Source organism: Micropterus dolomieu, linkage group LG23 (assembly GCF_021292245.1).
Source record: "Micropterus dolomieu isolate WLL.071019.BEF.003 ecotype Adirondacks linkage group LG23, ASM2129224v1, whole genome shotgun sequence".
Taxonomy (NCBI): Eukaryota; Metazoa; Chordata; class Actinopteri; order Centrarchiformes; family Centrarchidae; genus Micropterus; species Micropterus dolomieu.
In genome coordinates, this window is record NC_060172.1 from 9,552,234 (window position 1) to 9,624,322 (window position 72,089).

The window sequence follows — 72,089 nt, forward strand, 5'->3', positions numbered from 1 at the left end:
ATGCCAAATCTGCTTTCTTTCTATCATCTTTCATCCACCCAACTGTACTAGTAATCACTAGCACTTATATAAACTACATAATTATTTCTAAAACGACTGGTTGCACTATTTTAATACTTGATTAAACTGAATTGAGACAAAAAACACAGAGGTGCTATCCATAGCCATTTTCTTCACTGGAAGGCATTATAGAGGATTTACGGCAAAACTGTGGATTAGTCCTTTATTACGGGATGCACACTCATGCATAGGGCCATCTAATGGATAATCTTATGAATAAAACAAATGTTGGTGTTTATTTGCTCTTCCAAATGTAATACAACTGTCAAAATTATATTGATGGATAATTTGTTGGTTCTTCGAACTTTGATTTGATCAGAATTTTATATGGCCTTTAAAAATTGTAGGAATAAATGATTAAGACCATTTTTCAGCCTGAGGAATCATCATTATCTTGTTCAACTACATAAAGGCTTATGAGGTGAATCATGTCATTGGTAATTAATAGACTATGGGCCTGTCTCTAAAAAGCAACATAAAGTAGGACAAATCAATTGCTCTTCAGGGATCCATTAAGGGGTGAAAAAGATTAAATCAATGGGAAAAAATGTATAATGATTTTCTTCTCCATGGTCTGATTATTTTATTTTGAAAGCAACCTGTAACTGTCAACAACATGTATTGTTGAGTAATCCAATCCAACTTATTAAGGTACATATGTAGGACATTAATCTTTAGTGAGTTTTTATACCCAGCAGCATCACACGAGTATACTGCAGAGAGCTGAACTGAACCACAGTGACGTGTAGTGTTTGGGGCATTTTAAGTCACTACATGGGGGTAAAATGATTAGATCAATAATATTATATTCCAGAGGGAAGGGTTAAAGGAACAAGGGAAGCGATAGTTTGATCCTGATTCTGGTTCACAGCATGCCACCATATGCTGCTGTACGAGTAAACCTTCATGTTACATGACTATGGTAGATATATAATTTATATTTAATACATGATTCATCTCAGTCAGGCTTAAAGGGAATTGAAAATGATTATGATGCTTTCCAAGACATGTACTTTAACTATATATGCCAGTGTGATGTTTTCAAGTTTTCTAAATTTAAGTAAAGTCAAGTTAATTTATTTATGGAGCACATTTAGAAACAACAAATGTTGACCAACGTGCTTCACAGAGAGATATATAAAAACTGAAATGATCAAATAAAACACATACATAATAAGGAGGTAAATGAACAAACACCATTCCACAAACAACAAATAAAATACAAACAAATAAAAAGTGTCTCTATGGTAACAATGACAGAGAACAAAGAGAAGAAATGGGTCTTTAGACGGGTTTGAAGATATCAATAGAGGGGGAAGATCTACAATTGCCAAACTATTGCACAATTCAGGGCCAACAGCTGAAAATCTTTGGTTTTTAACTGGGAATAGGGGATGAGCAGTTCAGAGATGTAACCTGGTGCCAGTAAATTTCTTAAATCTTGAAATCTCTGTACTTCACTGATAACCAGTAAAGAGAGGCCAGTATGGTGGAGATGCGTCTCTTCCTGGTACCAGTGAGGAGTCTCACTGCTGCATTTTGAACCAGCTGAATCAAGATAGGGCTGATTGACTGATTTCTACAAAGAGAATAGCAGTTTTAGTTGATGCAAAAGGAAATAATTAAAGGATGAACTAAAATCTCCAAATATTTAACAGGCAGGAACATTAAGTTCTTTAAGTAAAAAAAACTCCAGCAGATAGCTGCAGAGAAATGGGACAACAGAGGCTGTGGCTGTGTCGTAGCTGTGATGTGACCTGCTAGTCTGATCATTTCCTGTATGTCTGAGTCCTTGTTGCAAGGGGTTATCAACTTGCTTTTGGACCTGGGATGCAGCTATAACCAAGTTCACAAAGAAAAGGGACTGTTTGTAGCTAATAGCCAGTTTCATGCAACATGAGCAAATCTGGATGAGTGTACTAGCTATGATTAAAGTATTGATTATGGGGAGGGAAATGAGGTTGTTGCAATAGCAAAATAGAAAGGAACAGACATTGAATGGTTGTGGATTATTTAATAATATTGCTGCTGTCATATGAAAACCCTGTATCTCCAAAACTGAAGATTAAAAAACAGCAACGGTGCTTTGTACTTGCTGATAAGGAAACTTTGAGATAATCCAGCTGTTTTTGAGAGAGAGGAAAAAAGAATCCTCTTAAACCAAAGAACAGCAAGTAATCCTTAATTTTATCCAAACATGTGGATATCATCAAACTTGGAGATGCATGTTGTTTTTTACCAGGAGGTTACAATTTCAATTACAAATTGTCTAAAAAAAAAAAAAACTAACATAATGAGCAGGACATAAGCTTTAGAAAATTGACATTGTTGCTCCTGCTGAGGCTATTAGATTACAGATTTCACATATAAATTGATCACCAAGTAGTAACTGAGATAACACTATCTTCACACTGGGGCTGTGAAAGAGGCAAGCTCATGCTGTGTTGATGGACTATGGGTGCATTCTGCTACATCAATCACTCTTGTAAATCCAGTGAATAATTTCAGCACTCTAAACATGCAGGAGTAAATTTAATTCATTATTGATAACTTTCATCAAACATTGCACACTACCTGGTAGTTAAAGAGGCCATCTTTAGTGGGCAAATGGCCTGGATATGCTACAAATTCATTACATATTTGATATAATAAATCATCACAGAAGGCAAAGTGGCTGTGCTGCTCTCACCACCTTGAGAACAATTCTTCTTACAGTCTGTTAATTCAATACTTCCCCCACACCACTCCCAATCCCACCTACAGTTCTTTTGTTTACTTGTCTCATTTGTTTTGAATGATACAAGTAATCAGGTTTGGAGATGAAGTTGTTGCAATAAAGGTGGTTATTTTTAAATGGCCTCAGGGTCCAGTGAAGGCTGAGGCTTTTAGACGTTTAGGCCTGATAGCCTGCTGGGACAGATGTTCAGTTTAGTTACCATGGCAATGTAAACTGCTAAAAAAGGAATTTGGAAACAGAAAAAAGTTATCTTAAAACCCCAAAAACTCTATTCAGGAGATGGGACCCTTATAAGAATTGGGTAATAAATGAAAAACTACCTTCAAATTGTGCATAGGCCCTTTTTACTGGGGCACGTGCCCCTGTATCCTGTGCCCCAGTGAAATTGTCAAGACCCGTTGGCGTAGTTTTTGGATGTGTAGGGTTTCATGGTCAAGTTAGCAACAATTGGAAACATCTGCAACGCCTGGTCTAGTTAGTAATAGTTTATATGCAACGTTCAGTTACAATTTCAAAATAAAAATACTGGTTGACGTTAAAAGGCACGTTGTGACGATATGAAACGTCGCAAAAAACGAGTCAATGTTGAAAGCGAGTGTTTACAATGTTGATAAGTGGACTAAGAGGGACTATCCTTAATGAGAGTGACTTTTGAGAACAGCAGTCTGGTAACTTGTGTTCTCTCCTCAAAGTCTGATGAGAGCAGCATGTGCAACTGCAGTGAATCTCTCTCTGTCTGTCTCGCTAAGCCACTGAAAAGAAAACCACGTTGCGTGAAAACATAACTCTGGCTGAGCGGTGCAACAGTCTGGAGGCGGGCCTTACTGCATTCCAGCAGCACGGGACCAGTCCAGACAGGGATACGATGGCACACCTCATAGGCACACATCATTTTAAAACGAGACAATAATTATCATTATGTCATTATATCATAATAATTATTATTATGTCTCTCAGTGAAGGTTTAGTTACAACTCTGGACTAATGCAAGATGGAAAGCAAGGGATTCACATTGACTATTAAAATGTTGATTAGCAGGGCAGACTGGGCAATAATAATAAACATCACATAGTCATGTCATAGTATAAATTGTATTTTCCTTTTGAAAATGTACTAAAAGAAACCTGGGGAGCCAGTTTGAATGGGCCTGAAGCAGCTGAAAACATTAATATCTTATAATAATATTGATATTTATAATTTACAGGGGCTATGCTGAAGTTTGTCAGTAGAGTAGATGCTAGATCATTAGGGAGTACAAGCACAGCTGATCCAAATCCAGTACTAGCACAGACCCAGTCCAGACATTTTTAGCAGGTCACACAGACCCAGGTGAAATACAGGCAACCTCAGCCAGTAAAAGCACAGCCAGAGGTCTACAGGCAGCATCAAATACAAGCAGCTCAGACCCAAATGGAAGATTCAGTTAGTGCTCAGCACTCAGTATAGAGCTCAGTAATCAGCATTGGTATTTTCTAGAAGAGTTTTTAATTCAGGCTTATAACAGAAACAGACTGTTTTAAAGGAGAGGTAGTAGTGAGAGCATGGCAGTGTCAGGTGTGACTGCGCAGCAGTGGCAAATTGTTTACATGGCTCACAAGTCAGGTATGAGGGCCCCATAGCAGAATTTTTATTAGGTGGTACCATAGGTGTGTGTGTTTATGCTCTGGTCAAAGCCCTTTCTGATATGACAGTGCCAATATTAATGGGCTAAGCAAGGGAAGCTGGCGAGGCACATGCTAACACATTTTATACACTTTAATTAAAAATATATCAAAATCATAAATCAAACATTTACATGTGGAATGAGGAGGTCTGTGCCCCAGTAGAGCTTTATGTCTAGCAACGCCCCTGACATTGTGGTTTTTATTATTTGTCTTTCTTTTTTCTTAAGAAGTGCTGTGTCACTGGAACGACTTCAGAGATCTATAGTGGCTCCAACACAAACACTGGATTGTTTTGATTGTCATTTTCCTTTGAGTTGCATTGATGTATCCTAATGTGAATTTCCCCACTGTCATTGTGACAACTATTCATTTATCCTTCCAGGACCAATGGAAACATTGTTATAATGGATGGAGGGCATGATTTTTAAATCTATTGTGTTGTAATAATGCAGCAAAACAACCAAATTTGTCTTATTTACTATTGCAGGAACCTGTATGAAGTCCCCAATTGAGAAGAATCTGCTGTACCTAACATGAACAACACTTCAACTGCTGTTTTATTGCTTCTCATCTTTAATGAATCTCTCCACATTGGTCAGAGGTCATAATAAAACAGATGTCACATTGCTCTAACAAGAATAAACTTGGCGGTGTCATGCATAGAGCCTCCTAAAGCATCTGCATTGCGACCTTGCCGACCTAACCATCAAAGCCGTTACAAGCAGGGAACATAATGCAGCACATAAACCCAATCTGCAAAAGGACCCGTCATAGTAGAAGCTTTGTACTTTCTGCCACAGCATCACTTAACAAAACACAATGATTATTTAAGCATGGATGTTCAGTCTTGGTGTAGTAGACCTATGCGTAACAAAATAATATATAATAACATCAGTCAGCTGAGACTTTGGAGATTTTGTTGAAAAGAACAAATTGATACTGCAGAAATAACAATAATTCCAATAATTTATATAACATTTATATAATAATGTTTAATTAAACACATTAAACACTTCCCAACCAGTAGATGTGTTTAAATCACCATAACAAAATGTAACATAATGTTTAATGTGGATAAAGCTGTCTGCATTTACCTGTAAATTAATATTATTGGGTCTGTCTACAAGATAACAGATATGATGATAAACCTACGGCTCTAAAAAGGGGCCACGTCAGAGTGCAGTGCCATTACGCACGACCGTCCACTATATTTATCTTCATTAAAGCACATGCAAATGACATCAGGCTGCTACAAATGAACACATACACCTCTGCACACATCAGACAAGTCCATTATAATTCTGTATTCTGCAGTTGTGTGGTAGACATCAGATTATTGAAGCTCATCAATCTGTGTGTCACAGCCTCCTTTCAAGCGTAAAAACAAAAAAAATGAGTTGTTCTTGTTTTATTTATATAACGCATTACGAAGCAAATGCTGCTGTGTCATCTTTTAAGATGCAACAATTTTCAACATTAAAAACAGTTGAATTAAAGCGCCTGTCAGAATGATGCAATCTTGTACCGATTAACAGTTTTTTACCTCCACACCGTCTGCCTCTGGGTGCAGCTGGCTGCTGCACATACTGTACATGAACCTAAATAACAGCTGCTTGGAGATACCAAAGACAGTCTGAAGACCTACCCTTTTACATATCATTAAATAGGGCTCTTGCCAGACAATGTACAAAAAACATCAAATATGAAACTGCTCTTCAAAGAAACCTAAACAAACCAAAACAACAAATCTAAACAACTTTTAGAATACAAACATGCCGAAACATAGAAGTATGAAAGGGGTCTTTCTTGAACACTTACTGGAGATGAAGCCATGAGAACTTAATGTGCTATTACACTTAATTTTGAGTTATTAAATAGGATATCTACATGGATAGGATACCTCATATTTCTAAGTGTACAACTCCCAAAATAAAACACTGCCATGTGTCTTCTGATGAACAGCTTCTTGGAGTGTTGGCATAGATAAGTGTCTGGTGTTCTACTAGATTTGACACCATCCCTGTACCAAAAATTCCCTCATTTGGAGCTTTTCTGCTGATGGTAGCTGACACTGTCTCAGACACCAATCTGGACTCTCCCACATGTGTGAAATTGGGTTGACTGGTGATGAGTGGAATGGCTGTGGTGTGTGTTAGTGAAAAACAAGCTCTGTGCGAGTGAGGCTAACTTTGGCAACATTTCTCCCATTTGGTAAAAATGGGACTGAGGCGGAACCATTGCCGTCTCTACAGGGTTGATGTTTTGACAATTCACAGGGTTGTCCTCTTTTTGAGCACTGTTTCTACATCAAATGTTGTAGCCATTTGAAGTTTTTTTTTCAAACTGCAGTATGCATAATTAATCTCTGCTCACTAGAGATGATGAAGGTAGAGCGCAGGTGGTGCGGCCTCTCCACTTTTCTCAATATGTTATCGACTCGAAGCCCAAATGGTCTGTGTGAACACACTTATTAAGGTCAATCTTTTTTGAACGTCTCTGCAAACTTTTTCATCTTTTTCTTTCTGGCTGTCTTTGACAGTGTTTCCATTTCTGTTTTGCCAAACAGTTCTCAAACTGATGAGAACATGTGACTTAGAAAGTTCTGACTTTCATCAAAACAGGAATACTTTGCCATATTTTTTCCAACACTGAAATTTGCCTCAAAGTCATTAACAGCAACACAGCCATACCAGGAAAATGGACTTCACAAAACAGCCGGCAAAGCAACCTTTTGCTCTGCTAATAGCCAAGTCAACAGATCTGATTTAGCCTGTTTTGGTGTGCGCAAATGTTCATAATTAGCTTGTTGAGAACAGGGTGAAAGGGATGACTCATCTGAACCATATTTTTTCCCCCGCTGCCAGGAAGATCACTACCTGTGTGTTTTTACACCACTTCACCCAGTAGAAAAAAAGTTAACACAGCAATCATTTTTGTGAAGCTTCAAATGGACCAAATAAAAATGTCATCTTCTATTTACTGATCTTTGACAATTTCAGAGACCATTTTTTGGGCTGGTGTTGTGTCGAAGTCTCTTTGCCTGTCAAAATGTCTTTCCCTTTACCTTAACCTGTTTCAAACCTCATCCCTAAACCCAATCAGTTGCCTTCTAAGATGTTTAAACTGAGCCCAACCTTACCCTAGTCCCAACCAATTATCTCTGCTAAGCCTAAAGTTACCTAAGCCCTAACTGCAATTATAGATGGGACGCTACGGAAACACAATTCTGAGGGGAGGGAAACTCTATTTGAGGGGAAAACAGATTTTGACACAAGACCACCCCAGGTTGGTTGGTACCCCATAACGATGTTCAGAGCACTGGAATGCTGCATGTTTGTTTCATTGTGCTATTTTTTTCCCAGGCACTGAGAAATCTTCTGGTCCACCTATTCATTTATAACTGCCAACTCCCTCCGAGAGTCATCCTCTCCTCAAATGCACGTGAGTACTTGGCTATCTCAGTAAAACAGTATTTGTAAAAGGGTTTCTGTTTTTGTGGGTTTTTGTAGCCATTCTTCCTTTCTGTGAAGTGACAACATATCTGAGAGTACCTGGAACTTGCATGTAATATTATCTCCACAGCAGTGCTGAAATTGAATTCTAGGACTTTGTCCCCAAAGCGGGCAGAAAGCAGTAGAAGCAAAAGCAAAGTCCATGATAGGGAGGGACACACAAACAATTATAAAAGTATAAAGTGTCTCATTATTGATAAATTAATCAATGCAGGGAATTGTGTTTCAAGAGAATAACGGGGCCCCACAGTCTCTTCCTGTACAAAAGGGACCATAATTTCCCATCTTCAACCCTGGTTCCAATCCTGCTGTCAAAACCACGGAGATCTGCTTCAAGGCGTATTGGTCAAAGTCATAAGCAAGTCCATGCATGACACGTAATGTCAATTATTATGGAATACTTTCCATAATTAGTATGGAATACTAGTATACTTGCAATATACTTTGTAAACCTCATTGACCAAGGTGTTGCCTTATTTTTGCTGTAAACCTTTACAAGTGCAATATTCACACTATTTTCACATCAAATTGTGTTCAAGGTGGAGGGTCTTCACTCTGCCTTCAGGAGGGTAATGTACGCACAGGAGTTTTGAAACAGAAATAACTTTTCAGAGTAAGCCTTCAATAATGGAGAGAACAGACCAGCAAGATTTTATTCAAAACTCCACCATCACAAATTAGAACTTCATTACTCATACAGTACATGCAGGCGTAGGCAAACGATTAACACAGTATCAGCTCTTTATCCATAGCTCTAATACAATTCATTTGGGTAGAATTATATTAGCATATTAATGGTTGTTACAGGATTCTTTATTGATCCCTGAGAGAATTGTATTTTCTCTTGTATCCCTTTCTTCCACAGGGTGTCAGATCAAATAAATCTGACGTTATTTTTAAATCAGATATTGTATGAAATTAAAAGTGCTTTAACAGAAGAAGCAGGACAGCCATCTGTGAATAGGAGATCAGAACAAATTTTTAGTTACAATAAAACTAGAGAAAGAGATCATAAATTATGTAAAAGTATGGCTTGCAGGGTCCAGTGTCTTGCTCAAGGACACTCCAAGAAGCACAGCTGTAGAACAGAGTCTAAAATTACTGATTGAAATTGGTCAGAGATTGAACCAGAGAGTACTAAAAGAGTGTCAAGCTAAGCCAAAGCTAATGACTTTTTGAGCTGGTGATGATCAGTATGTGAAAGCTTTATGATCACTGTATTGTCCAGTTAGACGTCTCTCTTTAGATAAGTGTCCTCAGTGTCCAAAGTGCCATGCCCGCTTCCACACTTGAGATAGCACTGATTTTTGGAGGAGACAACGTGAACCAAAAAATCCTTTTCATTGACGACTTTATGAGAATGTCAATAATACATGGAGGGACCAAAAGCTATTCAAGGGAAGCAAATATGATTTTTAACACACTGAATGATTTGCCTTTTCCACGTAAGAGAAATAATATGCACCTCCATCCATAAACTTTCATAATTCTGCCAAACGTGGTCCGAACTACTCAAGGATAATGCTGCGATAACTAAAAGTCATTTGTGCTGCTTTTCTGTCATGGCTTCAACTTTTCTGTGTTACATGGTATTTTATTTAATTGTGTTTTTATTTATGAGGTTCATGTCCCATGTGTTTTGTCTTTCCTTTTTTTTTTTTATTGAAATTGGTGTTGTGTTTGACACATTTTGTTGGACTATATTTGAAGTGTGCTATGTATATGACAGAATCAAATCATTTTATGTGAATTATTACAGGGCCCCAATATATTACACTAAATAGTTGCTGTTGTGGTTTTTGTATAGGACTATTTATTGACTGCGGGGCAGATTTTTTTTACAACTTTATTTGACTATTTCAAAGTGACAAACATGCATAGACGAGAACAGTATAATACTTTTTGTCTTTTATTTTATTTTATTTTTTAATAAAGTGCGAGTGCTTTTTACTACGGCAAGCAGGAGGAGAAGTTTGACACAAGTCAGCGTGTACTCTGCTGTAGCGTTAGTGGAGCAAAAGTTTATTGTAAAAGCATTAGATTGTCGTTAGTAAACACTGTTAGGCTTTTGTCGTCGCGAACTTTAGAAGGAGAGTTGAGAAAGTCATTCATAGTATCTCCAACGACCGAACAGGCAGACAAGTTAACTTAGCTATAACTTAGCCACTAATGCTAAAAACAGTCGAAGCTAGCAGCGTCTGTTTGGGTGGCTAGCGCACTTCACTTTTTTTGCTTTTGGTTTGTTTTTAGCGCAAGAGACGAGTTATTTTCTGACATAATAGTTACACGTGAGCCTGCAGTCAATAATGCAAGACCATGGTCGTCTTGAGAGAAGGAATGTGTCCCGGACTGGATGAGGGTTTGGTGCGCGACTTGCGTGCTGCCGATATTAAAACAGGTCAGTGTGTGTAACGTTAACGGCAAGAGATGAGGATGCTTCATCTTCTAGCAGTAACACGTATGCTTTCTTGTTTTCACAGTGGAGAACCTGGTATCATCTAACATCGAGGAACTTGCTCAGAAATGCTCTGTGTCATATAAGGTATTTACACCATACGTGAAGTTAATTTCTAGCTTATTCACTGAGGTTGAGGGCCCTGAAAACAATGCATTTCATTAAGTAAACACTTTGGACATCAACCTTGCCAGATTGGGTTGTCAAGTTCCAGTTCCAGTCACATGTTCCCTTCATAACACAGCCACTTAATTCAAGGTGTCCAAAAAACATTTATTGAAGTGCTGCTTCAATAATACATTTCCTCACTGTAAGTTTAGATAACAGCTCATAGCCTGTAGACACCCTACTTCCTTGTAATAAATCCAATGCATAGCTTTCCTTTGCAGTATTACCAACTTTTGAAATTAAAACAAGACACCCACATTTTATACTTGGCATAAACAGTGTAGAGTGGGAGGTTTAGGCCCTGACAATATTATGTTGATCTTACACTTTTACCACATGCAGAATGTGTTTCTCATTCTGTATGTGGTTTATATCAGGTGGGCTGCAATTTAAAAAAAATCACCCTTAATCTAAGCAGAGCTCCCACTGGGCTTGTTATGTATACCCATGGCAAGTCAGGTCATCTGGTTAACAAGCCAGGCAAAATTGTTTCACAGCACACGTTCAGTTCCAGGTCGAAGATCACATTTGCTTCTTCTTATTTTCTCTATATTTCATTGTATTTTTCCCACTCAGCAGTTTGCAATTAGACTGTATTGTTTTCTGTATGTATAATAGACAAGTCACACTGCAAAAATAGTAAAATTTATACATTAATAAATAAAAATAGTGTTTTATATGTAGTAGTATTATGTGCGTACAGTCAGCAATAAACAGTAGAAAAGTTTCTAGCCATCAGGAAAGCAAAACTAAAAACTCGTGTCTGCCACAAGGTCCTTCATTATCAGTTTGAACCCTCAAAGGGAGTCCAGCTATTTCACTTTGAAATCATTTTGCAGTGAGAAACATGAAGAGAGAGCAAAGATGATCATGGAGGAAAAAAATCTGCCTGCCTTAGTTCTGACCTTATGGGCAGATAACAGGAAACGTTTTTTTTTAGATCATACATTTTCCACCAAATTTCTTCAGAGATATAAGAGCGCAAATAATCAGTAAGGAGACCCACAAGGGGCCGTCAAGATAAATGTTCATCAGTGAATAATTATGTGGGTGGACAGGGCTTGGAAGTCAACCCAAGCTTTAGTTGGTAAAAAGATGAGTGAGAGCTTGTTCAGTTAGAAATACATCTTCTGTGGTCATAGTGTCTGTACATGTATAGGAAAATAATTGTTTTTGAAGTGGAAAAGTTTGGAAAGCGTGAAATATATTGCACTGTCCCCATACTCCTATCACTGCACACATTGCGTACATAAAAGGATTCACTAACTTACATATTGTGGTTGCGGAAGTTAAATACCACATTGATTGAGGTGATTTGAGTTGAAAGTGTTAAAGATATCATCACAGAATGAATGGAAATGTGTTTCCCCCCATGAGATCATTTCATGTGTCCGCCTGCAGCAAGTTCAGGTTCATCCTAGTGACCAAGCTAGACTTCCTGACCAGCCTATTCAGCCTGCAGGCATCCCCTGAGCTGATAACCACCATCCCTCTGGTCCATCAGACTCCTGCTGTTGATTTGAACCATTGTTGAACACACATTACATACATACATACATACATTACAGCGGCGAGGTCACTACTGGGTCATCTGCACTGACACGTTTATCTGACTTGGGCAGCCTCATACAGTTCAATTAAAGCTGCACAAGGCAAGGTTTCTATAAAAACATGCCCATCTTCTGAGCCCTCACCCCAAATTGGACACTAGTATTCTCACTAATTGAGACCCAGCAGATTTACCTAACTTCCCTAAATACAATTCTGCTGTTGCACATGAACTCTGGCAGGAAATATCCCTCTGCCTGGAAGACGAGACTAATCAGAGTGTAAGCCTGCTAAGCAGCAGTTAGTGCTCTTTCTATAGATAGCTGGATTCTGGAACTTTTTGTTTTGCTTTTCTCCTCTGTTTTGTTTTCATCAGTGTTGGGCAAGTTAAGCAGAAATTGTTATAAGTTACTAGTTACTTATAACTCATTTGAAAAAATAATAATATTACTTATTACTGGGTGGTAAAAGTAACTACTAGGTACTAGTTACGTTACTAGATTACTTTCACCCCCCAACCAAAGCAGTCTCTCCCGACTTTTTAATCATATTCATAACAGCAGCAAGGAGTTTGGTACATTACAGGTACACCATTTCTTAACACCACAGGCTGAAATAAAAAAAAAATCATGTCAATCCATACTTTTGAATTACTGTTTTTCTGCACATGCATTCGTGAGAGCAGTATTCAGTATTTTTTTACAAAACGTTAAACGTTGCTTACACCACTCTCTCCCAACGAGTCCAAGCATCACTTGCAGTAGCGGCCGGGGAGTTTCTTTCTATAAGTTTCACATTGCTGTGCTGCTTCAACAGTTAGAATTGTTTGCGGTTGAAAGCTTTTTGCTGCTCGCACTCAGTTTACAATGGACAACAGTGTTCTTTGCATGTGCCACAAGAATGGCAATATCTACAGCAGTAGAAAGAACTCCTACCTTCCCCTTCTCCATACTTCTTTTAGCTTCTTGGCTAACAGCTGACTTAAACCAGGGCTCTGACTTAAACAACATACGGTCCGGTGCTGCTGACCTGCTGACCTGATGTCATGTTGTAAGATCCAGTGGGATGTTGTCCTACTGCTCGCCTTCAGCGGGCATCATAAGGATTTTTTATATAAAGTTGACATTCATATTCTATCAGAGGTCTTTGACTAGCCACCTGATGGATATAATATAGGGCAGGATATAATTATGAGAGGGAATTGGCATAAAATTGTATTGGGATTTAATATGATTGCTCATAAGTGGACGTGACTTAGTGACCATGGACACTCTGATTGAGAGCCTGATTAATCTGCCCACAGGCGGCCAAGTGTGGGAAGTGTATGAAGAATCACAGTGGTTTGGAGTGTGATACCACTCACCCATTGTTAGATCTGGAGGACAAAACTTTTCACAAGGCAAAATATGCAAACACACACCTCAGACCCTTGATATCGCTGTGATAGCTGTGACCCACAAACGGTCAAGTGCAGTTTTATATGATGAGAGGGGTTAGCTGGATCACTGTGTGGGATCTAGTGCTTATGGTGGGCTTGGACGTTTTATATTTCTTTCCCAAATAAATAAAAAAGCAAGAAGTATGTGATTTGGTGTGTAGCTTTGAATTAATTTGCTGGAGTGTAGTTCTCATGCAGTTCTAATTAGTGACAGGGGAGATGAAGCCTTGTTGAGGCAACAAGACTTTCCAGCCTATTGTGTGAAAACCAGGTTAATTTCTTGGGGCTTCAGGTTAGGGATGCACCAATCTGACTTTTTCTGTCCCAATACCAGTACCTGGGGAAGTATAAAACATATTACATATGTTCATTAACAGTAAATGGACACGTAATTTACTTTATTGGACCCTCTCGTGCCTCGGACCCACCCACTATAGTCTCCAAATGCTATGGGAAACACTAAGTAAAAAGCACATTTTGACTGTTAAATTTCTGCTATGGTTAAAAAAAAAAAAGGCAAAATAAATGAAAAAATGTGAATGATGTCGGTGCATCCCTGGTAGAGGGGTGAGTATTCTTCCTTGGCAATTTAAACGTGTGAAAGTGGTGAGCGTGTGGGTTGTTTGCTTACAGGTTTTTAACCTTTTTTCTATTTCATTATTAGACCAACACATTGAAATAGTACAACGTAACATTGATATTAAACACTGACACAAGACAATTGAATAACATGTAACCATAAGTCTGCATTCAGTGTCCATATAAGTGGAAAACAAAAGACATGTGAGTACATTCAAATAATCTACTTAGATTTTATATTTCCTCTATGCAGGCGTGTAGGTATGTGTGAAATGTAGTGGACAACCATTGTTCTGTATGCAGCTGTGTGTAAAGGTTGAAGAAAGCGAGAGAGAGAGAGAAAAAAAACTCTTGAGATGTAAGTGACATGCTGGAGTTATTAAAATGTAAAGTTGCCTACTGAGGCTTCAGTTATCAAATATTAACCAAAGAGCAGACAGTGTGGACATGATTGCATCAAAACAAGCCAAAAGTTTACCTTGTGCCTGAGGATTATAATCATGATGGCTCAATTGGGCAGAAAACTATCCAATCTGGCAAGCTGGTCGAGGTACATGAGTACATGTGTAGTGGCTGATCAATGCAGCAGTTGTGTTTTTTGCATTTCAGGCTCTGTTTGCCATCCGTCGAGTGCTGCTGGCCCAGCACACAGCATTCCCCGTGTCAGGTGCTGATCTGTATGAAGAACTATTAAGCTCAACAGCCATCCTTTCCACTGGAAATCCGAGGTAAAGACAATTCTGCACACACAGCAGAGCGCACTGCTTTGTCCCTTTGCCCACAGGGGGATTTAACGGTGGGCTTTGTGCCACAAGAGCTTCAAGGAAGGTTCACCTCCAACATCAAATATGTATTCCTAAGGACAAATCTACATATTGAATTGAAAAAGTATTTTCCCAGTGTTCAGTTTAGAGGCAAAACTAATTTTGTGGTGGTGCTTATTTAAGCGTATAGTGGCTTCTTCATTTGTGCTACCTGATCTGAATTATTGCAGATTGAAGTCTTGGATTTGTTTGGTGGTAGTAGTAGCTGTGTCTTGTGTGTATTGAAAGTTGACATGATGCTGTTAGGCAAACATAATTTTAGCTTTTACATGCTATACTAAATTCATTTGTGCTTTTCATTTAATCAAGGGAAGCAGCATTTTAAAGTCTGTTTCATTATGTTTGCAATTATTGCTATCAGCTTTGCAGACCCATACTGATTGCCCACAAGCACAGGATGACCAGTAAAATCAATAGTATTGTACCTTACCAGATACGTTTTGTAACCAGATTCCTCTGCATCGATCCATTTTTATCAAACAAATATCTTCTCAGTGTCGTTAAAATTGAATTTGCATTGACCTGTGCCGGTAGAATATGTGTGGAGTCTGGTAGCCGTAGTTAAAAATACAGCATAGAAATAGAGTGTTTTAGAAATGGATTGTATGCTATGTTTTAGCAGCTAAAGCTGACTTCTTTGCTTGTTGTTCCATTTGGTTCGTAAATGCAGCCTAAAGTGGCTTCTGATATATATCAGCTGCATTTACTTGGCCTGACTACTTTCCACTGAACAAACAAACACCACGCGACATGTCCTTTAAAACATTTTCGCTGTACATCAGAGAATCAAAATTTAATGACTTGGAAGAAACCAAAAATTCCCACTGCTACCAGTATGGCATTGTATTACAGTGGTGCTTGGAATGAACTTGCTAAACTCAGACACAGCGTCACATTAAGGGTTTGCAAGATATGTGCGCTGGTATCACAAGATTAACTCATCTGAATGCAGTCATAGCACAAAGTGTGGCTGATAAATATTCCACTTTTAGAAGGGAAATATTCTGAAGCCAGGACTACAGCCTGCTCTGGCAAATCTGTGAAATGGACCAGCCTGGCATAATTTATAGGATGGTACCATTTTTACAGTTAGAGTTACCGTTTCAGTATAATTAATGACCACAGGTGTTTTTTTCCCCCTCTCCATATCTCTTTTTACGTGCTTTTCATAAATTAGTTAGTGCTTTGGATTAGTGATATGAAAGTGAATCTGCCATGTGAGTAAAGGCAGTGTGATTTGTGCATCTTGTCTGCGCTCTACTGGTGAAAAGATGAACAGATGAATGATGCACTTTGCTGTCCATAGTGTCGGTCAGAATGGTGTATACGCAGAGACAGAGTAATAAAACATACACTTAGTTGGCAGTTTCTTTGGTACGCCCAGCTAAAACTAATATAGTCTGATACAACAGGTCTGCAATATATCTCACTTAAATAAAGATTACAGTTCTAAATCTAAATTCTCTTCATTTTCAGCTTCTTAAATATGAATATTTTCTGGTTTCTTTACTCCTCTATGACCCTAAACTGAATATCTTTGGGTTGTGGACAAAACAAGACATTTGAGGTCACCTTGGGTTTTGGGAAACACTGATCACCATTTTTCACTGTTGTCTGACATTTTATGGACTAACCCACCAATCAGTTAATCGAGAAAATAATCAACATATTAACTGACAATGAATAATAATCATTAGTTGCAGCCTTAATTAGAAACACTTCTCAGTATAACTGATGGGCGGTTTTATTAGACTGTATTTGTTTTAGCTAGATGAACTTAATAAACTGGCAACTGAGTGTGTAATATGTAAAAGATTTTGTAGAGTTGATGCTCTGAGAGGCTGATCGGCTGCATAGACAGAAGAGAGAAGATCTTGCTGGACTCTGGGTCAGAATCAGTGAACTGGATGTAGAAAACAGTATGCGTTATAACAGCATATAAGTGAAAAAATCATTTGTCTTTGGCACTCAAAAAACATTAATGCAACTTGCATTTCAAACACCCCCATCACAGATCGGCTCGTAAAGCACAAAAGTAGTATAATCATTAATAATGTATAATAAATGGCACTCATTTATTTTTAGCCAGTCAGTATCAAACAACATGTTCAGTGACAAACAAAAAGAAAGCAACGGAAACTATACAAATCTTTTTTAAATTTCCTGCTGCCATTGTGGTTTTTCTTACAAACAGGATGGATGATGAACACTTTTTTTGGTAGAATAATGACACAATGATATTGTAATACGATGCATATGCTGCTGTGGAAGTGTTTGGGTGTGATCAAGTGATACAATTCAGCCTCACATTAAGACCTAACTGAAAATGCAGAAAATTGTTTTCTGTCACAGCCTTCTTGTGAGGAATTCAGCCTTGGAGTTCAGCGTTAGTGGCTCTCAACAGTCCACAATCTTACAGTGAAGCCGCAGCTGACAACAAGTATTGCAGACCATTTATGTAAGATTATGTTAATTCCCGCTTTTTGTTTATATTATAATCCTGGTGCTGGGTCTGGCCACAGGAAGGAAATATCTGTCCACAGTAATCAAACATTTTCTTTATAAGCTCTTAAAGACAACTACACTCAACAACATAAACTGAGCTTGTTCATTGCCTCCACTCCAATCATACACTCACATAAAGACCCATTAGTTCCAAGGACCGCACTGTATTCTGGTCTCACTGATGAGTGCAGCCCAAGGGAAATTCCAAATCAGTGGCTTTTCAAGGACAATCTCTCCTCCTGAGCCCTTACAAGAACACACAGCCTGATGTTTCATCAACAGTGCAGTCAAAGAAGGCGTCCCCACCAATTCTCCTCTTCACAATCATGCTGTAGGTGATAAGAACCCCAATCAACCAACCACAGGCTTCCAGTGATGCTTAACCTTCAAGCTGGAGGGTCTTTGCTATGTAGATTTAACTGCGTCACTGTCACATCCATCATCACACGTGCAGGCAAAAGTGATGAGATGCCACAAACCGCTCAGATCACTGGCCTTAAAGGTCAACACAGACAAATCAAAGTATTCCAATGCTGAAAGAACAGATAGTTAAAGCATTATGACAAGGACTGATGATTAAAACAGCACTAGACCTGTTGCCAATAAGAAACATCTGCATTTTGGTCGAAATCTAAAATTCTCTAATGCATCAGTGTTTTATGCTGTTGTGTAATAATAAGAATTTTCCCAAAAATAAAAGGCAAACGAAATTGTCACTTAACTCAATATAACAAGAACAGTAGTACAAGTGTGACTATGTATTCTGACAGGAGTTCAGCACTTGACAGTTTTTGGTACTCCGTGTTATGGACACATTTGGGTCAGCATTCAAAAAGTATTGGTTTGATATTCAGCCTATGGTGAAACCAACACGAATGAACACAAAGCAAAAACTCATTTTTCTAACTTAATAAAATTTAAGAGTTTGAGGAGCCACTGTTTCTGGAAGTATTTTCTCTCATTGTAAATTCCAACAATATCTTAAATATTCCTCAACATGGAAACGGGGGAGTATCCTACATATTGTAACAGTATTATAAATAGTTTTGGAGAAATCATGTTTTCTGTCAGTTTGGTATGGTGGAAAACTCCAAGTATTTCTTCAGCCATGAGCAGCTACAAACGAGAATGATAGGAAAAATGGTTTTAAGATCTCGAAAAGGTATTGCTAGACATTTGACATTTGGGAGGAAAATCTTACCATGCATTTACATGAGATAGTGCAAGTACTATTAATTGAAAAGCAAAGTATGATATCAGTTGAATAGCTTCAGAGCTTACCATCAACCCTAGATATGGATACAGCAGCTCTCCAAGCAATGATGTTGCAGAATATATTCCTGTTGTATTTCAAGCTAAAGTTGTGGACAGCTGGGAAGACTGGACAGGCTATAAACGAACCTGACACCTATTCTGCAGTTGCCTGGCAGAACTATTGTTCAGAAAATGAAATCATGGAAGGTTAAGGTTGCACAGAAATGTTATTGGCTGTTGATAGTTCATCATGAAACTTTTAACCGTGGCCCACTTTGAACCTTATCCACACATCAGTCCAGCCTCTGTTCACTCAGCTCAGTAGGAAATTAATGGGCCTCTGGTGATTTATTGCTTAAATTTCTTGAAGTGTGAACACACAAAAAGAGCGGATACACTGAGGTGGAGAAGGTCATGTATAAACCACATCGGGTGTGTGAAGGTGTGGCTCAGGGAAGATTTACCTAGGCAGCAACAAAGAACCTATAACAAGACTGACAAGGTTGGAGATCTAAGAAAAGAACAGACTCTACTTCACTCTTTATCCCTGTGGGTAAAAAGTATCCATCTCAGAGTGTTCCTGCATCATTTCCCAAACTTCTTCTGGAGTACACAATAGCTGTTTCTCCATCAACATTTTTTTTTATGCGCATTTTGAAGTGTAGTCTCTCCATTTTCAGATCAATGGCCATCAGTTCCATGTGGCTGGTTTTGTTTCTGCTTTGGAACCCATACATATTTATTACAGCCATCTGTAACGTCAACTACTGACCTAACTACGCGTGCTGTAGCCTGGTTAATTCACTCCAAGCCAGCTAATGGAAACACACACATTTCGCATTTACTTTGTGTTTTCTTTTATATTTCAAAAGTCTGTTTAAAATATGCGTGACAATTAGATGGAAACATGACTATTGTCTTGCATGTTTTAGATCTTTTCCTGCTCCAACATAGCGGACTTAAATGATGTGCTTGATCAAGCAGCTTCAGTTGTTCATAACAAGTTAATCACCTGACCACCTTGTTTAGCTGCACTAGCTGAACCTGCAAAGTCATATCATGATTAGTTGGCCACACATACAGATACAGACAACCTCCTGCTTCCAGGTCTGGCAGACCACTTCCCATTTTACAGGATGTATATAAAAAAGGGATAAATATATGTTAGATAGAATGTTTATTTGTTGTTCACAAACAATCTTGCAACTGCTGATAAATAACAAAAGAGGTACATTTGTTGGTTACTGCAAAATACCCTCTCCATTACAGAGGAGTGTTGTGGTGGCCTGGTGTTTAAGATCAGTGTTCGTACAAAGTCCTGAAAGTTAGAAAATTGCTTAATTTTTATCTTAAAAAGCTGTATTAACCCTGTAACATGCATATACCATATATATGATTACATATGGAACATTTAGCAATGTATTGTATTTCACTTTATTAAATATATTTAAATTGGCACTAGATCCTCAGTAGACATGTTTCCATCACTTCAGAGGACATTACATTGATGTACATTAGCTTCCTTGGAGACTTATCCTAACCAGAACCGTAAGCCAACCTTGCTCTAACCTTGAACCAAGTCAGGAACTTGCGTTTTGTCCCCAAAAGCAAGACAAGATCCCACAATATGACTGTGTAAACAGATTTATGTCTCCACAACATGAGTGATACATGTCCACACACACACACACACACACACACACACACACACACACACACACACACACACAAAAAAATAAGCCAACTAGTTTTGATAGATTCAATTTGAAAGACGCAGCCAGTGGCTGAGCTTGATAAGCAATGAAACAGGACTGAAATTAGGAATTGGCTAAACATCTTAAGAATAGTCTGGAACCTAATGCAAGCTGTTTTGTATTATTTTTTTCACCCAACTGCAGTTTTTGTTGGCTCTACGGATGTACTTGGGCTTAATAGTTTATTACATCGGATGGCAGTTGTGAGTAATGAGTTGTACCTTGTTTCTTGCAGCTTAGATAAAATGCTGGATTCAGGCTTGTATACTGGAGAGATAACAGAGCTGTCAGGAGGCCCAGGAAGCGGCAAATCTCAGGTGAACATTTCCTACCTTCCTCTCCATCGCTGATAATTTCAGACTCATAAATTCCTTCTTCTTAGAATTCCCTCTTCTCCTATAGACTATAAAAATTGTACTTTGGCTGAAATAATACTTTTCAGAGTTACCATTTATCTAAATTGTCCATGCTGTCATTAACTATTCCCTGCCCGCTTGTTGTGTCTCCTAGGTGTGTTTTGGTGTTGCAGTGCACATTTCTTACCAATTGAAACAGAGTGTGATATTTATCGATACGACAGGAGGGCTGACTGCCAGCCGCTTGCTTCAAATGCTACAAGCTGAAACGAGTAACACAGAAGAGCAGGTGAGTTGACAAGAATTGAGTTTTAAACAAATATTACTTGACGGTAATAGAAAACAAGTTAGTTATAAGAACTGCCATTTTACAGATGGAAGCTCTTCAGAGGATCCATATCTTTCGTCTGTTTGACATCTTCTCTCTACTTGACTGTTTATACAGTCTTCGCAGTGGCAAGCTTCAGGTTTGTTTGCTGTTTTTTTTGTTTGTTTTTTTTCATTTGCTAATAATATACCAACCATTCTGCTGTACCTGGGGAACTTTTGAGAAGGATGGATCAAATTTGTAGTCATTGAATTTTGTCACATTTGTTATTAGGTGTCTGTTGGTGGTGGCTCTGTCAAGGCTGTGATCGTGGACTCTGTGTCAGCTGTTATCTCTCCTCTACTAGGAGGCAAACAAAATGAAGGTGAAATCTCTTTCTGCTAGTCCATCACAGTCCCATCATACCTGCGGCTGTGTTTACACCTGAGCCTGTAAACTCCAAATGTCTGACAGGAATCTGTAGAATGAACATCACAACAGGGTCCCCACACGTTTTGGAAGCATGACATCTAATCCAATAATAAGAAAGTGTGAAAATAATGCACAAACATTTGTAAAATCACGTTAAACCCCAAAACCATCACATTTAGAGTAAAAGGTCAAATATCTGCCTCAGCTGCTGTCTGGCCACTTGACAGTCAAAATAATTAAAAGTTCTTAATCCAAGTGAACGTCTTTGACTTTATTGCCAACAACTGTATTACAGAAAGCTCCAAAACAGATTTAAAAAGACAGCACACTTTCATTTCAAGCTCACATTAATAATGTCACTCGGTCTGCGTACTTTCATATACATAACATTAATCGCCTCAGACCGTCTCTCTCACCCACTAGTACAGCCATTCTCGTTCACACACTAGTTACATCCCGCATTGATTATTGTAAATTCTCTTCTCTTTGGTCTTCCAATTTGGCTTTCAAATTCATACATAAACTTTAACAGGTTCAGAACTCTGCTGTCTGTATCATCACCAGAACCCCTTCTATTAGTCATATCACTCCTGTCCTTCAGCAGCTTCATTGGCTCCCAGTTAAATACCGCATTGATTTTAGACTCTGCTCCTGACCTACAGGGCCATTCACAACCTTGCTTCTCTGTACCTCACTGACCTCCTTCATATCAACACACCCATTCCCACTCTTAGGTCTTCTATTCACCTCACTGTACCTCCTGCTTGTTTGACCACTGTGGGGTTCAGAGCCTTCAGCCGCTCTGCCCCTCGTCTCTGGAACTCTCTTCCACCAGACATCCGTAACGTTGACTCGCTTTCCATTTTTAAATCCCGCCTGAAAACACATCTTTTTAAACTGGTATATCCCACGTGAGTACTATTTATCAGGGCATAGCAATCTTTGTTTCCAGTTGTTTATGTACCCCGATTTTATGCACTGTAATTATAGTTGTTAATTTGATCAATTTATTGCTATAAAGTTGTTTTATGTTTTGTGAGGTGACCTTGAGTGAAAGGTGCCTATAAATAAAAAGTATTATTATTAATTAAACAGTCAGTCAATACAACAGGGTCTGTTAGCACCTGTGAAAAGACACTACAAAAGGCTAAAAAAAAGAGATGTAATTTAACTGAATTAAACTAAAAACATTATAATATTTAAATGTTACTGAATTATGAGAATGTTGTTAAGAGCTAAAACAATTAATTGTAAAAACCCCCCAAAAAACCCTGTTTTGTTAAAAGCTATAGACACTTAAAACAGACACGACTGTATGTGTCTATGTAGACTCATATTTTCATGCATAAATTCACACCTGACCAACCTCAGCTTTGTTATAAGAAAGATATAGTTAATTTCCCTCCAAGCTGTTTTTTTTTTCTCCACACTGAGAAGGCCTGGTCAAATGGAAAAACCCACTACAACAAATGAAAGAAAACTGGTGGTTAAAACCAAGAGAATTACCTCAGTTCAGTAGATCATTTCGTAATTAGTTAATGTTGGGATGAAGTAGTTACTAATGTCAAAACCTTTTTTTAAAGAAAAAAATGGTAATCTTTTCAGCATATTTGGCATGAATATTTAAGCCGTTTCAGCACTCCGTCATTCAGTCACATAACGTTTCCTACACGAACCTTAGGTGGTGAGCTAAAACGTCTGTTATCCACCTGCGAGTTAAATCATTTTTGTGATCTCACAGATGTCTACTATCGGCCCAGAATGATAAAATATGTGCTGGCGGCGAAACCAACATTTACATCCAACATTTCCACATATTGTGCCGCTGAAGTAGTTATGGCAGGCCCTGGGCAAACATTTTATCATTCCGAGCAGACAGTGGACACCTGGGATTACAAAAATACCTTTAAGATGCATCCTGCTGCTGGACAACAGACATTTCCATTTTCATTTGTCCCGTAAGGCTTGAGTAGGGGACACTATGTGGCTGAATTATGAATTAACGTTTGGACTGCTGGGGCTAGTTACTGAACGCTAACAAGCCTACAGCTGTGTACCAAATCCACACCTACATACTCACTTAAAGCAGGTTTTGAGTATGTAGTGTGTTCACACTGGACAGTGTGACAAAATTCAATGACAACAGTTGGTATGCACACTACAAAACCCTTGATTCTTGAATGCAGCGTACAATGGAAATGGAAGAGCAGCTCACAACTAGACACAATGTGAAGTGATCGTTGATCAGGATGAAACCGCTCCAGAGAAACGTAAGAAAACCAAAAAATAACTATTCAATGTATGTGCTTTGAGAAAAACACACCAGCATGCTTACATGCTCATTATGACAATGTAAACTTTCTGATGTTTAGCAAGAATTAACAGGTTAGCACGATAGCATGGTGATATTTGCCAATGCACTAAACACAAAGTACAACAGTCATGTACTTACTGAGCTCAGCCGCCATCGTGGCCATAGACAAAATGAGTCAACCATAATAATATCTAAGACTGTATATATCACCATCTGTAGCCTGAGTTCCTACTCTTTAATTGCTTAGAAAGAACCATTGAAAGACTGAGTGTATTCTGGACTTCCTGTGCCTCCAGGCATGTCCTTGATGATTCAAGTGGCAGGAGTTCTTAAGATGATGGCAAAGGACTTCAATGTTGCTGCTTTGGTAAGGATGACACAGTCCTTGATATGTGCTACTCTGAATGCAAGACGCATTTCCATTGTCAGTCTAAACTCTCCATAAACCCTTTCACATGTCATTTTGCTATTGCTTTGAGACCTGAAATGAAAACCCAGCTTCATTTGGGTAAAACAAAGGTGACTAATTTCTGACAATCAAAAGGTGTAAAAACACAAATCTATTTGTTAGTTCAGGTGTATGACTCGAGGTTCTAATTATTCAAAATATGAACTTAACACATTAAAAAGCATGCACCAAAGAAAAGAAGCTTTCACCTCAAATCATGTTATTTGAAGTGAGCTAAAGAGAATTTAATAGGCTGTTCGATCTCTTCTAACTCTTCTCTTCTGTACTATCTCTGGAAATCTATACTAATTTACTATGGTGTTTTTTATATGTAAGTATTTGTGTGTATGCATGTGTTTGTGGATATGTATTTATGTATTGTTGTAGGTAAGATTTGATCCTCGAGTCTGTAATGAAGTTTTTGAATTGAATTTGAAATAAACCAGAATAAAGAAATTGTATGATAATCCCCAAAGAGGAAAAAGACTAAACATGATGATGTCTGTGCCTGCAGGTTACAAACCACGTTACGAGAAGTGGCAGCGGGGAGGTGCAGCCGGGCCTCGGTGTGTCGTGGAGTCACATCCCCAGAACCAGGATCCTGCTGGAGCGAGTACAGAAGGCTGTGACAGTCAGCCACTCCAGTCTGCGCTCTGCAACACTGATCAAGTCTTCTAGACAGGTACAACAAGCTGCATTGACTTGCACATCATCTAGCTGAGTATTGATTCTGTCAAAGGGGTTCTGTTGAGAGGCAAATGTCAAAACATCTTGCTAAAATAGAGACGTTGCTCCTTTACAGGTCTTTTAACAGATCTTGCTTGACAAAGGAACTCTTTATTTCTATTTAAAAGCTGCTTCCAGCAAGGTTTTTATGAGAAAAGCATAACAATGTTATCATTCAAATTCACAACTACAGGTTGTGACAAAGAACAGTCTCATTCTGCCGATTTAGATCCAGGACACTCAGGAAAAGCATTTCAAGTGTTATGAAGTTTGTTCCTGGCTGATATTTGGAGCTGTGACGTTGTCTGTTGCTGACTACAACAATAATCTTTTCTTCAATGCCTTTCTACAGTCACCAACATTTTTCTTGCATTTTTCTTTCACTTAATATGCAAATCCAGTATTGGTGTCTGGAAACTTGCTTGAGTTGTGTTATTCATCACAGTGAACATCATGTCTGCAGTATGTTTTTGTCACTTACAGTATCATGAGGTCACACAGGGCAGACTTGAACTGTCCACATAATAATGTACCATTGACAAAATGGAGTTATAAAAGCAGTCTGTCAAATGAAACAAAAAGCGCTTTGACAAAGAACATTCAGAAAATAAATGTTTTATGTTGCAGCAAAGTTTTTGTTTGTTTGTTTTTTTTTGTAAAGCTACTAAATCAACACTGTCATCTGCTCTACTTCTTAGCCTTGTCACATCAAAGAAGAGTTTGACTTGCTGTGGTGGAGTCGCTCTAAAGAAGGATCCTCAGGAAAGAGAAAACTGGATGAGACCGATTCCTGATGAGAGCAAACTATAATCCTCTGCGTCAACGTCTGATCAAAGGTACATAACGTGTTTGTGGACCAACCAACCTACACTATGATTATTCCTAACTTCATTCCAATTAAAACTGTTGCCGTTTCTACAATCATTAGCTACTTGGTTTGTTACTTTCATCAGAATCATGCATGATAGCTTCACAATTGACCCAATTATATCAGGACACCGACAGTGTACTCCTTTTGAGATGCTCTTTCAATCCTCTGCTGCGGCATTAAAATTTCATTGGGAATCCTTTGTGTGTGAGCATATATTATAGACGGCTTTGACTTCTTATTCTTATGTCAAAGTGAAGATTTCAGCCAGATATTTGGTTTTACCTGTTGAGAAGAGGGAGGAATATAGAGGCAACAAAGTCCTTTCTCTGTCAGGGGAAGCAAAGCACGTTCATGTGTATTTTGCCCCTCAGAGCTTTAATACATTCAAACATTTAATTAAACCACCTCATAGCCTAAAGTAACCCAGGGATAAAAAGGCAAATCTGAATTATCCTTGAAAGCCATTCAGGTGCAGGAGGCTGCAGTAAAAGCCTTTCAGCCCCTCGTCAGCTTGTACAAAGAGCCTCATATGATCTTGGTAAATTCTGGAACAGGACGTCAGTAGTTCTGTAGGCAGTGGTTAGCCATGAGAAATCCATTTCCATCATATCTGTAACACCTTTGTCTGCACCTCTGCAGTGCAAATTGTTGCAACACTCCCAAGTACAATTTGTAGAAGACACAGCATTAGAATGATGTTACTGAGACATTTATTATCTTTTATCAGTGTTGTGTTCATTCCTAATGGCAGAGAACCATGGTTCTTTTCAGTACATGAGCTGGAGTTTAATACCTCGCAAAATATTTCACTCAGGCTGTAAAAATAATACATGCTGCTGATAAAACCCCTCATTTTAATTCTGCTGCATAATCATTTTCAAGTCAGCACTGTGATTTGTTACATGACCTTTTTGTAAAATGCATTTCACTTTTAACTACATTTGTTATTGAAATTGTCTTACGAAAAAAAATCTACATCTACAGTACACTTCCATTTGCCCAAACAGACCTCATTTCATCAAAATTGTCATCAGTAAATTGGCTACATCCATCCCCAGTATTCGCAATCTTCCAATTACACAAAATTGGAGAACATTAAAACCCCAAAACCAAATGTATACTTCATGTATCCTCTGCTGGTTTGCAAGTGTACAAAACAAAAAGGGCTTCAAAATGAATAAATACAAAATCACATCTGAGAGCATTGTGTAATCAAACATAGTGTGTGGTGCTTCAATCTCCCCAGACCATGAAGATCAACCATGTTCGTATGGCTTATCGTGGATTTAGACTGAAGTTGCAGCTGATTATGGACAGGTTAACGCAGTGTATAAAAATGTGTTTTTTAATTCTCAACAGGGAGGGACGACGCGCCTCTTGCGAATACATTCCCAGATCCAGCTGGTTGAGACTCTCTTGGCCTGGCTTTCCTCTTCAGGTTCAGCCAGGGTATGTGTGGCTGAGGCGGCGTCATAGTCCGGTACAAGGTCTCCATCATACGCCACAAAGTACCGCCTCAGTTTGTCAAAGTCCTGCACTGAGACGGGCAGGAAAAGCTTCACCCCGCTGAAGATGTCCAGCAGTGTCTACAGGAAAAATACAAACGGTCAAAGTGTACAACTGTACAAACTACACGGCAAACACTTGTTCATTCATTTGATTAAATTCTGCAGTCGCACCACTCCATGATGAGAAATTGGTTATGCATCTGGCTGTAGGTCTGCAACTACTTATTGTAGTAACTGATTAAATTGTTAATTAGAAAATGAATGTTAGTCTATAACATGTGCTCATCTTGTGTTAACAGCACCTAAAGTGTTTTAAAACAAAAAAGTAGTCAGATTGTAATGATTTGAAAATCAAGGAACATTTCCGATGGCAGTTTTGAGTAATCATTTAAATCAATTTGATTGAATTTGTTTTCTAGCCACAGCTTATATAGGACAAGTTAACTGAAAACTATGGTTTCAGTTTTTATAATTCTGACCACCAGTTTTGATTTGGATTTGATTGTACTGGTCAAAGTAAATCACTGAGATTGTAAAATGTATCATCATGACTAACAATGGGTCCAATAGGGCAAGAAACACAAACTTCAAGATCAGAAATAGTACATAATCTGGTTAAACTGTCATCTTCTTTATAACCTGTGTGATAGTAAGACTACTACAGTTTCTTGCCTTAGACTCGATGTCACTGTATCCCCAGATCTTAGCAATTACTTAGGTGAGTACAATGTTATCATTGCTGATAAACCAAAGTTGTAAGAGACGGTAGTATTCCTTTAACTGGTAGAAAGAGGTTATGTTGTGTACCTGTAAAGAGACATTAAACCCCAAAATGGCAGAATTAGAAAAGCATTTTCTCCTCAGTACAGTTTAATAAAACATTTGCCAATCTGAGTTTGAAGATGTGGGAGCTGGATCACCTCTAGCCTTTGTACTATGAATAGTTTCAGTGCACTTGATTGCTTACAGATAAATGAAGAGAGACCTGCTGACTAACCTTGTCATTGCTTGGAACCAGCAGTTGAGAGGTTGGCTTTGTTTTGGTTTGTCCGTTGCTGTGAACACTTTCACTTCTCTCACTCTTTATCTGGTAGGAAACAGACTGGTCAGTTCATCACTACTGCATGAAGATTAGCCCGTGCAGCTCAGGCTTGACTCATCTAAACTGTCTGACAGGATGGAAGTGTACATCTGTCATGTGAACATATTGTGTGTTGTGCAGTAAATACAATACCTTCTTGGCACTGGGTGTTTCTGAACCAGGAGTGCGAGGCTCAGATTTTACAGCCTTTGGTTTGGGTGGGCTGCTGCGGTCTGAAGTAAGAGCATATTATTGATTAAATATCGAATAAAGCAGCATTTGCAGCACTAAGTGACTCATTTTGCTTGTTCAATCAATTAACACGTCTTTCAGATCAGATTAAAGTAGGAATAGTAATTAATATTCAACAGTAAACTAACTACATTTCACATTTCTGTGACCTTACTGAAATATGATCTTTTCTCTCAAACTGGCTTTTTTTTAAAAACATAAATGTTGGAGACATTTTCACATTGCTGAGGGTGTAGGCAGTGAAGGCAAGTATGCAGCTACATGACTAAAGCAAAAAATAAAAATAAAATTGTGCTTATCCCAAGGACTTGTGTGAATATATACAGCGACAAGGAAAAGAAAGGGAGTGGTAAGAGAGGTGGAGCTGTACATAATCCAGTTCATTTGGAGCCGAATAAAAATGGACAGCAATCAAATTTAAACTAATGACATAATTCAAAAAATTGCTTCATGTTTAGTCTGAACTAGAGCTAAATTTCCAGAAAATTAATCAACAACCATTTTGATTAGCGCTACAACTAAAGGTTACTTTCATAGTCTATTAATCTGTCTATTAATTTCTCAATTGTTTGGTCTATAAAATATCAAAAAAGTGAATCACATTGATCAGTGTTTGTGAAAGCCTAAGGTGTCGTCTTGTTTTGTCCACGAGCCAAAAAAGAAGATTTTCAGTTTACTGTCATGGCGAAGTAAAGAAGCTGGAATCAGAGAATTGACTTTTTCTTAAAAAAATGTTTTGAACTATTTTATAATAATAAATGTCAGATGTGAGGATTTGCTGCTTTCCTTTTTCTATACAGTAGTAAAGTTAATATCCTTGGGTTTTCAACAAATCAAGCTATTTGAAAATGTGTGTTGCGCACAGACAGTAACCGTTGTTATTTGTACAATAACAAAAGTTTGAGTTCTCCTCCTTATGTTGTGTACTTACTGGTTTTCTTGGGTGGAACACTCCCACGGGACGAGGACGACGGGGAGTTTCCTCCGCTGTCCCCTCCTGATGAGCCCTTGTCATCGCTGGATGTAGACGGTCCAGCTGTCACTTTAAAGTCACAGTTCTCCTTTGATATGCGGAAGAGCTCCTGAGCAGAGTGATGAAATGACAACATGGGCTTCAGCCAAGAGATGTAATGTCTTGTGTCACGATAGATTGAAGACCTGCGTTGCATTCAAATAATTTAGTGCAGGCATGTTAACTGCCTCAGCCAATATTTCAACTCATTTGTCAAAGTCTGAAAGATAACTCTGACTGCAAATTTGGACTTTGTCATTTAAATCATACTTGTGCAGTCCTATGGGTGCTTTGTTCAACAGGATGCCTAATTATTTCACTCCTCCCAACACCTACATTAATACCTCCCCCTCCTCCATCATATGTTCAGAATGAAAGTGCAAGTAATTAAGAGCAAACACCTTATTCGGTGTCTGTGGTTCATTTTCTCTGCCTTCAGTTAAGTGCATATCAGAAAACGTTTCTATGGGACATCTGGGTGGCCTGGTACAGTGTGAACTACGTATCATGGCCGAGTCCAGCCCGGGTTCAAATCCAGCCCGGGCCCTTTGCTGCATGTCATACCCTCTCTCCCCTGCCTATCCTGTCTCTCTCTGTCACTATCAACTTAAACAATCATCTCAAAAAGAAAAAGTTTTCTACAAGTCATGTCCTTGAATAAGCAGTATCTAATCAAGAAAGTTTTATTTCCCCCTGCACCCAGGAAGAACTATACATTATTATCACCAATCAGACTGTGGCATGTGTACTTGAACCGAAAAGGCTGATATCCTACTTTAAGCTGGTGCAAGTTGGTGGCACTCTTCCAGTCCTTGTCATCACGGATGCGCGTCATGCGGGGAAAGCGGATAGAGATGCCATCAGCGGTGTGCATTTCTGATTTGGAAAACTCTGCGCCTGTGATCTCCCAGACAGGTGCTTTCTGCAGCAGAGGAAACATTAATGAGAAGGCAAAACTGCTTCTCCATAAAATGAAACCAAAAAAAGCTATTGTAACTCCAGTTTGAATGGGGAACAAAGCCATGATTATTACGGTTTAAGAAAAGAACTTTGTGCAGTTGTATTTTCAGACTTGAAATCCAGGACAGGTCATTTCAATCAACACAATTTTCAGTAGATATTCAGTTTGCACGGGTGGTCATTATCATACATAGGAGAGTAATTTATTTGAAGAAATTCTTGCAGAAGACATGGACAAGAGAGGCTTTAACTCATCACCCTATCTAAATGGTTGCAGAGACACAACTGAGCTGTGCATGAACGGGCCCATTCAGGAAATACACATGTGCTGAATAGTGAAACCTCACCTGAGGATCGCGAATAATGAAATCTGGATAATAGTTCTTGATGATTTTCAACCAGCCTGGGATTTTGCTTGGGTCCTACACAAAGACACACACAGACAAAAGATTAATTTTCCATTTTATTACATCAGCTCAATATTCCAGGCAGGCCTCTAAGTGGATCGTCTCTGACCTTGCTGATTTTGATCACATCCAGTTCTTTCTGGAGTCTGGCCAAGGTGGCGTCATCATAGCCTCCGGAGCACTTGGTGACTGTGCACCATTTTTTCGAGTCTGGGTCATAACAGCCCATTAGAAAACTGGACATGATGCCACCTGGTGGGTCGAAGAGCACACATGGCATTAATAGGGAAATTTAGGAATGAGCTACCTGTGGAGACTCTGCAGATCCTCTTAATAATACCTCAACAGGCTTTGAGCATACACAGGTACACTATCATTTCACTTAACTTTCCAGAACAAACCTCTTCAAATCAACTTGTTAGGCCTTTTTCTAGCTGTTGTTTTCCACTTCCTACTTTTGCCTCACAGTTGTCATGACAACTGTTTCATCTGATTTGCTGTTTCTGCTCTATTAGCTTGTCTTCACACTACATGAGCCGTCTTCATTTGGCATACTTTTGAGATTTATGCTTACATTGTGTTATTAGGCTATTTATATATGTCCTATCTGCATACTTTTTCCACATGAAATGCTGTTATGCTGGGCTTTTGTATTCAGAATGTAAAAGAGTTGTATTATTGTTAATTCACCATCCTGTCTAAATCCATTCAGATTATATTTGAACTCACTAAACTACAAGGGTACAGAAGTTTCAAGTGCTCTCATATGTTAAAACGCATATTAAGTGTCAGTATTGCTGATGGTGTGTACACTAAAATGGTCCCCCTGATCGTTGAAAGAATTTTCATAGCATTATTAAAAATTAAGAGTAATAGTAAATGAAAGTCTTAGTTAGCTAATTTGGGTATCCACAGAGTCACACTCCACATCTTACAGGAAGAGGCCAAGCATAAAAACGACATTAAAACTGTCAGATCAAATGAGAACATTAAAAAGTAGAAAAGACTCTTGGAAGTCCGTTGCATAAAGAAGTGTCTTCACTGCAGTGGACGGTTATGGCTATACAGACCGTTTGAGCCTTTTCCATAGAAGGCCCCCAGCACAACCAGGTCAGCTGTGTCTGCCATCGCTCCTTCATTCAAATAGTCCTTCTTCACCTTCAGCCAGTGGCGCTTCCCTGGTTCATAGCTGCCCTGTGACATAAAGATATAGAGCTTGATCATCATGATGTTACAACTCCATCTGTATCATCTTAAAATGATTGTATAATTAATTATAAATAAAGTTTGACTCGCTTATTGTGTTCACATGTTTCCATTGTTAGCATTAGATACATATTCCATCATCAGTTTCTTTCCATTTGGAGAAGAAGAAAGAAGCTACAAACCTTTATGTCTTTTAGCACCAGGCCTTCTAGTCCTTCTCGGATGACACGAGTTATCATATCAGCCAGATCTCCTGCCCTCTGACACACACATTATATATATATATATATATATATATAAATAAATAAACACACGTGATCGCATGAGCTATTACAGATATACATAGCAGAAATTTAAATTCAGAGTTTTACTTACAGTGACATGCTTCATCTCTGAGAACAGGATCCTATTGCGGACTTCCACCATGTTGTCATGCAGGAACTTCCTGCGTTCACTCAGAGGCCTGGAGAATATGATGTGCAGTGGATAAACGTAGGACAGCTTGTACTATTCACAATGTCCATAGTTATTAATGTAAACTAAACCTGTGACATAACTAGATGCTATTCAAGATAATTAAATTATCTTGTATGGGTAAAAATAAATGCACGTGAATTTTGAAATTTTGATAGATATATTTTACACAAATACACAGAATACTTTTATTTCTTTCATTAATCCATGATCAGATATAGTAAAACTTGTGGTAGTTGAATACCACCGAGCCCATCAGGAAAACTAACTTCCTTTAAATAAACTGAATTGAAATAAAAGTGGGATCTATAAATAAAGTCCAAACATATAATAAATAACAGACAGACAGAGGAACAACCCACAAAGACAAAACAAATGCTTTAGTGTATAAGTGTTTGTTGAGGTTTGGATGGAGCATCTCATCTCTTAAAAAGCCCATGCTTGCATCATTTTCATCAGGTGTTTTTGTTCATACATTGGAATGCAAACATGCTTTTGAAATAGTGAATGAAATGAAAACACATTACCTCTCCATGAGACTCACACCATTGAAGTAGATACAATCGAAAACAAAAAGGCACACGTTGGCATCTTGAAAGGCTGCTTTCTAAAAGGGAGAGGAAAGGAGAGGAAAGTGTGAAGTGTGACAACAACGAACAAAAAAGGTGCAAATTGGCTGTTGTTCTCACCTTGTGTACACCCAAGGTCCCAAAGGGAAGGGGTTTACTGGTGTTTGTGTCAATTAGGAGGACTTCAGCATCCAGTATCATACTGTGGCCTCCCGGAAAAGCCTGAGGGATGTAGTCCTTGAAATGGGCCACCTGAAACATCAACATGGACACAGGGTTAGGGTCACTGAGTAGAAATAAGAGGCACTGGAAAGAGGCTGGCGCCACCTCAGGTTTTCAATAGTCTTGACAAACAAATTGTCTAAATAATAAGGGGCATTAATGTCAACCTGGTATAGATTAAAACATTTTTAGAATTGATAAAAAAGTATAGATGAAATGACAAAAATTGTATGCATGATACAAAACATTTGGTCTTCCTCATTTAGGTTTGTATCCTCCATCATACTCTGTGTTAGATGATCTAAACCGCTATACAGTGATTTCATTCATCAGAATGAAAAACATTAGGAAACTTGGACCATTATAATTACACTCCATTCCCACCCCCACAGAATGTTAAACTAACATTAACATAAATTGCCTAATTACAGTGGCTGAGGGTCCATTAACAGCCATTTGGCTGATGGGTAGCATGGGCAGGGCAGTCACACAGGGCAACATCTCTAAAGCCACCCAGGGCAAAAGGCAAACACTGAGGCATAATTTAAAGACAGCAGCAAGAACAAGTCCCAGGAAGGACAGATAGTAGTGCTGGTTCTTAAATAGCGGCTCAGGAGCTGAGTACCCGAGAGGTGTTCCTCCAGGTGTCGTCATCAATAATAATGTGTGAAGCTGAAGTAAGAGGTAAGAAAGAGACTTATGATTTAAAAGCCTGCAGAATTGTGAGAAAAATTAATAGATAAGCTTCCATAAGCATTTGGATGGGTCTATGTACATTTCTTGTACATATCCTCATGCACAGAAGCTCTGAGGCTTATTTACCTTGTGTCTTAGTGCCTGGTGTTAATTACTGATGTTTACAGGGGTGCAAGGTTGCTGTGAGGTATACATTGTGTGCACAGCAGCAACCTCTAGTGGTGTGACAGGGCTAATGAACATGATGTGGAGCCAATTATGCCTGCATGTTTAAGGCTCTCTGCCTCCAGCTTAGAAAGCGAATGCTGGAAAATCACAGTGGAAAATGTCTGAATGTCACGCTGTAAAAATACCCTTCAGTTGCTAATCCTGCAGGGGCAAACCTGAGGAGATTCTGTTCTGACATGCATTGTCATACTAATTGGTATACAGCTTCACGGGCTGTCTGTGTTTGCGTGTTTGCATTTGTACTGTATGTGTGTGTGTATAAGACTGACTTTGTGTGGCAGCACTGGTTTGAGGCTGCGGCTGAAGTAGCTGAATTTGTCTCCGTTCTTGTGGACCTGTACTCGTTCTCCATCATACTTGATCTCAGAGTACATCCCGTTGGGACATTTCTTCATGGCGTACTCAATGGATTTACATGCCTCTGCCTGAAATCATAAAGGAAAACGATAATTTACCAAACGCCAAGCAAGGAACTAAATTTTCATATATAGTTGCTTTTCATTAAATGTTTTCCCCTGTTGCTCCAGTGGCAAAAGTGAACCCGTCACTCAGACTTACTACTTACACACAGCCTGGCTTAGATTTGGAAACACAACTGTGACATAACTGAATAGGAGTCTGATAAGTCAACTATTACTATTCAACTTCCTGGTTCCTGACATTTCAGGTGAGCTCCCTTTCAGTTTAGATAGAAAACTATTGGCTTCTTACAACCTGTCTCGTGTTTTTATTTTATTTTCACCCATCTTGACATTGTTATAGAGATGTTGGCGTGTTCCTAGGTCTCAGCAATTACTTGGCTGAGTACAGTATTATTATAATAACCAATAGAAATGGTTTTGCATAATAGCAATAATGATGACAGCAAGAGAGAAGCTGTTACCAATTGAGAAAAGGCCTGCACGGTACTCAGCAAAACGGCATCATGAACTCAGTTCTCTGGTGGACGTGTTCATGTCAATGTTCACCTAAAACCTAATTTGTCCTTCTCAGTATTGTAGTAGTGTATTCTAGCAATAATGCACAGTAACAATAATCAATATAACCATTCCTGAAACGTGACTGCACATTCACCTGTATTTCTATTAACATGTTCATTTTCTTCCTGCCTCAATTCCATGTATCTCCATCCCTAATTTGCCCACTGGATGTATCAGAAAAGTGATGTAGCTTCTGCAAACTAAATGTTAAAAAGAGAAGGAAGTTAAGACTTAAAACACTGAAGGAACTGGACCGTGTTATTCATTTTAAAACTGAAATGTGATATAACTGCAGTGAATTTCAATTTACTTTTAACTGTGTAATTAAAAGCCTCTGTGAAATGTGCAATTTAATGGTCTGTAGGTTCTTTGGAAAACACTTTTTAAACCATGCAGAATAACTACATTTATAAAGAGGGATTCAGGACAGTCACGCGTTTACAGTAGAGTTATCTGTAAGGTCCAGCTGCTGCCCGTTTGGCTGTCTAGTGATGAGCAATCAACTAGAAACAGTTTGAACATCATTCTCTACATCTTGCGGACTTTTCCTCTAATGTGAAGTAATGTACGGATCTGATTCGATCTTCTGGCAGGCCAGTCACAGGCAGTGAGGCCAGTCCCTCCTCTCTTATTTAATGTATGTGTGGAGGTGCACTTGCTTTGTTTATAGTATGGTCATCTTAATCTTAACTGAACAAAAACGTAAAAAAAATAAAAGTAAAAGTAAATTAAATTTGTTTTATCTCTTTTTGTTCTTGCATACAACAATGTAAAGTTATATTCAAAGCCTTTGAGCTAACATTTTTTTTTTTTTTTTTTTTTTTTAAAAAGGTCAAACGGTGCCTTTGGTATTAGGACAAAGACATCCCATTAAATTACTTCTCAAGAGGGATCATATCTAATTTCTAACCTCATTTCTTTTGAAAACCAAAAGCTTTTAAAGCAACAATTACCTTCTTTTATTGGAAATCTACTTCTAATTTAGTCCGTTTATTTTCACAGACAACCCACATACCTTGCACTGAAGCAAACATTCATTATTATATTATTGGCACATTGCTGGACACATAATGTATAATCTATTAGCAATGAAATGAGGCCATTACCTGAAGGACACACTGTGTCCGTTTAATTCACTTTGTATGTACACGTTGTGTCTCAAGTAATTCATGAGGTCAGAAAGGTCAGGTGTCATCACATCAGACAACGTGTACTAAGGATGGGAGTCATTTAAATTTGTAGTCGAGCAATTGTAGAAATAGTAGTCATCAAAACAAATTGTTTTTAGCTGTGTGTTTCCCTCAAGAACTCATTTTAAAATGCATTAGTGACTTCAGGCAATTTTTTAATGTGTATGAAAACCTCCTCCCTATTTACACCAAATTCCTTACCACTGTTTGGCTATGTGACTTCTTTAAATCACTGCGGTTCAGACAAATCAGCCTTGCACTGAATCACAAAGTCAAAATAATCAGGGAGCAGTGTAGGAAACAGAGAGTGTATACATTTTTCACATTTTAGTGGCAGTACTCACCAACATGGGCTGAACGGGGGTCATGAGTGAGGCCTCCACAGTGAGGAGTTTCCTGGGTCCTGAACCATTAGACGCCTCCTGCTGATTCCTCAACACCCGTTCAATCACATCACCCAGATTACGCGAGGCCTTGAAGGCATCATAAGCATTCGGATCCACAGCATCCAAGCTGTATAACAGGCAGTAATTAATGAAAGAGGAGTTCAAGGTTGGTATGAAACCACAACCTTTCTTCAAAGTGTTGAAAAAACATGAATATTAACTTCTGGGTAAAAGACAAAGGCGCTTACACATGTTTTGCTCCAGAGTTCATCTTCAGGTCATGTTTAATAAGTCGAATGATGCATTTTAGGTCATTACCTGTGCATCTATGATGAAAAGACAATACAGAATATCACTGGGGGAAATTGTGAAGCAAATGCTGGAGTATTACAGTTATCTTATGAAGCAGAAATTTAAGCAGATATGACTGGAAAGGTTCTAAAATAATACAACATAAGTAGTAAATTTACTTGTGCTGCATTTCACAGAAAACCCTGTGTTTAATACCACTTTGAAGACGAATGTGTGAGACAGACAGGAATACAAAGAGCTTGCTTTTAACCTATCAATGTCATATACCACAAGCAGTAAAATAATTCTTCTTTCTGTTTACAACTAGCAAGACACAATTTATGTCAAATAAACATAGTCCCACTCTGGCATCTGCTGCTGTGGAGGGTACAATGTCAAATAAAATCTGTTGTGTGTGTTAGACATGCCTGGGGCAGACAAATCTAAAGAAGGGAAAACTGCAAAAACTGACTAATAACCCACAATAAAAAAGCAGTGCAAACAAAACAAGTGTAAATAAATTGCTACATTTATAAACATTGTGAAAACAAATCACAAAATCTTTCTCTCTGCCTTTTACACGTTTGTAGTAAAATCAGTCACTGAGGGGTCTGGCAAGACCTAAAGATGTCCTCTGGAGAGGTACAGCTACATATCTTGCTTCAGTGTTGACATTTTAGTACATTACTGTTAGTATTAATACAGAACATTAGAGTTAATATCATAATGATTAATATCATTCTCACCTTAAAATGATCAGACTAGCATTATGCTTTAGTCTGTCTCAATACTTTCTGATGTCCCTAAATGTCTAGGGTGCTTGGCCGCCGGCCCTTTTTTTAAGGGGTAAAAAATAAATCTTTAGTTTCTTTTTTATAAAGAAAAGTAATTTCCTAAAAACAGTTTGTAGCAGATGTTACTCAAACAATAGTAAATAACGCATTTGTTGGAAACTATTTAGCCTCATTTTACAGAACTACCTCATCTAGGCTGCTTTACTAGCCAGCTCAATTCACATGAAAATGATAATTTGTCTTAATTACTGTAACCGTCTTACTTTTTGGCAATACTCTCCAGCTCTGTCTGCTGATCATCCTCCTTGGTCAGCTGGGCGAGGCGGGTCAGGGAGGCGTCCACTTCCTGGATGGTCAGGAGGCTCTTGGTAGCCGCAGGAAATGATTTACTCTCCTCGAAGAACATCCTCACGGTCTCAGACACATCGCCCTTACAAAAAAGAAGAGACAATCAATGTATTTTACAAGTGTTCTTTTTAACAATTAGTTCTTCATTTTTGAGACTATAATTGGTCCAGAACGAAATCCTGGAGATGTATTTTCAATCTAAGAATATCAACGAGACAGCTTAGAATAATCGCATCACTGGCGAGAAAAAGATTCAGCAAATGTGGTATACATTTGAACATTTGCAAAGCATGTTTGAGAACATATGGATCACAGACCTGCTCCAGATCGCGCACCATGGCGTCCTGGTCGCTTCGGAATATGCGGCTGAAGAGCTTTACGATCTGCTTGTCATTGAGGTTGTAGACACTTTTTACAACGCCAGGCAGGAGCAGCTTCACTGTCAGGTAAAGATCTCCATGGAACTTATCTAGGATGGAAGAAATGAACATTTCAGACAAACATTTAGTAGGAGAAACATTATCCATGGATTCTGTCACAAGTTGCTACGCTGAATCTGCTAAAACCCATCAACAAAAAACGATTAACACACCAACCTCCACCTGTGCCCTTCTTGAGGAACTTTTCTATAATCTGTGTCTTGACATTGTAGCTGTTTTGTTCTGCCACCATGGCACAGAGCTTGCGAAACTCTCTGAAGAGGCAGTCCTTGTGCTGGGGATCACAAAGCTGGGCGGAGAGGGGGCTGCCTTGGCTGGCTTTTGCAGGTGAGGAGGATGGTCCCGGGTTGCTGGAGCTGCCAGCCTTCGCAGCTGACAGGACATTGAAGTGGAACAGTACAAGTGGGTTGTTTTTAACCGTTCAAATGATTATGTTAGTTTCAGAATTTACTCATCACTTTTAAAATGGGATAACTGGGTTCTGGGAATTTTCAGCCTTTGTACTTTGCCTTTATGCTAACAATTTCTCCAAAACATTTACAAAAATACATGTACAAAATGAAAAAGGTTACATTACAGTTTGGAACTATTGTTTCCAAAATACACATATCCATATTCATCAACATCCTAGTTGTGTCTCTCAGGCTCAGAGCTTCCCCTGCCAACTCAAATTAAATCATATCAGTATTTATTATCTTATTATTTCAGAAATATGAGTTTTTACTGAAGCATTGATGCTGAAATTATGAAAAATAGTATAGCCTCCACCAATTTAAGTTGGTAATTTAGCTTTGATGTGGACAATATGCAAGACAGGACAACAAATAGTGTATTTTCTGTGGAGGACAGAACACTGGTGCCATTTTACAGATCCATCATTTACATTTGTCTGGGTTTGGTATGGGAATTTGAATGTGCAGACAGGAATCAACTGGGCAAAACTATCAGAGATTTTTAGCAGAGAGAGCCTAATCCCTTAAAGCAAATCTGGAAAATCCTCTCTGTAAAGAATATGACATCCTTCCTTCTGGCCAGAAGCACAGGTTCAAGTTTTTATTACTCTTAACTTTAATAGACCAAAAACTGCTTGTTAGTTTCCCATGCAGCTTAGCACTTTATCTTATCCCTGTTCTTATTGTTGCCATTTTTTATGCTGCTTTTATCAGGTGAACCTTTTATTGTGTTCTCTATTATGCGTATAGTACAAGCACTTTTAATATTAATATTAAATTATCTTAATGTGTTTATGTGTTGTGAATGTGTTTTTATGCTGCATTTCTGCCTCTTGTGAGACAATAACAATCTAAATTGAACTGAACTGTACCTGTGCAAGTTTGGCTCTACATTCTGTATCTTAACATCTATATATTTAAGTATTAAAAAGCCAGTTCATTAAAGCAGATGCAAATGCTATTTGAGACAAAATATGGTGTTTCCTTTTCCATGTGAGAATAATCAGACACAAGTGGAACACATTTTTCTGACCCTTTCTGATCCAAGATGTTCCTTTTGGCTGTCCAAGGAGGAGAAAATCAATCTGCAAAAAAAAGAAACCACTTGACTAGACTTGTCCTATCTTACCAGTGAAGCCTGAGAACTTGCGTGGAGCGTTGACAGACGGGTCAGCAGGAGGAGCCATTAGCTGGCCGGTGGTGTTTAACTTGGCTTGCACCTTCTTCTTTGGACTTGCATTGACTTTGGCCATCAGGTCTACAAGGCAAGACAAATGGCTTCAGAACAAATAAGGAACAATTTGACATGACATACCATAACTTACCAATTTAGGTTATCAACCTAGTGTAAACAAGAACAAAATATTAACACTGAATTCATCTTCAATGGATCCACTATTTATAGCCTAATACTATTTCAGCTCTCCTGTATATGTCATTGCATACCCATATACACGCAGTCATTTTACCTGCTCTGTTGTTTTAATCTGTTTTCTTCATTCATTTGATTAGTTATTCTAACCTTAATTTAAAAGCCTAACCTGAGATGGGGGCTTCAAATGACCTCTGAACACCAGTCCAGGTACAACTGTTAAACATGGCAGAGTAGCATCACACTGCTTAAATTAACATTTCTCATAAAAGTGGCCCAGCTTTACCTAACCCCCACTAGGATAGAGTTCATACATTTATTTAAAAAGTCAATAACACCAATGTTTGTTTATATTCCAAATTTCTTGTAGTTACAATCTTCTGATGTGAAAACATCCTGAGAACATGTTCCCTCTCATGGAATATTAAGCCATCTAATTAGTTATATTGGTTGAACAGGTAAGCTGACATTAGGTGCTATAATGTGAGACACCCCTAGCGTAGTATAACTGTATACAGTATAACCCAGCAATGCAAAATCAAATTTAGCAAGTTGAGGTTCTGTGGACAGTAGGGGTAGACAGCAGTACATTGGCTTAATTTATAAATAGGATTTAAAAATATATCATATTGTGATAATATAGGGCTCCATGGTGGAGGATTTGCTTCCAAAAAGATGAGCAACTTCAGTATTGTGGAAGTGGTTGGTTTGGTAACAAAAGATCAGATGTACAACAAACCACGGTAATGTAAGTGCAATAAGACTAACAAAAAACAGGCAATATAACTTATTTCTCCACCTCAAGCAAAAGCACCCGGTTCAGTACAAGGAGAGTTCAACAGCTATTGTGAGTTCTAAAAAAACAAACAAAAAAAAAATATATAATTTTCAGTATCAAGAAGATATTCTTTGCAGAAATACCCTGAAATACTGTAATAGTATAAACACTGCCCTGCAGTCTCTGGTCAGTTTCATTGACTGCTAACTTTCCAAAAGTGTGATAATGTATTGATTACATTAAAAGGAAAAATGTTCCTTTTTATGTGGTCTCTAGAACGATCAAAGATCAGTGCCTCTACACAGCAGTTCCCAGTGAGTGAGAGAATCCACAACAAAAGGTTATACATATACAGAAGACAACAAATGTCACACTGATTAGATGCTGTGAAGTACTGAAAATTACTAAGAAATATGGCTATTGATAAGTATAAAAAGTAATTTTGAGTGTGTGCCTATTGTACCTGAAACATGTTTATCTATTAGCCCCTTGTCTTCATCCTGCAGCTCCTCCCAGCCCTCCAGATCTGTGATGTCCTCAATCTTCTTCGTGGTGGCTCTTGCCCTTTCCAGCTTCTCAAATATACACTTCACATGATACCATTCTTTCATCTCCCCTGCAGACTCGCTGAAAGGGTTTGGCACAATCTTCCCTATGCGCACAATGCCCTTTTGGATTTTGTCCTTGCATTTCTTACATCCTGCAGTACCGCGTTTGGCGTATTCCACGATGAACCTTTGTTCTGCCATATCTGGCTGGTCGGAGAAACACTGTTGTAGGTAAAGCTGGGGAGGATTGTTTTGGAGGAGGCTGTGTTTATGGGATACCAAGGAGAAAAGGTGGATTTGCTGGGGATAATGTAACGCATGAACAGCTGGAGGTAGATGTTTAAAGCATGAAGAGACACAAAAGGCTCTACACACTTTCGAGAGTTGCTGACACCTGACAAGTGCTCCAAGAGGTCGTTGGCCTACACAAACAGTCTTGCGAGCTAATAAAATAAGATGTCTCTGCATCCAGTTGTGACAGTGGGCACGTTGCAAACTAAAGAAAGCAAAGGGACATAATAGTTAAAGAGATAATTCATTTTTTTCTGCATAAAAAGGTTAATGGTTAGGTTACGGTTTGACATATCAAAGATCACAGAAACCGTCGTCTTGTTTAAAATACCTTAACTGACACTGCTTGGCCTCATTTACCTAACTGTTGCATTCATTAAGTGTGTCCCACATATCAGCCCTCATTTCACTGCATGCACTACACACATGGTTAAAGTAAGCCCCAACAACTGAGCCCAAAGTAATTCACAGATTCCCTCAGGTTCCAGGTCATCATGACCCCTCTAGCTGGTAGGGATATTTCTTACTTATGTTTTTAATCCAATATTTTCACCACATCAAGTTGTATTTGCACTTATTTCCTAATTAACAACATTAACATTGTCAAGTGAAATGTACAAAAGCCCTCCTCACTAACGTTAATCTCCGGATTTGTCTATCTATTTTGATCTAAATACAAATGCTAGCTACTTAAAAGAACATAAAGAGTATAGGCATAGTGCTATAGTGACATAAATAGTACAAATCTTTGCAAGTGTTTGCTAATTTTGGCAAAAAATTTGAAGGCAAAAGCCTCTTTTACTGAATTACTGCTGAATGTGACAAAAGGAGATAACGTTAATGGTGTATTCTCTGCTAAACCAACCGTAAAGTTAACTGAACCTGAATGGCATTCGACAGTTTTGCCATATAACTATACAAAAACAGTAACGTTACATGCACCATATTTTTTAAATTACAAAATAGTTCATTTAAAAGGTGGTGGAACCTCGTTTTAACATTTAACGTTATAACGTCTTAAGACACACACATTGCTTAACTTAACGTATGTGCTTCCTCAACATTTTAACAGTTGAATTAGACTTTATCGGTGACTGTATGTTAAAAGACAGCGTCTCCATTTATCGCTATATATGATTTAAAACATTACTGTTTGGTGTACAAGATACGTGGAGGTCTAATGACACGCAGGCAACTGTTAGGCTAACAAACGTTAGTTGATTAGCTTTAGCCAAACACTCCCTCTGTCCCACATACAGCTAGCTAACAACAGATTACACACCAACTATCTAAAAAGAAGTTGACATGTAGCTTATATCTTTGCACATATTTAGCTACTGAACCTTAAGTTACCTTATAGAAGCTTAGTCAAACGTGATGGCACGGTTTTCATTGCTACTCATCCTCATTGTTATCAAACAACACACCAGTGTCAAGTTAACTTCAATTAGATTATAAAGATCCAACACACTTCCGGTATCGCTGTGCAAAATAAAAGCTGTATCAACCTGAGATATTTGTATTAAGGTCCATTTCGAGTATATTTAATTGAGCGTGCAACCCATAATCAACAAGCGCAAACTATTGCCCCACTTCGTAGACCATGTGAGGTGCCTTATTTATTTCAACAGATGACATATGTGCTTTATTTCGATGGAAACATAGCATATTTCCGGTAACTTTCTGGTTAATTCTGACTACCTTGACGCATCAAGCCAAAGCTAACGCCAAAGGGGCTACAGCATGGGCAGCAGTGGTTTCACAATGCTCGATTGTGTTCATAGAAAAGCGGTAGACCTTTAAACATATAGCAGAATGTTCCTAGCGCCATCTGCTGAACCGGAGCACTCAACGTCTCATCATTGCAAACTAGCTATTTTTAAATGTAAATGCTGTGTACTATACATTTGACAGCTTGCTCACTCATATACAGCTTCTCCACTTAAAGTGAGTTTAATTAAATATGAGTAGCGCACCATACCGTATCCGGTAATTTATCCATAAAATAGCATACCAGGATTAATATTAAACATTTAAAAAAAAAAAAAAAACAATTGGCAAATCTATCAACATGTGAACCCATAGATTTTGGAGCTCTTAATGGTCTGACTTGCAATAATAATAATAAACAAAATGCAATACAGCCTGCCCTGTTCCAGATATAATTTTCTATGGTAAAAATAGTTGTAGTTGGCTAGTCGGATGAAAAGCTCAACAATGTAAAAGTATCTACAGGTTGATACCACAGACTACAGTATACGGTTTATACTTTATTATACTAGTAATGCCGCCTTCAAAGACTTCCGCAAATGGTATATCAAATGGACTTTAATCACTCACCTGCGGCATTTAAACATGTAATACATCCATAAACTGTATAAAAGAATCCTGTACTAGGTGGTTTACCTCAATAAGAATAGTTATAATGACTGATAAATGAATAATAATGATAATTATTATTATTATTTGGATCCGTCCATCTCATTCACGCTTTTCCATCTTCGACTTATTTCCTAGCAAGACAGACAGAGCTCTTGAGCTTTGATAAATCAGCAGTTTATCAGCAATGTTACAGGACATATGAAAAATCACAAAAGACAAAAAAGCAAGTCAAAGACACGCATAACTAACAGTCTGTTGCACAAAAGACCATTTGTATTTCATATTTCCGACGGTCCATGAAAGCAGCAGAAACATTTGTAAACACACTGAACGCTCGCTCGTCGTCTACGTAAATCGCGTACGCTGCGAATCATCCAATGCGTGGACGACACATTCGGGCGCACATTCTACAGAAATAACGAGAAGGCGGCGCTGCGACGCTTCTACTACGCAGTGCGGGTGCGCGGAGGAGATGTCGGCGGGGAGGAACTAGACACATTATTGACGTTATTCCTCTGTACGCAATAAAGATTTCTTATCTGAGCTGCAGTGAACTATAGAGCAAATAATGGGAAGGAGTATACGTGGTGTTATATACGCTGAAAACCTGGCTGTCTCCACCGAACACCGACTTTTGCTTTTCAGCGGTATTTTCAGGAGGGACTAGCTTCGGGAAAGCAAGCAAGCTAGCAGGACAGGCTTGCTAGCAAAACTGCTACCTTATTGTGGCCCTCAACAAACCTCCCCGCTAGAATCCGTCGCATGCACAGAAAGAAAAAATGGTGAGAACTGCTAATGTGTTGTGTCATAAATTTAGCCAGCTTTTTCAGCAGTGTTATAATATATCCTTAATATGTCACGTTTTGTCAACAACAATTGTCAAGAGGGCCAGCTAGCTTGTTATCGTGCTACAAGGTTGACAGCTTCTGTCACCTGCCTGCGGTCTCGTATGTAGAGAGGCCTTTTTACAGTTCAGTGATCTTGTTTGTTGCTGTATGTCTTCACCTTGTAGAGCGTGGATTACAGCCTCTTTTGGAATAAAGTCAGGGTCCCCGCAGTTCGGTAACATTGGCGTTGTTTACACTTTTGTTCCAACAAAATGTCAACTGTTACAAAGTCAGAATCAACTTTATTTGCCAATTATGTGTGCACATACAAGGTATTGTTGTTTGTGGTTTTTCTCAATGTGCGTACACACAGTTCAAAAAAACAATTTATAGGAACATAGGTTATAGACAATACAACTTAAAAAAGGACAACAAAGCCGGAGAAAGACATAAAAATAAATATGTAACTATAATTTGCTAGACAAGTCGGTGAATAGATGCGCATATATATATATAATAAGTTAAAATGAACAACAACTTACAATGTGTATATACAAGTCAAAATGTTTCTGTAAATTGTAAACTGGAATACAATCCTGCAAGGTTGCAGAGTGCAAATAGTGCTGTAATAGATATTGAATGATTTCAACAATGATATAAAACAGTGTGTATTGAAACTATAAGATATATAATTTATGATTTGTAGTGCATTGGGTGTTTTGGTGCTACAGGTTTATATTGCACAGGATTGTTTTTGGACATTTTATGAATGCTGCATCCCATCTTGATAACGCTGTAATTTGGAAGAAGATAAAATCACAAGTAGAACTTCCATGGAAACTAGTCTTGCTTGCTATACTGATGGCGAGTGTTGACTTGGACATGCAGGTAGCTAAAGAATCGCTTAAGGAATGAAGTGATGACAAGGTGGTGAGACGTCTCTGAACACTTGATAGGTTGTTGAGGTCACTCACATTCAGGAAAGTTTAGGGTTGTATCCAGGACTGCTACTTGCTTCTGTTTTTTTTTTTTTTGTTTTTTTTACCACTTTCTCTGTTAGAAACCTCTGTGATACTTGAGATTATTACTTAAATGTTGGTACATTGTGTGTGTGTCCATATGCAGGTGTACTTGTTAAATCCTATAGAGAACCTGAGAAGCTACATCAACAACCGTCCACCGCTGGTCATTTTTATGATCAGCGTCAGTGCAGTGGCCATCGCCTTCCTGACCATCGGTTATTTCTTCAAGATTAAGGAGATCAAGTCTCCAGAGTTGACTGAGGTGAGTCATATCCACATGGTACTTTGAAAGGGATGAAATTATATGGTCAGCGCGATTTTGTGTATGCTGTCAATTATAGTTCTTAGAAAGAAAGAAATCGGCCAAAATCGGAATCTGTAGTTCTGTTTCCAGTTCACAAACCATGGAAATAAACCATTGCATGTCGATCTGAACACAATCTACATGCAGTGGTTTGCATATGCAAATCAAAAAGGCTGTAGGTAGTGTCACACTTGTATGTATTACAAGGGAAGTTCTGTGCATGGCCATGAACATTTCACATGTGGGAAAATATGATTTCATTTACTTGTCAAGTCCAGGTGTAAATTAGATAATAGATGTTCGGTTAATCACAACAGATTGTCCGGTATCCTACAATTAAAACACACTTACTCCTTCTCAGGATTGGAACACCTTTCTGCTGCGCTTCAATGAGCTGGACTTCTGTGTGTCAGAGAATGAAACGATAAAGCACGGTCTGAACGAGTCGACAACGCCAGAGAGCATGGTTGTGACCAGCGGCCAAGCTCGTTCCAGCACCCAGGTTCCCCTCCTGCTAGAGGACTCGGGTCCCATCAACATCTCAGTCCCCATCACTCTCACGCTGGACCCCCAGCGCCCGTTTGGAGGGTACTCTCGCAATATCACCCACCTGTATGCTACAGTGCTGGGGCAGCAAGTTGGCCTATCTGGTAGGTTCTCTTCCTTGTCATTGCTAGTTTATATTTGACCTGTATTCAGTGTTGAGAAAAAGCTTTGTTTGTGTTTAATAGGAAATCAGGTTGGCTGTGTTTGTACGCACCTATTTGTGACCCTTCCCTCTCCAACGTAATTCCCCTATCATATATCTGTTTCACACCATTTCACTTCCTGAAAAATATTCTCACATGAAAAAAAAAGTGTCATTACTTCACCTTCTACAGTGTAGCCAGAAAGAAAAACTTGTACCATAAAATCTACCATTGCAGTAAAGCAATCATGCCTTGCTGCCACAGGTTGTGAATATACAACATGTACATGACAGCTGACATAGACACATGCAGTGGGCTACAAAAATGAAAGAATTGGAATTTTTTGACCTGGGGCCTCATTTAGAAAAATGTTTTTAGATTTATACTTGAATTTGTTGTCAATTATACTTAATAATAAATAATACTTAAAAATACTAGGACTTAAGATAATTTTTGATGGTTGCTTATGCTTGATTCATAAAGGTTACTGAGCTTAAAAAATCTTGCTTACGCGGGTCCTAAGAATTCCCTTTTTGACCTACTCACCTGTGATCTATAAATCTTAAATCTTACAGTCAACAATTTCCTCTTATATTATGCAATCACAAATGAGGGGTTAGTCAGGAATAACCATGGACCAAAAGAGAAAGCAAGATCATGGTGATGGTAGAGAAGACTGAAGACACGTATTATTTTGTGGACTAACTAGTGGATTGATACAAAGCCAAACATGTAGCGTAGTGATAATTCCTATCACATTGCTCATAAAGCTAATGCAAAGTTTATCACAGGCTTGGGTGCATATGCTTCCCAAACTGCAGTATCCCCACATAACCAGCAGTAAAATCGCTTACGTAGAGTCTATATTTTGCTTAGAGATAAGATAATTTCCACATCAAAGTAAGATTTTATAAATAACTACTTATATGTGGTTTTCTGCGCAAGTCATACTTTACGTAAGTCCATTTTGTAAATGAGGCCCCTGGACAGTTTTTGTGTGATTGCTGCATGGAGGGTGCAACTTTGTCCTTTTGTATGGGTTTTAACTTACCTCTTTGTGTGGTGTCTTAGACATGGTGGGCAAACAGTGGCAGCGTTGTGTAACGTTAAGCCAGTTCCATTTAGTTCTCCTATAGGTTTCAGACCTTAAAGGTTTCAGAAGGCAGTGAATACCACTGGCTTTGAGCTTCTGATAACATTATTGTCTGCATGTTTAGGTGTGTGTTTGTGAACTTTCCCTTTTGTCTCCTGTGACAACACATACTCTAAGTGCATGTGTTCTTTTCTTGTTCCCAGACCTCTGATGTATGTTTGCTGTACCGCTCTACAGAGAAAGAATTTAGGAGTGTGTACATACATAAGGGCTGCAGCTAACGATGATTTTAGTAATAGAGCATTCTACAGATTATTTCATCGATTCATTGAGTAATCGTATAGAAGTATTTTTGCTTGGCACTTAACAATTGCTAAATATTTCAGAGATCGCATGCGTCTGGAGCAACTAGGGGTTAAGTGTCTTGCTCAGGGACACATTGGTGGATGTGTCACAGTGGGGAATTGAACCCTGGTCTCTCACACCAAAGGCATGTGTCTTATCCACCGTTCCAGCACCACCCCACATACTATATCGGGGCTCAACGTTTACTGTCCCTCCCTCAAAAAGTTATCTGTGTTACAACAAAACTAAAGACTTATAAGTTATGTTAAACTGTTTGATGCATTAAACATGTTTAATCGGTTATTAAATACATCCTGGATATTAAAAAAACAAAACTAAAATGTAATCACAGTTAAAATTACAAAAAAGAAAAAGGTAATAGTTAACAAAAGAATTTTCTTTTAAAACAAAACATACTATCTGACTCAAACATATATTTTTAATGGAAAGTCTGTTGAATCCTTTATAATTTAATGACTAGAACAAAGTAGAAAATCAAGACATCCCAATACCTTCCCAAGTGTTCTGCTGAAGACTTGAATGGGGTACTTCATGTGGTATAAAAGGGTCACATTTACAGAAAACCTACTTCAGGTGACTCAGGTTCAGTCAGAGACATCACAAGGATGATCATTTATAGCTAATGTTAACATAGTTACATTTAGTGGAAAATGCAGCAGTGACACTTTTGCTGGAGAACTGACCCCCTGCATAACAAACACATACATGAAAATAATATTTTCCAAAGTGAAGGAGATGCAGCACAAAAACCCTTAACATGAGGGTGTCAGCAGAAGAATAGGAAAAGACTGGAAATGCATGTAATGTTGACGCAACAACATCTATCCTCAGTCACACCCTCAGTTTGACTGACTCTGTCCGTTTGCAGTTTGATAGATATTGCAGAAGCATGGCAGTGTTTCCCACAGAATGACAGTGTGGTGGGGTGTATTTATATATAAATAGGAAATATTAAGAATATATGAACTATTTATATTAAGTTATTTCTTATGTCACCATTTTAATTCTACTTAAGTTTCCACCTTATTTTAGTGTTTATTCACAAACTACTTCAACCTGCTCACCTTGATTTTCCCTTCAGTTCTGTTTTTCTTTCCTCTAAACACACACATCAACTCATACTACAAACACACACACACACACACACTCTCTCTCTCTCTCTTTGTGTGTTTTTCTGCAGAGCATGTGCGATTGTCAGAAAGGGTAGAGCGAGGGGGGGAGATTGTCCATTAGTTTATTGTCGCGAACGGCGTGTTTGTCTCAGATGGATAAAAAATTTTTTATAAAAAATGTTACAATTGGTAGCCAAATATTCTTTGGCTGTTTTCCCTTTATACATCTGGGCGGCCCGCCCAAGTAAAGTCTGGGATGTGTGGGAAACACTGCATGCAGAATTAGTCTGTCGTTCATGATCAGGGGTGTGGCTTGGCATGAGGTCAAATATTACTTTCTAGGCAACTAAATTGTTTTAGTGTGATCATGGCGAATCACAAGCAATTATTCCCATGTCAACATAACAGTTAAAATAATCTAGATATGTAAGTTACATGCTTATAAATTGTGCTCATCGTTGCAGGGCTTCCTAACAACAACTTGGTGTGATTAACATGTGAAAGTAATTTGGAAAAACTGACAGTTTTTGGTCGTTGTGTTAATTTTTTAACAATCAAGTGTTCTCGTTGAATTTTCACGTTTTTGTTTGTAGGCCGGGAAGCCCATGAAGAAATAAACATCACTTTCACCCTGCCTTTATCCTGGAACTCAGACGACTGTGTACTGCACGGCCACTGCGAGCAGGTGGTGTTCAGCACTTGCATGACCATCACGGCGGCCAGCAATATCTTCCCAGTCACAGTGTGAGTTGGACTGCCTCCCTGACTCATAGGGACACACTTTATATCTCTGCCTAGAGCCGGGTGAGACTGCCATCTGCATGGTGGAGTGTTGTAAATTGAGACGCTGAGGCTGCGTTTGCTGTGTGCACCACAATGCAGTCACATTGTTTTATTTGTTCTTCACTTACATAAATTAATTGTTTAGCTTTCATTCACATGAATTTCATGATGACTTTGCCCTGGGGTCAGTGTACATTTTCAAGCATCTTATTTGAACTGTATGCCATTTGTTTTGATTAGTGAAGCATGTCAAATTGAGCGAGAGGAAATAATCTCATGTAGCAAATTAGGAATTTCCGGATTTTCCGACCTGAACAGGAGCTGGCCGAGTGAAAATGGAGAGGATTTGAGGATATCTACAGGCTGCCGTGTGTAAAGTTTTATTCCTTTCCAAGTATCAACAAGGATGTTTGTTTGCGTTCAACTGCCCGTTCCACACCTGCGCAGTGTGCACCACAGTCGCTCTCACGCATCACTGGTAACATGTTGGGCAGTAATACTGCAATATTACTTTTCCCAGTAAACAGTAATGTAACTGATTGCTATTTCCTAAATACTTATTACAGTTACTAATCCAAGTAACGCCCCCGCTGCAGCTACTAAATGAAATCATCAGCTAAAGCAACACAGCAATGTGAAACCCCGGCCACTGCTGCCAGTGATGCTTGGACTCGTTGGGAGAGAGTGGTGTTATATCACCCAGTAATAAGTAGATAGAGTAGCTACTATTACTTTTTTAAGTAACTAGTAGGAAATAACTATTATTTCTGAGTAACTTGCCCAACACAGAGTTGACAGTAAGGATTGGATAAATTGGGTATGTTTTGATTATTGCTTGTTATAGGCTATGTCTAATGTTTACTTTGACTTTGTAGTCGATCCCACACACTGCTCCTTTAACGTCTGTGTATAATAGAATGTTAGTTTCTTTCATGTTGTTTGTGTATATACTCATTGGTACCTTAAATCAAGAGTGTTTATTTTTCCGTGCGTTGAAGCAGCAATACTGAAGGCCAAGCAATCGGCCCATTCTGAACACGTGTGTTTTGAACAGGCACCAATGTGAAATGTGGCCCCTTCAGGGATCAACAGTACCATGTCTTATCAGTCTTGGGGAAAAAACATTGCAGCTAAAGTGGAGATAGAGAGCTGTCAGCAGTGTGATTTAAAATCTACCAGATATATTTAGTTTCATTAAATGTCAGATGTGACTTAGTTATTGTTAGTTTGTCATTGCCTCCAAGGTGGACAACCACTTTCAATGTCTTACTATATCTCACACTCTCTTAAATGGGAAGTATTATCGGATATTAGTTATCTTGGATACTGCTGCCCTCTTTGTCTTTGTACCGGTATATGGATTTTTGCTTTATTACTATACATTGTCTAGCCTGACATCCCATTTTTGTCCTTTCTGTACGTGGAACTGCAATGGTCAATATTGAATAATAAGGCATTATGACATAGATAAACATGAGTAGAACATCTTCAACTTTTCTTCGGTCACTGCCATAACCAACATAACGTGAACAGTTTCGTGACACCAGTCAACAGATATCAATCTTTGTTTTGGTTTGTAGGCAGCCACCACACTGTGTGCCAGAGACATACACCAATGCCACATCTTGGTACAAGGTGTTCACCACAGTCCGCGACTCTGATACCAAGTACAGCCAGGACTACAATCCCTTCTGGTGTTATAAAGGAGCCATCGGCAAGGTGTACCATGCACTCAACCCAAAGCTTACGGTCATCGTTCCTGATGTGAGTCATCGCCTCTTTTCTTTTTTTTTTTGACAGTAGACATATTCTGACTCAGGTTCAAGTGTCTGTTTTTTTTTTTTTTCCTGTGTCTTAGTTAACTTGACTAGAAGCATCTGAGTCAACGACGCTGTGTATTAAATATGTGCCTTTAGGCAAACAACATCTACTTTACAATCTACCGATTTCCTATTTATTTGTCTTTTTTGTCAATTTAAACTCTACAGACAACCTTTTTTAAAGTTTCTGTGCAAGGTTAGAACAGCTGTAGAACAATATTTGCTTCAACGTAATTAGAAGTGTGTTCTAAATAAGTATTTTATACCTTCACATATTTTTTTGTATTCAGAAAGTAATTTATAAAACAAAACAACAAAACCCAAATATGGAACTTATCAGGGGGTGACTTTCAGGCAGGGTATATGATCACTCACCCCCTCATAAGACAAGGTAATGGTGACCGAGCACAAAGCCCATTCTGAAAGCCCTTTAGTCTTCTGTACTGATGGTGGTAGATTGTTCCAGGATTACAATGATCCCATTGACAGGCCGCAACTGGGCACTGAATGGTCCAGTGGGCCTGAAAACAATTTGAAAATATATGCTGTGCCTGTGCAGTTACCTGATCTCAGCCCACTTGAACACAGACTATTTGGCAGTGGTGCTTGAGGCAGCCTTTTCCACCATCAACAAAATAACAGAGAAATGGATTGACACTTAATGTTACCATTCCTTCCTATATTTAGGGAGCCTAAGTGTCTGGAAAATGAGCCTTTATGTATTTAATATTAAAAAGACTCTTCAAAAGTATATTAAACAGTAGCACATAATTTTCATTACTGGCTACTCTCATGGCCATGAAGTTATTTTTAAAAGACTCTGTTTCCCTTAGACATTTTTACCGCTAATGTTACTTCCTCCTGATGGAGCTTGCTACAGTTATGCAACGGATACGGCCCTATGAAATCCGTTTTAATTTGCTGCCAGATTACGTTTTTCCAGCCGAACCCCCAAAACAGTGGTTGGGGAAACACTGATGGGTGGTGTAGAAAACACAAACATAAACAAACAATCATGATAATCCACACATTGTTGCATGAGTTATTAAACTGTCCTCATGATAAGAAAAAAAACAGTGGTGGAAGAACACAGCACACATCATAAGGGTATACTCCAGCTGTGGTGAGAAAGTGGAGCAGAAGAAATCTTTCAACATGTAAACCTGCACCATAAACGCTGTAAAGTATATTGGAAGGAATTGATAAAACCTCAAAGCCGGCACAATAAAAAACTACTATTCCAGAGTCTTTTACTGCATTTAAAAGTTATAATAGAACAAACATACCGAGGTATCCTGTATATTATATTGTACTAGTAGGCGCTGGCAGTAGTGCCACACTAAGAGTATATCATAGGCATTTTGTGTAGTGAGCCAGTAAAAATCCTAAATTGCATAATAATAATTACATTTGCATTTACTCTTTGATATTTAACTCTTTCTTACACTTTCTTACCAGGATGACCGTTCCCTCATCAACCTGCACCTGATGCATACAAGCTACTTCCTCTTTGTCATGGTCATCACTATGTTCTGCTATGCTGTCATTAAGGGTCGGCCTGGCAAAGTACGGCAGACCAACCTTGACTTCTGCCCTGAGAAGGTACAACAGACACCAGCAGTGCTATATGACCTGAACAGGTAGTTTCTGCCAAGCATTAACTGACCAGTGATTGGTTACAGACATGATCCAATCAGACTGCTGATTCTCTGCTTATTGGCTAGGCTATTGTCCAAAACATGTAATGGTTGTTTTTTAACACATGAACTCCTTATTGCTTTAGACGTAAAGCATGAATTATGAATACGGCCCATGTTAACATAACACATTTGTAATTATGCTTTGACTGGATATGTTTGAAGTGTTTATAACCGGTACTTGTTTTGTTGGTAACTTCACAAAAAAGACATAAAACCTGTGAGCACAATGTTATGTGTGGCTGGTGGTGCTCAGCTGTTCCTGATGCATGCGTAGTTGAATCTGCCTCCCTGAGGTAATGGAATATATATGTCCTCTTTGGTCTTATTGCTTGTTTTAGCACAATACACACAACAGCATTACCCACATGTATCACTTCATCACAGCCACTGTACGAGGAGCCAGCTCACAACAGTCCGGGGAATAACAGTTTTAGGATAGGTCCGCCAGCTTTGACTCATTTTCTGAGTCAGGGAAAACAGATTGTTAGCAAATTATAAAAATTTTCGACAAGGGCGGGTGGGGGTGGGGCCGAGTCTAGGTTCTGCAGTTCTTTATCTTAGAGCTCACTTGGGTTGTTCCTCCATGCAATATTTAAAACAAATCTGTTGACAAGACATATGTCCATATCTTGTTGTTTAGATCTGTTGATGTTAAAGAATAGCTCCACAAATTAAGCTCCGCTCACTCTGTGATAAACATTTTCTGTAGCTGCTTCACAATAAAAACCTAGTGCCGGTTTGCTGATGGTAAACTTTTAAGGTGAAGCAGCAGCAGGAAATGTTTGGTTTGCATCAGCAGTGTTTAAACAAAGCTGTGCTATGGCTAGAGCGATCAGCTGTGAGGCGCAGTGTTCGGGGCTAACCCAGGCCAGGGAAAATGCAGATTTAGATAACATTTGGGGTCCTTTATAGGATAATTTTGGTGTGAATTGAGATGTTCTTCGCTTACTTTCTAGTTTAGCAAAAAGTTTAGTGATTTCCTCACAACAGTGGCTTCCTGACTGCTTACTGAAGAGATCTGATGTGCATAATTCTTAAAGCTATTATGTTCAGGATTTGAATTTGGTTGATTTTGGTACCATTAAATGACATGCAAAATTACCTGAGGAAATCTGATCAAACTTAAAGAATATTTTCTGTTAACTTGTATGTATCTATTCTCACTACTCCTGTCCATATTACCGTTTTTTTGTGGTGATGTGTGTGTGATGTTTCTATCAAGGATTGTAAGATTGTTTTACTGCATGCAGCAAAATATACAGCAATCCCTGTGATGAGTAATTAAGCTGCACTAAAACCCCATTTCTTCTGTTGCAGGTGGCGCTGTCAGAGGGTTAAAAGGACATCAGAGAGCTATGTCAGAACTTATCTGTAACATGGACAAACTCAAAGAAACAGAAGAAATAAAAATAAACATACCAGTTGCCTAGTGAACCTTGAAAATACAATAAGGAACACAAAAGCTCTGTGAATGCATTACTCTTGCAATGTTGGGTTTCTCCAACCAAAGATATACAAGTGCCTGTATCTGTCGTGTAAATATTTGTAGGAACTCTGATATTTTGTTTCCTTTTTCTTTTCTGTTTTATTATTGTTTTATTATTTTGCCTGAGTCCCCCTTGTGCCATGTCAGAACATGCAGTACATAAACTGAGCAGAAGGCCAGTCCCAAGAACTTCACAGCCATTTTTCTAGCGGTCATTTAGTCTCATTTACCAAACAAGATAGAAAAATATACAGAGAAGTGGGGTTATGTGAAAGATTTTATGGCCATTTATCACAGATTTGATATGAGTTTTTGCTGTAAATGTTTGGATATCTCAAAACTCCCATGATGAGAGAACGCATGAGGTTTAGTCAATAAAGATGCTTGAATACACAGGTGGAGGTATTTGCTTGAGGATATCCTTGTAACACCTAAATTAAATCTTCTGTGCGCTTGTCATTGCAGTTTCAACAGGGAAGAAACTTAATTTACTTTACACAACAATGTAATCAGAAGTCTGATCAGAATTTGGACATTGCATAAAGTCTGTTCAAAAGTAGCAGTTAGTTTATTTAATTGAGCTGTCAGCTATATTCAATCTTCAGTAAATTAACACTTGTTTCCCTGTGTGTCTGCAATGTCAATAAATGGGGAGTGAAGCATTTAGATGATTGCACTGTGCATATTAATATACGAACAGAAAACAACATTAGCAGTAAAGTTAATAAGTCCCATTGTCTCAGTTTGTATCCTACTAGGCTTATCAGTAAGTCCATTTTAATGGCAGTTAAATAACCTGCGGAACCTGTGGTTGGTGTTAAATTGTTTTTGTTTTGTTAAAACAAGTAGATTTCGCACTTAAAATATGATTTTATGCTTTTTGTTTTCTCTGTGGCCTCATCTCTCGCCTGCCTCTTGTCATTTATTTGCTGCCTATTGCTCTGCAGCAGTTATGTAGTTTTGGCTTCTAGACTTCAGTAATGTTCAATACAGTCTTCTTTGTTGCACCTGGATGAAGCAAAACATTGCCTTGCCTTACCTACAATGGACTTGCTCGCTTAAAAATAGACAGGGAGATCAGTTTCTGTCTTTCCAACATTAGCTTGATGGTCCCTTCTTCCACCGCCATCCTCTTTTTGTTTCTTCCAGTGTAAAAAGCCTGTAGTGTGAAATCAAACTTGTGATCTTTGTCCTATTAATGTAAATGTCAATTTATTATATTTTAGGATGCTTTTGAATTACTTGTCCTTTTATTTTAAGCAATTCATTATCAGTTTCACGTGTTCAAGTGTTTGCATAGTTCGTGCCCCTTTAGATTTTTTGCACATTTTGTGTTATTTGTTCTTGTGATTTGGTTTGTCCAAGGTCAACAGTCTGCTACTGAACTTCACAAACCTTGTTTCAGTTGGACTCTTCCTGAAAATAAACATCATTTTATATATATATATATATATATAACCATTATAATATATTTAAGAATAAATAATTTTATTTTTTATTATTTTGTAGTACAGCAAAATGTGCAAAAAGTCGGTTGGTGTGCGAATGTGTGTAAGTGAGTTTGGGAAATCTTTAGAAAAAAAAGGCGGCTTTAGACTGATTCTCTAAAATCTCGTTCCAACTGACTAAGTGTCTGTTATTGAAAGGATACTAGTAACTGTAATGGAATTTCTTCAAAGCAAAAGTCTACATTGACTTGACTGGGCACAGAAAATAAACAAAACAAGGTCTCTGATTTCCTCCAGTAAAATGTTGTACATTTTCACCTGAATTGTTGTGACTCTCTGAAACTCCAACTGTAGCTTTAAGAATGGAATTCATACTCGTCCAATGGTTATGTAATTAATATTTTAAGAGAACCACTGACTTTTGACAGTTATGTATTATAAATGTACTGCAACACGGATACGATTTGCAATAAAAAGGACAATAGTGCTCTAATTAGATATGGTTAGTATTGTTGTCAATGTTAAAATCCTGAGTCACCACCCACTGTCCACTGAGCTGTACACACAAATGTAAAATCTGTTCAATTTGTCTAAGCCGACCCTGTAAAAGGTGTAAAATCCAAACCTTCCTACAGTCTCAAGGGAAAAGTAAAGTAGAAATAACAGTCTAAGTCCGCCTTTAATGTCCGTTATGTATGACTTTTTTTCAATAGCAATTACTGATACAGTTTACTTACCTCTGTTATAATTTTGTTCCATAATTGATGTACCTGTTGAATGTACTTTTTTATAAGCAGCATAATCTAAATCTGGGATGCAAGAATTCCAAGTGATTTAAAACTATGATGTAGTTAGATTTTTTTCAGTTGAAAAGGCTTTACTTGAATTGTGTTTTTGTTCAAGTGGTATCCATATATTATAAGGTTTATCCTTTCGTGGCAAAAATGAATCTCTTGTCACATTATTGTATCCAACACTTTGTTCATGTATGTTGGTGAATGAGTGAAAGGTGTTGGGTTTTGGTTATAATGGTGAAAAAAAGTTTTTACCCCCCTGTTGAAAGATGGTAGGACAAGTCTTCCTAATTCTGATGTGTATCATGTTTTGAGCAAGGGTCTGTTGCTTTTTCTGTTATCACTCCTGTGCTTACACAGTGGGACTTTCAAGGGGGAACTTTTTTCGGGGGGAGAGATCCAGCAGCTCTTATTGGACAGTTGGAAAATTTGGGGGTTGGTTGGATGTGTGTGGCTGAAGGGAATTTGAAGATGTGAATGAAGCATGCCATATTATTGCCAAACCATCATAATTAATGTTGGTAACCTGCATTTACCTGCTTCTTACCCCTCCTTGTGTGATTTACTATAGTCATCCTTGATTAGAAGTGCGTCTCTAAAATTGCAAAATGCATTAATGTTTCATTTAAGTTTGCATTTTTTTTTGCATATCACATATTGTAAAACACACCGGCTTTTTACAGGAACAAATCCAAACACAATACTAAATTTGTATCACTTCTGAGCTATAAGAAGTGCAAATTACCATGTTTGTTAAAGGTGGGGTATGCATTTCTGGGGAAATCATGATATAGAGAGAACAACTACACAGCAAGTAATGTAACTAACAGTAGCTAAGTTGTGGGTTAGCAAACTGTTGATTGAAGCTAACATGCAGAGGACGAGACAGTCCTAGAGGCAGCACGCCACCTCCAGACAGCAATACCCAAAACACTCCTGCTGCTATAGCAGCATGTCTTGACGAACTAGAAAGTCAGCAGAATGTCTGCTGGGAAGTAATTTAACGTTACCTGACATACAAATTATGGCTGGAATAGTGCTGTGTGGCTTGGTCCAAGCCATTTTATTTGTTTCCCGTTTACAGAGCCAGGGCTGTGTACAAGCACCGAATATTTTTTCAGTGCACACTCTCAACATACAGCTAGTAAACCGTGAGGAAGATATTTGCCGCATTTTACAAAAAGCTGTGTATTGGATTAGAATTGCATATCCCACCTTTAAGTGCACATGTAGAGAAATGGATTTTAAAGGAGCAGATGGTTGCTGTTGTAGTTTTTAAACTACTCCACTATATCACTAAGGACTAACAGGCAGGAACCATATTCTCCTTAGTTGCGTCATCTCGGTGTGTTGTAGGCTTTACATTAAGCAAAACACAAGTCTCCAATATAAGGCTACCATTTCACCTTGTTATCATTTTCTGTCATGTTAGTAGCGCTTACAGGCAAGTATTAAGCCAACTCTGTGCCTTCTGCACTATCGAGCTGCATCCTCCTCCCTGTACATACAGTAGATAGGACCATAAGTTTAATGTGGTTAGAATGTCATTCAAATCCTTTTCCTCTCCAGTGGAACTGCTGTAAATGAACTCAAGTTTAAATAAACTGTCTCTAAAGTTCAACATCATTTTTTTCCCTGACCCTCCTTCTCTCCACCACTATAGTTTTTATGATCTGGTTCTGAAAGTGTAATGCCATGGAATTATTATTAAGTGCTGGAAGTTCAGGGCTCAAGCTGTCTTTGTGGGGGTTAAAGAATAAGACCAACAATGTGTGAGCCCATCTTTAAACACAGCTCACAAATATATACAGTAGTTTATTTTTTTTAAAGGGCGAACTGATTTCCTGAAACAGCTGGAAACTATTATGTTTTCCAAATCTCACTCAAACAGGAGTAAAGTGCTTTTTCTGGGACTATTCTTAGCAGAGGATTAATAATCACTGAGAGAGTGAGAATTTGTGGCAGCAGGATGGTGTATGTGGTTTGATTCAAAATTAAATACAGTGCCCTTCATCATGATGAAGAAACATGTCACTCAGTGCAACAATGTGCCTCGTTTATGTGTTTTCAAAGGTTTTTGGACAACAAAGGAATTTAGCTGTGTCAGGCTTTGGTTACACAGGACATTTGTGCAGTTTTAGCTATGTAAATTTAACTCAACTCCTCTTTAGTCATCCTCAAGCCGAGACACTTAAAATACATATGATCAGTTTGCTGGTCGTGGTTGGAGAAAATGATAAAAGTTCCTCACACATTAAACAATGTGTTAGTGAGATTCAAAGGGCAGACGGCAGTGGGGCAGACTTACCAAGCAGGCCTAACCACTGCAGACCTTGATGAACAAAGGTCAAAATAGCCCTCGAGATCTGAAACCACCAAGCAAACCCATCTGACCTAGTGGCAACTCCTGAATGAGTGTAGGTCTAAGAACATTTGAAGCAGCAGGGGGGCTGCTGCTCATCACGATGGTTTTAATGCCAGAAGAACTCAGTTTTAGGTTGAATGAACCTCTGTATTAAAGAAGCTATGCTCAGAATTTGTTGCTATGCTAGTGACACAGCTCTTGGGATGGCAATGTCTGTTGGTCCCCCCTTTGGTCCAGACTGAATTATCTCCACAAGTATTTTACGGACATTCATGGTCCACCGAGGAAGAAGCCTTTTGTGATCCCCTGACTCTCAATCTGGCACCGCCATGAGGACAAACTTTTTTTTTTTACCTGAAATCATTTCCGTTTTGAACACATGAATTTTTAGATGTATTTTATACCTTTCGGATGGCCACTGGCTTCCATTTCTTTAGTATGCCGTTAATAATTATTTGAAGACATTTGAAACCTACTACTTACCAATTGTCTAGTCTGTTTTTGTAGCACTGCATGTGTTGCTCCTTCTGCATCCAGGTGCTGAGCAGAGAGAATAAATGACTCTTAAGTACAGTGTACCAGAACATTTGGTTTGATTAATTACCTCTTCTCGCTAATACAGCCAGAATTAACAATAAGGTGTTTTTCCACAACACATCCAGCTGAGACTGGACAATTTACAGCCCGTCATGATGCATGCTGGAGAATCCCAGTTGAGAATAGTCAGTGTTGGCACAATTGCCCCTTGAGGACATTGAGGAAGTTTGGCACAGTAAATTGATCCTACTAACAAGTATCGCCTGGGTATCTAAAGCCTAATATGGCTTATTCATAGATCTCCAGTGTTGCCGAAAAGCTATAAAAACACACATCTGCCACATTGTTGCACAGAGTGACATGTTCTTTCATTAACATAAATACAGCCACTCTAGTTTGCTTAAATTCAATCCATATAGTCTGTCCTGCTGCTGTAAATTATTTATTTATGGTTTATTTTATTAGGGACCGATACAACTAACATAGATAAACTGAAAACAACGATCCAATGTGTGTATCAGTGTTTTTAGCAGTTGCTAATTTGCAACATGCTCATTTTAGCACCAAATTTGTGGGCTTTTCATGTGATTTGTGATCAGGCTTAGCATTTAAGAAAAAGGACATGCACCAGACAGTCTTTTAACGGCATAATCTTTTAATTTGTTTTGATATAGTTCTTGACAAACTATATAACATAAGCAACAGCAGTTACATGTGCTCAGTGATTGGAGAAGGAGTTGAGCTGGACTGTCTGGAGGTAGCGACAGAGAAGAGGATGCTGTCCAAGTGGGTTAACATCCTGAACAACGCCTTCCGTTCCACCGCCTCCATGACATGCTGTTTGAAAAGAGAAGTGTCTTCAGCCAAAGACTTATACCCATCCCCAAGGTGTTCCACCGAACAGGAAATGATTACTGCCGGTTTCCATCCAACTGTATAACTCATCTGCACTGTGCTGCAGTGTGAACACCAGTGGACTGGGAGGCTGCTGAAGTCTAATTTGATTTTAATTTTTCCTTACCTTTTGGCACAGAGCAATACATTTACAACTTTTTACTTATAATTAAATTCATTTTGCACACATGTATGCATGCACATGTTTACAAGGGCATACTTTATACTTTTTTGTTAGCACTTGCGTTTGACAGTAGTTTTTTTTTTTTTTTGCAGTATTAGTAGCAGTTGCAGTACTTCTGTGACATGCAAATTTCTCCCTGGGGATGAATAAAGTAAGGGAAAAACGCACTGAAGAAAGAAATGACTGCATACTGACACATATACATGGATAAAGCACCTTATCTTCCACACAGGTGAGCAGTACAGCACACACTCCTTGGTGACCCAAAGTAAGTAGTAGTACACAGTGTATGGTGAATGTAAAAGGCTTGTGCAAGCAGGAGTAGTTAAAGACTGTCCAAGCAGAGCTGAGTGGTAATGTGTAAAATACATATAGTGCGGTGAAATTATGTGTAATTTCAGAGTAAGGCCACTGACTACAAATCAGCCTCTTAGCTGTGCCGACAATACAGTACGTTAGAGCTTCTGTGTAAAATGGGAGGAGGTAAAGAGGAAATTAAGATGCCTTCTGTCTCATGTTTGCTTCTAATAGTTGATATTTGATTTGAAGAATGGTTGTCATTAGCTTTTGTGAATGTTATTTTTAAAATGTCCATGTGGCTCAGAAATGTGTACTGAAAGCCAGCAGGCATGGAGTGATTAAGATTCAAAATCACATCCTGATGGAAATTCCCACAAAGATAATAGTAAATACCATTAAGCCAGAGACTTGTGTAGGAGCCAAATATGTTATTACTGTCTGCACTGACAATAAGCAGGTAAAGCTGGGGGTGACGGTTCAAAGATAGTACACAATAAGTGAAAAATACAATAATATACATAATTTAAAGTTATATAGGGCAGGCATACCTCTCCAACCTTTTTAACACATATGGCCAAAAGAAGGCTCCAAAACACCGCCAGACATGGAATCTCAAGACTTCAAGCACTCAGTTTTGATGCCCAAACTTCTCACACTATTCTCATTTAACAACACTTCATATAACAGACTTTCCCTTCTTTCAAACAGACCAAATGTAGATGCCTCTAAGTGAAAGAAAATTAATTTACTTTATGGGGACATGCCTGTAAATAATCTGACTTAATTAAAACCCTCTTTGGTAATGTATATTAACTCTCTTTAAAGCTGCACTAATCTATATTTTTGTATTAAAAATGGTTCAAATGACAATTATGTTATGTTTTTCGTAGTGACCCTGAGCTCTATGCCTCACTTTTAGCAATTTTTTTTGGATTTCCAGCCGGCAACTTGGTTCTTATCACCTGCAAAACAGCATGCAGCTGTTTTCAGCAAAAAAGCTATAAACCCACTGTACACTACCTGCTCAGCACCAAACGATAGACAGGCAGTATTATCAACTACATGGTGAACATAGTGAAGTATTTAGCATCTGAAGAGACATATTTCTCTAAGGAGTTAATGGAGAGCAAAATTATGGTGAAATGACAGTGAAAATTTGACTTACATTGTCTACAGTAGCCAGAAACATGACTCCAGATGAATGATAATATTGCTCTATGTGGATGTTTAAGCAGGCAGTTGTTGCTTACATGACTGCATATTGCATGACTTTATGACTTTTAACACCAATAGGATAATAATAATGATTCTAAGTTAACAATTTCAAGTGTTCATGGGAGAGAATATATAAATGGACAATACCCACTGTCCAAATAAGCATTTTCACAACAGTTGGATATGTTAATGAAGGTAAAGCACAGGTGGAACTTATATTAATCATGGGTGGGCCAATTTCAGAACCTTGCTATTGTGCATGTTAGCTCACTCGCATGGAAGCCATGACACGACAAGTCAAAATATCATGGCTTTCTCAGAGGTGTTCTTTCAAATATAGAGATTTATTCCTGAGGTAGTTCTAAGTGGTTGCGTTGTGCTAGACTGCTTCATCTGGAAATGTGTCTCAAAGATTTGCAGCACCTTGGTAGCCAGACTGTACATTCTGCATAACGTTACTGGTTTGATTCCAGCGAATGACCTGTGTTGCAAGCCACAAAAAAAATCTTTAAAAGAAATGTGTTTCTAATATCTTCAACCTTCATGTATAAACATAATGAAGTCCAGTTAAACTCCGCTGCATACTATAACCTCAAAAATAAACCGATTTTTGGGGGGGATTATTTTAGTATTCAATACACGATACAGTTGACTTACTTAAAATATCTGAAAATATGTTGATCTCTTCATCTGTAACCAGGAAATCCACTGTTAGTGAGCATAAAAGTAGTGCGTCAGCTGATTGCTAAGTTGCATCACTGATGATGTCACAGGCCAATCTGTTCCACACTTCAATGTTTAATCATTCATTCATTTTTATTTCCAGAGAGCTGGAGCTTGTTGTCACAGAGTACAAAGTTGTGTGGAATAATAACATCCCCTGTGGATACTAAAAATTTAATTATTTGCTGAAGCAGGACCTCTGTGTTGTTACCACCAGAGGGCAGGGTTAGCAGACATATGGGTGGGTGACAGGCCTAGTGTATATTGTGTTTCTTCACCATTCTCTCTAAAATGAATTTCTAATAAATGTCTGTTACTGGCAGTGGATCTTTTCAGGGCAGATACACTCAATATAAATGTGTGTACCCTGATATAAATATTTGCTGTTTTGTCATTTGTCTACTAAAATCCACCCAGACAGTTTAACGTCTTGGTTGAATGAGTACTTTATTTTAAATATGACACGTAAGCATCACAGGGCCTGATGCTTCTCAGGCTACATGTTGACACGTTTAGCTTCTAACAGCCATTTCTAATGGAACACAGTAACTAAAACCATAAAATATATCATTGCAGTCATTTCCGAGTCAAATTTGTCAGATTTTTTCTGCCTTTGAATCAGGAGAGAAATTTGGTTTAATCTAATAGCACACATTATTTCTGTGTTTAGAGCAGTCCCACCTCTGAGCAGTATTGCAGAGTTAAAACCTAAATGCATGAGCCTGGTGATGTGTGAGAAATGTTTTCATTATGTGTCTGCGTGCCATAACAATGCACAGCCAAAATTAAGGTTAGAATTTCAGGCGTCGGTATGGGCCATTATGAACAAGCATATTTGAAAAGATCACTTTTACCCTTGACTCTGTCATTTACAGTGAATTCCTGGGTGACAGGAGTGGCAGAGTCTCCTTGGAACGCTTGTTAAGAGACCATTAATCAGATTTCTTCAGACATGGCATGCAATTTGGCAGCAATTGTTTATCCTTTTTCATTTAAGCTCCTGTTCTGAATAACAACAGCAAAAATCAAAGGCTGCTTTAGGACTCAGTTGTGTACAAAGCTGTTTGTTAGAGCCCAACAGATAAGAAACTGTTATTTAGCAAAGGGAAGTCAGCAGCCAAGAAGGGAAGTTGGAGTTGAGACAGTCACATTTACTTCTATCTCTGCAGATTTTTCTTTCAGAAGTTAATGATCAAGGACACAGCTGGTAAAAATAAGGCAACAGCTCATTCACCAACAGATACAGAGTACTTGGCCTGGATGGAATATGGACTGAATATTATATTGAAAATGAAACTCACAATTAAAATTAATGGGCTTGTAGGACAGGGAAGTCTGCTTGGGTGATGAATTATTCACTTCTTTTGACCAAAATCGTTTCATAAAGAGAAACGTTTTAAATAAACCAGAGGGAGATACTGAGAGTGCACTGCCTGTCACAAAATGTCCTACATGAAACCACAATAAACAACTATTCATTTAATTTTCATTTCTATCTTTTGATACTGAAAACATTGTAGTTACTCATCCAAGTAGTCTGATCATCAGACAGGTTCTAAACAAACCAGGACTATCTTAACCATTTTATCTGGTGGTAAAACTGAAAGTGTCAGTAATCATCACTCATTGCACAGAAAAACTGTTTGTGCACAACCATGTCAAGTAACGTAGGTCAAAGTTGAACCATGTTGTCGGATGGTAATTTTACTGTTTAGCTGTGTACCAGATCTCAGAGATGTAGTTGGTGATTACATTTTATTATATCACTGATACACATGGTGGACAAAATTACAAAAATGAGACCAAGGTTGTTAACCTCTCATTCCAGTAAAATTCATGCAAAAGCCTATTCAAGGCATATCCAAAGTAAATTGAATGTAGTTCTTTAATCATTTGGAATAAATGCATATGGTTTTGGGTTTCTCTGAAAGACAACACTCTGTAGTGTCTAACCCAAAAGTCTGGAATTGATTAATATAAGTTTAAACACACTAAAACTAATATATTTTTTCATTTTCAACGAGCATGCAGACAACTATAGCTGGGACTTATTAGCTGGAAAACACTGTGGGTCCACAGCATAAAGCCTAGTCCAAGTTTAAGTTTTATACCGATGCCATGAAAAGTGACTATTTTACACAGGTTTTTTTAAATGTATGCAAATTTTTCTAAAACAGCACCATCCCTTGGCGGGAAGCGGCTGTTGCTGCATCACTCCTTGTTGGTAGCTCGACACAGATGTGTTTTTTTGCTGTTAGATCATGAACTTCCTACTTAAAACTGGATATCGTTATTTCAGAATGTTATTGGCTACACAAAGTGCCAGTCATCGGCACAATTGAAATAATAGAGCCTGGTCCTACCTTACAACGCGGGCTCTCGTTGGCTGTTCTAGGCTGTGAAAGGGACATGTGAACTTCTATTGGGTCGAATTTGGTGTCACTCGGAAGGTCAGAGTTCAGCGACTAATTTGAATACAAGAAATTGGAGTTGTTTACATTCAAATTGGAAGTTATTACGGTTACGAGCCCCGTCTGCCGGCAAATATGAAACGATGCAGCAGGAGTCCCTTGGGATTTATTGATGGAATAATGTATTTTGGCCTAAATGTTTTTATTGGATTTGATGTCTGGACCTTTGACAACTTAACAAGACCATTTTTGTTGGAATATAATATGAGTATGAAGTTAACACATAGCCTGTATATAAAAAACATAGCAGTTGTGTGCACATACCGAAGGCTGCCACCAGGACCTGAGGGCCCACCGGCGGGAGAGAGCCAAAATGAAACCATATTGTTGTGCAGGTCGTTAAAAAAATCAACTATTTAAAACCACTGTTTATTTTATACGCCTTTTTTTTAAGCTCCAGAAGCCCACATTACCATTTTAACAGAATGAGGTGAGTCCATCAGTAAGTCAAGTGGCCATGGCTACTTCACACATGGCTGTAATAATAGCAGGACAGAGAGGTCTGAACAGTTTTCATGAAGCAGAGATTACAGAAAACAAATGTGGGGAAATTACATTTGTAGATAGTGTTGGTGGATATCATGACTATTGACGGAGGAAAGAAAGAAAGAAAGAATTAGCTGTGCTGTGCAGCATTTGCTACAGCTCTCTGCAAGTTACTTTTCAGTATTCCACTGTGCTACCCTATGAGTTAAGAATTCCCAGGCATACTCACGCCTCCTGAGCACCAGCAAAGCATGTGACTGACAAATGCATATGAGAAATAAAAAATAATGACAATGTAATAATAAAATCTATGGAGTACAACAACAATAAAATAGGTAAAAGACAAAAGACAATAATAAATTAAATACTGTACATAATACTAAGTATAGCTTTTTAAAACATAACACTGCCTGCGCTGTAATTGTTTGGTTTTTACAAATACAAATACACCCGATTTTGCTGCAGAACAAGTGCAGTAACCATAGACTGGCAACATGGTAATTTTGTTGGTCCCCCAGTGGATTTTTTCCCATTCGGTAATTTCATGGCGCACCATGTCAGTGTTTGCACTAAAATTAACACTTAAGTAAAAACAAAGTGGGCTATTCAGTATAATTTTCATGTCTCTCTCATATAATCTTTCAGTGTAGATGCAGGTGTTCTGTACATTTTTAGAGGCTTAACATGGCAGAGACACACATGCATAAGTACACATATCCACATGCACATCAAAAATAAAGTTTTATCCATATTTGTCACCCACAACAGTTTGTAGATGTGATGTAATTTTCCTTCAGGCTCATCAAGTCCATGCAGTTATCCGAAGGTGGCAGTACGGGTGTTGTACTGTGTGCCACCTGCACACTCTGATTCGAAAGATCTTCAACAAGCGACGGACTCCTGTAAAACTGGATTAGACTTATCACCTGGCCAGCTGTTGATTGGTATTTTACATGCAGTTTATACAGTGCAGATCATCAGCCATACCTGAGACATCCTGAGGATGTCCTGTGATCTGATGAAGAAGATCACTCCGTTACTTTCAAATTTCTGCTCACGTTACTGAACATTTGAACACAAGAATTTTTCTGGGTTTACTGTGGCCAGCAACATGGGACATCTTCTTTTCAAGAATGAATGAACAAATTACCAAATTACTACATTTAACAGTGGTAGAAAGCTGTCATTTCTACAATTTTCTTTAGATTCTGATTAATTGTAACTTCAGAGTCAGTCGTCAGTAAACAGTAATCTTGTCATGTAAACACAATAATTGTGGAGGATTAAGGATTCAGTTTGTAAAATCATCTAGACAAAGACTATTGTGTCACAGTATTGGGAAAACTGCCATCATCGTGTGAATATAAATGCATAACTGAGTGCAATTTTGTCACTTCAGCAGAATAAACAAACACAGTGAAACATATTTTATAGACCTGGATGTCTGCATCTATATATAAGTTTGAACACCTCATTATTTCTAATAAATGTAGACAGACATTCTTTTTAGTCATTCAACAGCTAGATTTCCAATGAGGTGGTGCCATGCCATCAAATTGAAATCGTTTGGTGTGCATCATTACCCACAGAGGACATGGCCACCATGCTGCGTGTATTCCCACAAACATGAAGTCAACTTCAGAGTGGAAATCATCTACCTGGGGTGGCATATTTAATGTGCAGTGTATTCATATTTTAGACACTATATTGAAGCCTTTGGACTGTGAGCACATTCTTTCCTTTTGGAGACTGGTATGGGCTCTCCATGACAAAACTGTCAATGAGTCTCCATAGAGGATGCGCTTCTTTTAAAGGAGACTGGAGCTTAAAGCTGATTTTCATAACATCCCATCTCTGGTCACAAAGTTTTTCCATTTAAATTTGAAAGCCCTACACAGAGTCTACCAACTCGTTTGTGGCCACTCACATGAAATAATGTCCTGTGTAACATCAAGTGCCAAGAGGAAGTGAAATCCTGGTTAAATACAAGTCAAGACTCAACATAAGGTGTAAAAGGTTAATGTCAGTGCTCGAAATGAAGTGATTGGTGGATTGTCTAACAGTACCTGAAACCCCTTTCCAAAGGCAGTATTGTTCGAGTGTAAATCTTAGAGAGAGATCGGGGAGGCTCAGTGTTTGCATTTCGATTTAAACACGTTCACCCTTAGACAGGGTTAGATGATATTTTACCAACTAGTTAATTTCAAGCATAAAAGAGATCTTAAGACCGTAACAGTTGTTTTCATCTGTAAAGTAGTCTTCTTTTTGACGTATTATGAGATGAAGTAACAGGCATGACAATTTTAGGAGAACAAATTGGGTTTAATCCAAAATACTTTATTAATACTTATACTAAATGCCTACTATACTGGAGACAAAAATTGTAATTACAGTATAATACAACATGCTGATGCCAAGTGAAAAGGGAGATATAGATATCTCAGATTTGTTGGCAAAAAGTGATTGTGATTTCTTTAGTGATGAAGTCTGGTCATTAAAACTTTGATGCAAAATCAAAACCTAGTAAGTCTGCCAAAGAAAAATCAAAATTAGATTTTAGGTGCTTTTTGTCTTGGGGATCCTTTAGTCTTTGCGTTTTCATAGAAAGGGTTACCTGGTGCCCTGCTTGTGTTTACTGTTGTCTCACTGCTTATTCGAGATAATTGCCTCTGAGTAGCTGGGCATTGAAAGAGGGCTACTTTAAATACCCCAGAGTCCCACACTGCTATCTCTCAATGCATTATTCACAAACAATAATGGTTTTACTATATCTCTCTAAAGTCCCCATTGTGTATGTCTGCACTTACACACTCACACACACAAGCTCTTAATCTTCAAACTCACAAAAAAAACATTCCCCATAATGACATTTTAGGAAAGTGTCGCTTGTTTGATAGGCACAATAAATCACCAAAGAACATGAACATTTTCTTTTTTGGAAAAAGAACAATTCCCCGTCTGGAAATTTAGTCAGGCAAAGTGAATAGAGGTGTAAAATAATGAATTGGCTTTGGATTGAATAGGGATTTCTCAATTTGTCAAGTCAAAATAAACTGATCCACTGGAGCTTATTTTTCCACTATTTATCAAGATGACTTCTTCACTTCTAAAGACAGACGGGAAACCCTCAGCATGGATCCTTTGAGGATGCCATACCTCGCAGAGGAGAAGGATATAATTGAGGCCACCTGTTCAGAAGGCACCAAAAGAGAGTTATTTTGTGGAGGTAAAATCCTTTCCAAAGCAGTGATGCTAAGTTTCATTTACTGGTTAATAAGATGGAAAGGAAATGTTTATGTATTCTGGTTTGTTTACAAAATATAGAAGAAAATATATAGGTAACAGACTGTGAACATAAAAAAGCTGAACAGAAATTACACAACAACAAAGATTGGTTGTGAAGGCTCGTGTTGTGTCAGATTGACACTTGCATTTCAATGTTGCCAACAACTAACACAAGAGGGTGCTGCATCATCTGTTCACTGTAGACATGTTTGTTCAGTTCGTGAATGGCTGGACATGAAGACAGGGCTGCTCCAGAGGTTGGAGTTCCCAGTAAATCTACAGGGAGAGCCTCTTCTGAGAGATTGTCTCTTTGTTATGTTATGTGAGTAGCATGAAAAGTGCTGAGCACTTGCTGGTATGTTGGGGAGGGGAGAAATCAAGTGTGACATATTGTCAATGTAACTAAATGACACTTTGACATAAATAACATTTTTGAATAAAAGCTGCAGAGGATAACACAGTTCATAGTTTTGAAAGCACAAATACAGAAGCACAAATGTCTGTTGGATATTTAGGGTCTCTAGTAACACAATGTATGATGATAGGACAGGTGTAATTTTACATGAAGGTCTCACCTATATTGCAGCTTTAACAAGACAGCATCGTGTCACAGATAATTATAACAGCCCCAGTGTCAACCAGATCTGTGCACAATGGAGAAATGTGGCAACATGTGTATTAATCAAGTGTACAGTGTTGTAGATTTCCACTGCCTCCCACAAAATTGCAACAGATGGTAAGTAATTAAAAAACATATGATAACATCAGGCACATAATTGGTACACAGAGTGTACATTTGTATGTATTTGTTTTAATGCACCAGGTCTGTGCATTAAAAACAGACAAATGTGCATGATTGAAAGCATGAATGAAGGTATGAGTGTTTGTGTGCAAGGAGAGTGAAACAAGCAAGGTCTGATGGCAGAAAAGAAAAGAGGACAGGGGTAGCATTTGCCTTTTTGGGGCCCGAGGGAAGATTTTGCACTAAGTGGCCCCATCTACACCAATTGTTTTTTGACTTTTACAAACGTGGGGGCCATTACAAAGCAGTCAAAAATGCACTGAAACTAGACTCAAATTGCTAATTTGCGTGTTTGCTTTTGAAAAGTGCTCAGGGAAAAGAGCGTAAACATTTTCAGTACAAAACATCCTAGAGGTGAATCACGAGCAGATGACACAAAGCATCAATTCATGGCTCATTGTCCAGGTAATCATAGCACCAGAGGTACACACACACACACCCACACACTCAAGGACACACACATTCACACGCATGAGTCTGGCAGGGTGCTGGATCTTCCTTCCCACTGACAGATGGATGGGGTTAATATCATAATTAAGCACCTCAGCCGACAGTTCCTGTTTA

General features: G+C 38.4%; 3 protein-coding genes across 8 annotated transcripts; 2 read left to right on the top strand and 1 right to left on the bottom strand.

Moving 5' to 3' along the window:
- Positions 1–9,949: 9,949 nt before the first annotated feature.
- rad51d (RAD51 paralog D) lies at positions 9,950–28,832 on the top strand. Of its 2 annotated transcripts, XM_046039364.1 has the most exons (11): positions 9,950–10,371; positions 10,454–10,515; positions 14,771–14,889; positions 20,734–20,815; positions 21,009–21,143; positions 21,229–21,321; positions 21,456–21,546; positions 24,204–24,274; positions 24,870–25,037; positions 25,780–25,917; positions 27,312–28,832. In XM_046039364.1, the coding sequence occupies exons 1-10, from the start codon at positions 10,290–10,292 to the stop codon at positions 25,873–25,875; spliced, it is 999 nt and encodes a 332-aa protein (XP_045895320.1). In that variant the 5' UTR covers positions 9,950–10,289; the 3' UTR covers positions 25,876–25,917; positions 27,312–28,832. The 2 variants fall into 2 exon arrangements, with proteins under 2 accessions (XP_045895320.1, XP_045895321.1); XM_046039365.1 differs by lacking the exons at positions 24,204–24,274; positions 27,312–28,832.
- lig3 (ligase III, DNA, ATP-dependent) lies at positions 26,646–44,008 on the bottom strand. Of its 4 annotated transcripts, XM_046039361.1 has the most exons (22): positions 43,791–44,008; positions 42,062–42,642; positions 40,578–40,706; positions 39,153–39,368; positions 38,874–39,025; positions 38,472–38,638; positions 37,372–37,449; positions 37,082–37,250; positions 34,837–34,992; positions 33,542–33,673; positions 33,380–33,459; positions 32,754–32,841; positions 32,561–32,638; positions 32,243–32,366; positions 31,282–31,424; positions 31,113–31,187; positions 30,581–30,727; positions 29,725–29,875; positions 28,695–28,774; positions 28,458–28,547; positions 28,133–28,267; positions 27,405–27,538 (listed from the first exon to the last, which is right to left on the bottom strand). In XM_046039361.1, exons 2-21 carry the CDS (start codon positions 42,612–42,614, stop codon positions 28,175–28,177), a joined length of 2,901 nt encoding a protein of 966 aa, XP_045895317.1. In that variant the 5' UTR covers positions 42,615–42,642; positions 43,791–44,008; the 3' UTR covers positions 27,405–27,538; positions 28,133–28,174. The 4 variants fall into 4 exon arrangements, with proteins under 4 accessions (XP_045895315.1, XP_045895319.1, XP_045895318.1 ...); XM_046039359.1 differs by lacking the exon at positions 28,133–28,267 and having other exon boundaries at positions 26,646–27,538; positions 43,791–44,003; XM_046039363.1 differs by lacking the exon at positions 28,133–28,267 and having other exon boundaries at positions 26,646–27,538; positions 42,062–42,408; positions 43,791–43,854.
- Positions 44,009–45,259: 1,251 nt separating this feature from the next.
- tmem248 (transmembrane protein 248) lies at positions 45,260–59,884 on the top strand. Of its 2 annotated transcripts, none has more exons than XM_046039839.1 (7): positions 45,260–45,601; positions 46,772–46,930; positions 47,334–47,622; positions 50,826–50,976; positions 52,596–52,779; positions 54,294–54,475; positions 55,853–59,884. In XM_046039839.1, the coding sequence occupies exons 1-7, from the start codon at positions 45,599–45,601 to the stop codon at positions 55,908–55,910; spliced, it is 1,026 nt and encodes a 341-aa protein (XP_045895795.1). In that variant the 5' UTR covers positions 45,260–45,598; the 3' UTR covers positions 55,911–59,884. The 2 variants fall into 2 exon arrangements, with proteins under 2 accessions (XP_045895795.1, XP_045895796.1); XM_046039840.1 differs by having other exon boundaries at positions 45,262–45,601; positions 54,294–54,437.
- Positions 59,885–72,089: the final 12,205 nt, after the last annotated feature.

What these genes read in the sequence shown, in the direction of transcription:
- tmem248 (XM_046039839.1), top strand. An exon ending in GCAGCAAGTTGGCCTATCTG is followed by an intron (nt 47,623 to 50,825) that starts GTAGGTTCTCTT and finishes TTTTGTTTGTAG; the next exon opens with GCCGGGAAGCCCATGAAGAA. An exon ending in GTGCTATATGACCTGAACAG is followed by an intron (nt 54,476 to 55,852) that starts GTAGTTTCTGCC and finishes CTTCTGTTGCAG; the next exon opens with GTGGCGCTGTCAGAGGGTTA.
- lig3 (XM_046039359.1), bottom strand. Translation starts at nt 42,614, where the DNA reads ATGCAGAGACATCTTATTTTATTAGCTCGCAAGACTGTTTGTGTAGGC. An exon ending in CAAGTTCTCAGGCTTCACTG is followed by an intron (nt 39,369 to 40,577) that starts GTAAGATAGGAC and finishes ATGTCCTGTCAG; the next exon opens with CTGCGAAGGCTGGCAGCTCC. An exon ending in CCCCCGTTCAGCCCATGTTG is followed by an intron (nt 34,993 to 37,081) that starts GTGAGTACTGCC and finishes TTATGATTTCAG; the next exon opens with GCAGAGGCATGTAAATCCAT.
- rad51d (XM_046039364.1), top strand. Translation starts at nt 10,290, where the DNA reads ATGGTCGTCTTGAGAGAAGGAATGTGTCCCGGACTGGATGAGGGTTTG. An exon ending in AATGCTCTGTGTCATATAAG is followed by an intron (nt 10,516 to 14,770) that starts GTATTTACACCA and finishes TTTGCATTTCAG; the next exon opens with GCTCTGTTTGCCATCCGTCG. An exon ending in AGGAGGCAAACAAAATGAAG is followed by an intron (nt 21,547 to 24,203) that starts GTGAAATCTCTT and finishes CTGTGCCTCCAG; the next exon opens with GCATGTCCTTGATGATTCAA.